The sequence below is a fragment of the Sardina pilchardus genome, chromosome 1, assembly GCF_963854185.1.
Source record: "Sardina pilchardus chromosome 1, fSarPil1.1, whole genome shotgun sequence".
Taxonomy (NCBI): Eukaryota; Metazoa; Chordata; class Actinopteri; order Clupeiformes; family Clupeidae; genus Sardina; species Sardina pilchardus.
Genome location: NC_084994.1, coordinates 12,897,258 through 12,969,346, shown reverse-complemented (window position 1 = coordinate 12,969,346; position 72,089 = coordinate 12,897,258). Strand labels below are relative to the sequence as shown.

Below are 72,089 nucleotides of genomic sequence, written 5' to 3'. Positions count from 1 at the left end.
TATAATTTGAATTGAAGGCGCCAAGCGGAAGGAATCAGAGTCCAATCAGCGGAAGCCATAAACCTGACGTAGGCCTAAACGTGGGGGCTGGGTAAGACCTGAGGCTTTAAGTTTCCACGTCGCTTCATTTCGTCACACATTTAATTCTAATACGATGGCCAGAACAAAGCAAACCGCCCGCAAATCCACCGGAGGCAAGGCTCCGAGGAAACAGCTCGCCACCAAGGCTGCGCGTAAAAGCGCACCAGCCACGAAACTTAAAGCAAAACACGCTATCACTTGACATTCCGCAGAGCCATTCATGCTTTGGACTTCTACGTGCCAGTCAGAATTATCTCACGTGCAGATGCAACATAGCCTACAGTTAGGCTGTCATGTTCGTTGTAACATACGTTCAGACTATGTAACACTACATAGACAGCTGTCATTGTTTACAAGCACTAAGTTGTAACATACGTTGTAACTACGTACAGAGCAATGTAGTGTTACGTAGGGTTTTCTCACTGAAACGTTCAAGCCATCACCGTTTTGTCACTATGGCCAAAAGCATCAGGGGGCTAGGGCTAGGCTACTCTATTTATTTTCAGTAGGCTAGCCTATAGGATAAAGCCTTAGGGCCATTCACACGATAAACGATAACATAACCTATCATTATAACGATAACGTCCACGTCTCTCCTAGTGTGTGAACAAACAATAGCATAAAATAAAAACGTAATAAATAAGTCACTTTTGAACAAAAGTAGGCTATGTGCCAATAGAGGCTACCATAACCATTTTTGACTTGCTCAAGATGTCTGCAGCCTATCTAGCCTACACGTCAAAAAATTACCTCTGGTTACACGGTAATTTTTTACGCCTGGCCAGTACACGTGAAAATCTAACACCTGTACACGTAAAATATTTGCGCGTGGTGACGTTATATTTTTACACCTGTAGGCGTTTCGTTATTAGACGTTTTGGCCCTGTATGCGTGCCATAGCCACCGGTGGCGTGAAGAAGCCTCACCGTTACAGGCCCGGTACCGTGGCATTGAGAGAGATCCGTCGCTACCAGAAGTCCACCGAGCTGCTGATCCGCAAGCTGCCCTTCCAGCGTCTGGTCAGAGAAATCGCTCAGGACTTCAAGACCGACCTGCGCTTCCAGAGCTCCGCCGTCATGGCTCTTCAGGAGGCCAGCGAGGCTTACCTGGTCGGTCTGTTCGAGGACACCAACCTGTGCGCCATCCACGCCAAGAGGGTCACCATCATGCCCAAAGACATCCAGTTGGCTCGTCGCATCCGCGGAGAGCGGGCTTAGATTAATCGATATCAGGAATAGTAACCACAAAGGCTCTTTTCAGAGCCACTCAAATGTATATGAAAAAGCTTACTTCCAGTTTTATTTGACGTAGTAAACAACACAGAGCATACTTGTATACAGAATATTATGAGCACAGGCTTGCTGCTGAATGAGTATTCAACGATAGAACTAAGTTTCTGGTGGTCATTGCAAATATGTTAGTGCAGCTTATAGGCTATTCGTGTAGTTTTTTGATCCCGTTGGGGAAATTCGGTCTCTGCTGCATTTATCCCAATTCGTGAACACGCACAGCATGCAGCGAGGTGAAGCACACTAACCCAGAGCAGTGAGCTTCCTGACCAACAGCGGCGCTCGGGTAGTGAGGGGTTAGGTGCCTTGCTAAAGGGCACTTCAGCTGTGGACTGGTCGGGGATCGAACCGGCACAAGCTCGAAGCTAACCAACATTTTGGACAACTGTTAGGTGACATATTTTCCCAATATAGCCTTCTAACAGCGCGACCTTGCTGATACGCTGTTAAATTGTGCGTTGTAGTTAGAAAGGCTAATTCTCTGCCAGGGAAGTTAATGCGTAACGTCAGTCAAGGATAATGTAGCCTGGTCTGATCTCATGAGCAATCATAGCATCACTAAGCTTCAAGTTTATCCCGGCACCATCTCATCATTCTAAAAAACCCTCTTTACATTCGTATTCTGTATAATGACAACGTTACAATACATAATTCATGATTGTATTGGAAATTCTTTTCAAAAGACATTGTGGGTGGCTCTTAAAAGAGCCTTTGGACTGAAATGAGATGTAATCTCGGGTTTACTTGGAGCTGGTGTACTTGGTGACGGCCTTGGTTCCCTCGGACACGGCGTGCTTAGCCAGCTCACCGGGCAGAAGCAGACGCACTGCGGTCTGGATCTCCCTGGAGGTGATGGTTGATCTCTTGTTGTAATGAGCCAAGCGGGAAGCTTCTCCTCCGATGCGCTCGAAGATGTCATTCACGAACGAGTTCATGATTCCCATCGCTTTGGAGGAGATACCGGTGTCGGGGTGGACCTGCTTCAGAACCTTGTACACGTATATGGCATAGCTCTCCTTCCTGGACTTTCTGCGTTTCTTTCCTCCCTTGCCCGCCGTCTTAGTTACGGCTTTCTTGGATCCCTTTTTAGGCGCTGGCTTCGCTGGTTCAGGCATTGTTTGGCGAATTAATACGGAGGGTGGTCGCTCGGTGTATTTATATCAACTTGTATGGAAATGATTTGCCGTGTCATTAACTAAAAGGCGTAGGACACACCCTTGACACCAAATGGCGGAGAGGGATAGGTTATATTTCAAACAGCAAACCCACCCACAACTCTCCTCCCTGTTTTGTTTCATGTTCCCGCACTTTTTGTCCCTCAACCAACAACTCTAAGCATTTAGAAATAAGCAGTTGGAATCATGCTGGCAACAACATCCTCAACCAACAAATATTAGTAATAAACAAATACATACCAAAGTGTATAACAATCATGACGTTTGCGTTTGTCAGCATACCACCTATTCTAAGAACGCCACAATGAATGGCACTTTGCTAGTTTTTAGAACAGAACATTTAGACGAAAGCTAAACTAAATTGATAGCTTGATATGCTTGGTTTAAAGGATCTGAGCAAAAATAGATCAATAACACGTTCGGCACTTTAGACGGTAGCCTAGTATCGAAGGTCTCTGAGACGACCATATTGAGGCATTTCAATTGCAAATGGTTTGGAATTGTAGTTAGAACGTGTTACTTTGAATCATGCTGATTAGAGATTGAAAATAATTGTACAAAGTATCAATGACGGTCATACATTGTTTCGTTGTGAGGTGGATGGAATGTTTTTTTTTTTTATTTTAGTTTATTGATGCACAGTAGCCTACAGATAGGTGGAGTGAACGTCGGGTGTGTGGGCGTTTTCCTGTCGCCAAAGAGCCCCCGTAGGCTCCATTCAGGAAAGGGGGAACTGCGTTTAGTAGTTTTCACCAACGTCCTCTTTGTGGGTATAAGTACGAGTCGTGGTCAGTGCATTTCTGTAGTCATACAACTTTCAGTCGTAAGAAGTTACAGCCATGTCAGGAAGAGGCAAAGGAGGAAAAGGTCTTGGAAAGGGAGGCGCAAAGCGTCATCGTAAGGTTTTGCGTGATAACATCCAGGGAATCACCAAGCCCGCTATCCGCCGCCTGGCTCGCCGTGGTGGTGTGAAGCGAATCTCTGGTCTCATCTACGAGGAGACTCGTGGTGTGCTGAAGGTTTTCCTGGAGAACGTGATCCGTGATGCCGTCACCTACACCGAGCACGCCAAGAGAAAGACCGTCACCGCCATGGATGTGGTCTACGCTCTGAAACGCCAGGGTCGTACTCTGTATGGCTTCGGCGGTTAAATTTCACTGTTCTATTGATTTAACACCAAAAGGCTCTTTTAAGAGCCACCCAATTCTTTATATAAAGTTGTATTCCTACGTCAATGTGGAAGCAATTGTGAATGAAACATCTCTGGGGTGTTCATCGTAGTTTTAGCTTCAATTAGTATAACCGAATGCACGCCTCTATGGTCAATGCATTGCACTACAGTGACCGAAAAGTCATGTTATTTAATTGTCTATTTCGGGTAAGTAAAAGTGCAGTTGTGTTTTGATTCGAGGAAGCATCTCAAATGGGGTTTTATACATCACTGATCTAGATGGGACCTTGAATTTCCCCTTGGGGATCAATAAAGTATCTATCTATCTATCTATATATCTATCTATCTATCTAAAGAATGATGGGGCAGCAACAACGGGATGTATCCAGTGTTACTTCAGTGGGAACGAGCCTGGAGGACCGAGCATGGAGGATCGAGGAGAGAAGTTGAGAGGCACCCATTGGCACCCATAGGGTGTCCACAGCACACAGTGTCCGGATGACTTGTGTCTATGGTGAATGTATAGACTGTGCAGCCCTTATATGTAGGCTACATTTGGTAATGGTATAGACAGTGGAGCCCTTATACATTTGGTTAATGGTATAGGCCATGGAGCCCTTATCCATTTGGTAATGGTATAGACCGTGGAGCCCTTATACTGTACATTTGGTGATGGTATAGACTGTGGAGCCCATATGTACATTTGGTGAAAGTATAGACCGTGGAGCCCTTCCCTTACACATAATGGTTAATGTGGAACTCTTTTCTTTTCTGTCTATGGTGAATGTATTGACCGTGGAAGTGGAACCATTTTCTTTCACGTCTATAGTGAATGTGGGCCTATTACTAGAACCTGCTTATACTTGTGTGTAGAGGATAGGAGTAGTCTGTCATGATTATGATGTGAATGAAACTCAAGTAAGCAATATTAACATACATTTTCATGACCACTGTGGTTGTGATTTCCACTGTTAATGATACAAACATTGCCTGAAGTGTGCATGTAAGATGTGAGAGGAGAGTCATTTGAAGGATCATGATAGTCCTGGGTGAAACTGCAACAATACATTTTGAACAAAGAGGAGATCAATTGAAATCACTATTTACATTGTTTATATCCATTTTGTTGAGTTTAGTATACTCTCATCACATCAGATAGATATTTTGTTGCCACACAGCAATGTTGGTGGGATATTTTGTTAAAGAAATATTGTTGCTTTATTCAGCAAAGAAGAAAACATTCATTTTATCTTTAACCCTTATGTTGTCCTTGGTGTCAATTTGAACCCAAGCAATGTTAAACATCATAAAATATATGGTTCACTTTTTTGTTTTGCTTCAAGTTTCATGACTTTTCCTCATTTGAAGGGTACAACAGAGTAAACATGAAATTTGCACAAAAATATGTTTCCAATATAATATAAAGAAATATTTTTGCTTTATTCAGCAAAGAAGAAAACCTTTTTTCGTTTTTAATGTATTTACATTGTTTCTGATCAATTTTGTAGCGTTCACTACACTTTAACACCATTTGGGAGTTGGGCCAAACCCACTCTGGGAATCTCTTCAGTTCAGGTGTAGGCAGAATGTCATCTTATATTACTGTGGAGGAAGAACAGGGGAGCCCCAGTGGAGGAGGATTCTGCCTACCTGCCATTCTGCCTGAGTAGATTCTTCAAAGTTAACCAGTTGCAATGTTTTTCTATTGCTGTTGGTATTCTACTGCTGTTGTTTTTCTGTTGTTGTTGTATTTCTATGGCTGTTGCTGATTTATTAGTATTCCATTGCTGTAAGTCACCCTTGGTGAAATCATCTGCCAAATGAATAAATACCAAACTAAATTACACATAAATCGAAGACTTTGTCTACTGCTATTTTACGCATTGAACTTTTCAATGCGTAAAATGCGCAAAACCATTCAAAGATGTCTCACATAGCAAAGCTAATTTAACAGCATAAGCTTGATACATACTGTTCCCTAAACCCTATAACTGGGTTATATAACTGATTGCCTTATTCATGAAACACAAGCGAAATGCAACTGTGTGCCCATGGCCGCAAAAGTGCTGTTTGTGCATATTGTTTCGGCGGTCATCATCACCACATAACTCATATTTACCGTGTTTTGGTCCGGTGATGTTTAGTCCAGTACGGTATGCATGCGTATGGTGCAGGTTTGCCAACTGTGTTTCACTGTGTCTACAAAGCTCCCGTTTGTAAAGTACACATTCCCGAAAACTACATTGTCACGGCTCAACAGCGTTACTGAGACGTATATCTTGATTTGTGGCACTTTGTTGTTAGGGTATTGCATAGTTTTATCATAATTATGGGCACGTTTTCCTCGCAAAACAAAGACTGACTGAGACCACTCTACCTAGACGCACAAAGTTATCAGTTCGTTGCGACAAAGACAAAGAGCAACCATATATTCTTTTTAAAGTGTACGCTGTGCTCTTCACAGCAGACGTAGACCTGTTGGGAAATGTTGCATCGTTACTTATATTTGTTACTAAAAGTGAGGGGAGAAAACACAAGCGATTTCTTCGCCACATACAGGCCGGGTAGCTCCCAGTCTGCTGAGTCTAAATGGTTCTCATGTCTCTTTTAAGTCCAGCCCACGAAATCCCCCAACCATTCATTCCTCCTAGTCTCTACGGTAATCTGTGAGTGAAACCTGAACGAAATAATGGCAGAAGCTGCTCCAGCCCCCGCTGCGGCCCCAGCAAAGGCCCCCAAGAAGAAGGCGCCCCGTGCCAAGAAGACTGGTCCAAGTGTGGGCGAGCTCGTCGTCAAGGCTATCTCTGCCTCCAAAGAGAAGAAAGGAGTTTCTCTGGCTGCGCTGAAGAAAGCTTTGGCGGCTGGTGGATACGACGTGGAGAAGAACAACGCTCGCGTTAAGCTGGCCATCAAGAGTTTGGTGACAAAGGGAACTCTGGTCCAGACTAAGGGGACCGGTGCGTCCGGCTCTTTCAAGCTGAACAAGGCGAAGGCAGAGCCAAAGAAGAAGCCCGTAAAGAAGGCAGCACCCAAGGCCAAGAAGCCAGCTGCGAAGAAACCCGCCGCGGCAAAGAAGCCCAAGAAGGCAGCAGCCAAGAAACCAGCAGCCGCTAAGAAATCTCCGAAGAAAGCAGCCAAGAAGCCCGCCACACCGAAAAAGGCAACGAAGAGCCCGAAGAAGGCCAAGAAGCCCGCTGCACCCAAGAAGGCAGTGAAGAGCCCCAAGAAAGCCAAGGCAGCGAAACCCAAGGCGGCCAAGCCTAAAGCTGCCAAGCCCAAGAAGGCTGCACCCAAGAAGAAGTAAATTTGAAGTTTACTCGGTTTTAAAAAGGCTCTTTTAAGAGCCACCCAAATGTTCTTTAAACGCGGTTATTCCATTCAATCAGAGCCTTCTAACACATTTTAATTGACTACACACATTTACTGATTAACTTTTAACACTTGTGCTAGAGGAAAGTTTGAACACCAGTGAGTAGTAATTTTGCTAAAAAAGAAGTAGATGATTCCAATCATCCCAAAATCAAATCAAATTTCAAAATATCCTAAATGTCGCTACACACAAACACAAGGCGTACACATTGTCACACTAAAGTGGTTGACAACTGCATCACAAAGTATCCATATCCTTGCAACACAAACACTTCAGCTTGCAATAGGAGCAGCTATCAATGAAATGTGTTACGAAGTATCCAGACGCATGAAACCCATAACCAAGTTCGCTACATTGCAACAGTTCATCACATGAAGCTTTATTGGCTTACTATGGACTAAAGGACCTCTAGACATTTCGTTTCAACTTAAACTGGTACATTCTAATGTGTCATGCGTTGTCTAATTTGTGATTTCGCTGAGAGGGGAGGTGGGGAAAACTATAGGCGCCAAATTCAACTCAAGTTGATGTCACACAGCGAACTACACGTTGATTGGCTCTCAGTATTGTATGCTCAGCCACTGAGAAGCTGACTTGACCCGCGTTGGTGTTGTATAAATAGACACGATTTACACTGAGAAGCTATCATTCAAGTTTTGAATACATTCAGTTACCATGAGCGGAAGAGGCAAAACCGGAGGCAAGGCGAGGGCAAAGGCGAAGACTAGGTCTTCCAGGGCTGGACTTCAGTTCCCCGTGGGCCGTGTGCACAGACTGCTGCGTAAAGGCAACTATGCCCAGCGTGTCGGCGCTGGTGCACCGGTGTACTTGGCCGCTGTGCTGGAGTATCTCACCGCTGAGATCCTTGAGTTGGCTGGTAATGCTGCCCGTGACAACAAGAAGACACGTATCATTCCCCGCCATCTTCAGCTGGCTGTCCGTAACGACGAGGAGCTGAACAAGCTGCTCGGTGGAGTGACCATCGCTCAGGGTGGTGTGCTGCCTAACATCCAGGCTGTGCTTCTGCCCAAGAAGACTGAGAAGTCAAAGTAAATTGGCTTTCTTCAGACTAATGAAACAAAGGCTCTTTTAAGAGCCACCCAAATACCCACAAGAGTAAATTCCAAGTTATGTATGTTAGAATTATTTTATTTTTGTATCCTATCGAATAACGCGAGGCAGTAATCTACATCATTGCCTAGGGTAGAACGGAAACAATTATCAGTGAAAACTACATTCAACCCAAGCCACCCTCAACCCTCCATACTCGTGCGCATACACACATGCAAAAAGTAGTTCAAGTTAAAACGCATATTAATGACAAATGTGAACATTATTATATATATACAGGCTAAGTCTTGAGATGTGTATACGTTAAGCCTACCTTACACTGACAAGATTTGGGACAGATTCTTGAAAGATTGAGTAAAGATTGAATGAGGGGGATGAGTTAAAAGACTACAATCTTTTAAGAATCTTTCCCAAATCTTGCCAGTGTACGGTACTGTAGGCTTTAGTTTGCTATAGAAGTGCACTTTTGCGAATTCAAAGTACAATTTATTTGATTCTTAGTGAAACGGTTTTGAGAACAATGAATCAACGTAATGCCGGAGGCTATATGGGGGATGGACTTTGTATTTCGAATTTCAGGCGCCATTCGGAGGAACTTGGAAGACCAATCAGCGGACACCAAAAACTTGACGTAAACTACAGAGGGGGCAGGGTGAGAACCTAGGCCATAAATACCCACTTTTCAAGTGAGTTTTCATACTCTTGAAGCCCGAAGAATACTCAGCTATGGCAAGAACAAAGCAGACAGCCCGTAAATCTACCGGAGGCAAGGCCCCGAGGAAGCAGCTCGCCACCAAGGCAGCGCGTAAAAGCGCGCCGGCGACCGGTGGCGTGAAGAAGCCTCACCGTTACAGGCCCGGTACCGTGGCTCTGAGAGAGATCCGTCGTTACCAGAAGTCCACCGAGCTGCTGATCCGCAAGCTGCCCTTCCAGCGTCTGGTCAGAGAAATCGCTCAGGACTTCAAAACCGACCTGCGCTTCCAGAGTTCCGCCGTCATGGCTCTTCAGGAGGCCAGCGAGGCTTACCTGGTCGGTCTGTTCGAGGACACCAACCTGTGCGCCATCCACGCCAAGAGGGTCACCATCATGCCCAAGGACATCCAGCTGGCTCGTCGCATCCGTGGGGAGCGTGCTTAAATAATTTGAATTCAAGATCCAGAACTTCTAAGGCTCTTTTAAGAGCCACCCAAAAAAACAAGAAAGGCTTTATCCAAACTCTTAGCTTACCTCTATTCTACACCGGATCTGCATGGTTTTGGCATTGTCTGGTAGCCTAACTACATCTAGCTCAATCATTGCAGAGTGTTGCTTTCAAGGGAAATTATGCGAACAAATTAAACACCATCAGACAGACACTCACATGAATAATGCCTCCTTCACACTAATTAAGCGTCCGCACTCCTATGAACAACCCTGATGTCTCATTCACACTGTCTTAGTGTCATGAATAGCAGGGTTTATGTCCCCTTCACACTGTTAAAGAGTCCTTCCGCCCAGAGACTCTAAACATTAGGCTAATGTAAATGACACCAACTGCAAGACCTTCTCGCCGTAAAACATGGACTTCTATGCTTTATGCTTTTATGCTAGGATGTCCGATCCGAAAATACTTTTCCAGATCTGATCTTTGTTGACTGACCCATGTGTAATGAAAGTTCACACTAGTCTTAAGTTTCGGACAGAGGTCGCCTCTGACTAGATAGTAGCCACACAACCCTGCAGTATGTATTCCTTCTAGACCCTATATGCTTCATTGTTTCAGAACATAAGAGCCAGTGTCTCAAGTCCAACAACTGACATGCAACATTGCCATCTCTGATGTTTTTCATCTAGTTCATCGTGCGGTTTTTTGTTGGATCTTTACGCTGTTATGGATAAACCGTGTGAGTCATGGATTAGGATGCGCATGCTGTTCTAATCGCGATACCTATGATACTTGACTCGACAAAGAAATGAGTAACACATATCCCATTCACGTGTAATTATATGATATTGGAAATCACTTTTCAAAGAGGGCGTGGGTGGCTCTTAAAAGAGCCGTTGGATTGGAGCGCGTTTGAAATTTGGATTTACTTGGAGCTGGTGTACTTGGTGACGGCTTTGGTTCCCTCGGACACGGCGTGCTTGGCCAGCTCACCGGGCAGAAGCAGACGCACTGCAGTCTGGATCTCCCTGGAAGAGATGGTGGAACGCTTGTTGTAGTGAGCCAAGCGGGAAGCTTCTCCAGCAATGCGCTCGAAGATATCGTTCACGAACGAGTTCATGATTCCCATCGCCTTGGAGGAGATACCGGTGTCGGGGTGGACTTGCTTCAGGACCTTGTACACGTAGATAGCATAACTTTCCTTCCTGGACTTTCTGCGCTTCTTTCCTCCCTTTCCTGCCGCCTTAGTCACGGCTTTCTTGGAGCCCTTCTTTGGGGCAGGCTTTGCTGGCTCTGGCATTGTAGGTCTTCCAATTGATACTGATCGAAATGATACTTTAGTAAGATGATGTCTGCTATATATTACGCTTTCTATGTAAATTGCAGCTTAAATTACGAGAGACACCCACGAGCAGAATGGCCCATCAGATCTCTCGGAAACCAAATACCCAAACATGATTGGTCATTTTGTATCAAGGGGGCAGTCCGTATGAGCAAGCTAGCACCACCCACAAAACATCAGCTTTACACACTGCCTTCTGTTGTTTTACTTTCCCGCAATTTTCTTCTGGATGAAGGGAATCCTTCGAAATATATGCCCCAAAGTTGCGCATTAAGCGTTACCATTTTTAATGAAGATTTCCTCAGTCACTTTGGCGCATTTATCGACTCATTAACCTTTGCGCGACGAATCTCACCTCTTAAAAACATTGCGTTATTGTTATTAGCCACTGCAATTTGTTGACAGGTTTACCTTATAAAGAAAACAAAGTGCATTTGTAGGCTACATATCCTTGACCGATGACGAGTAGCTCAAGGCTTTTGCATGTAAAAAAACCGATTTGTTTTATGGATTATGTCTATTTGATATTAAATTAACATACAGGTTTTCTTTATTTATATGATTGCTTATATGAATAACTACTTCTGGTACTTTGGGGTTAACTGTAACCATTTTTGAGAAAGTTTAAAACGCACCAAATCAACAGGCTCAGAAAAGTGCCGTACTTTCATTACAATAACTGTAGCCTTTATTTTGGGCGCTTATTTAAGCAAAAACATTTCTTTGAAGACAAAGACAAGCTTACTCTTGACAGGTATGATATGCAGTCTAGGAGCCCTAAGCGTCATGGATTCTTAGTAAAGCCCACAGCAAACTGCAAAGGATGTCTTAGATATTTCATTTCATAACTCATTATAGGGAAAGGAATAGAACTTTTAAGAAAGAATTGGGTGGCTCTTAAAAGAGCCTTTTGGGTCCAAGTCGATGGAGAGATTAGACATTTAACCACCAAAACCGTACAGAGTACGGCCCTGGCGTTTCAGAGCATAGACGACGTCCATGGCGGTCACGGTCTTTCTCTTTGCGTGCTCGGTGTAGGTGACGGCATCACGGATAACGTTCTCCAGGAAAACCTTCAGGACACCACGAGTCTCCTCGTAGATCAGACCAGAAATTCTCTTCACACCCCCACGGCGAGCCAGGCGGCGGATAGCGGGCTTGGTAATACCCTGGATGTTATCGCGAAGAACTTTGCGGTGACGCTTGGCGCCTCCCTTTCCAAGACCTTTGCCTCCTTTGCCTCTTCCAGACATGATGTAGATTTCGATATGTGAGCAATAGTCATTCAGCAGCTCGTACTAATATTCACAAAGAGGACGTTGGTGAAAACTACCAAGGACTGCCCCTCCACCGTCCCTCATTTTCCTTGAATAAGCTTCTCGACTGCGCAGGCGTGTGCGTGACTAAAAACGCCCACATCCTTCAGCCCTCAACAACGAATCAAGGTGGCACCGTCATCAATGCATTGTCCAACATATTTGCCCAACTTTCTTTTTTTAAGTTCATATAACGACCCAATTTGTTGTTGTGTAAAAATGTTAGCTAAGATATAGAGGAATAGTCCACCCTATAAAAAACGTCCATCAAGGACATTTTGTGGAAACACTTTTATGTGCAAAATACATGGATAAACCTTGTCATAAATATGTTTGAATAATTCCATCATACATTGAACGATATACAATCCTACCTACCTACCTACCTTCTCTAAGTAGGGAAACGCTTTCAAATATCAGCGTGTTCTCCATATTAAAAGAGTAGCCTACTTGTATAAACCTAAAAAGGATCCGTTATTCTTAAATGTAGTAACCTAGGCCTAGTACAATTTTCCCATGGAAGTGTTTGCGCAGAAAACAGTGAGGCCCATACCATTCCTCAGTAAGGCCAATACAATTCAAACGGAGTAGAGCAGCATGTTATGGTTATGGTTATGGTTATGGTTATGGTTATTTAGCAGACGCCTTTGTCCAAAGCGACATACAAATAAATAACAGTACAAATTAAATTAACAGTGAACAATTACAAAATAGGGAGAATAGTAATATTATCAGTAAAACAATCATTTTAAGCACTAACCTAATGAGAAATAAAACAGTGAAATGAGAATAGCAATCAAATAAGTCACTCAGTTAATTATATATAATAATAATAACTAAAGCATGGTATGGCTAAATTTAAGGACAATAGCAAAATAAATGTCAAATAACCTTGTCATGAGAGCAATCACAAGAAAACACCATGACATAATTTTACAACAGACACATGAAGAAGGACCGAGAAATTTGCAATGTAAATACTCATGTAAAGGGGACATGTGTATAGGGGGTAATCTCATAGCCTAATTATTACTTTTTAAGTTCATAAACCTAAAATAGCCTATTAAAATCTCAAAATAATCACTTTAAATCTTATAATTAGCTACATTTCTCATAATTATGACTCTATCTCTTCTAGGCCTATCTAGGCCTATTCTTATAGTATCTGACAGTTTCTTTTCCCCCCAAGTGGCGGAAATGGGCTTCCATAGTAGTGGCCTACTATTTTCCCATAGAAGTGTTAAAACAGCAAGGCCCATTATGCTACAATTGAAGCTTCTCAATTTAATCCTTAAAGACCCCAAGTTGCTCAGGACCCCTAACATTAGAGACTCCACACTTCTCAGACACCGGAACCCATACTGTAGCGCCATGATAATCAATTCGCTCATATCTCAACAGCAGTATGGCAGCTTAGCTTTATCTTCTTTTCCCTTGTTTTTAAAAAATCACTTTTTTCTTCTTATTATTATTACTTTTGTTATGCTAATAGAACATTTACTGTAGGTTGCTATCATAAACATAAATTGCCTCCATGATCTTGCCTTGTAATATTTAGCCTATTCAAAAGGCCACAAAAAGTGTCCAAAACACTGTCAGACAGTGAAATAGTTCACCAAGTCTGGTATGGCAATAATTCTGCCACTTTGGTGGACAAAGTCACAGGTCCTCTCACATTAGATAGCCTACAAGGGATGTGTTATCAATATAGCAAATGCCATACATATTACAGAAATGTGTTGGTAAATCATATACAGATGTGTCTGCAATATGTTTAGGATTGAATGAAAGTGCATTTTATTCAAGCATAAACATCCTGAGATGGTGCGAATAATGTTCCTCATAGTTTTCCATTTCCTCCATCAGACTCAATGTTCAGATTCAAGAAAAGAAGAATATGGCAGCTATAAAATTCAGTTGCGTGAAAATGATATGCACCCCTAATATTTCTCGCCTTGACTCATTTCAGTATTCTTCATGCTGTTGCATTTGTGATCCATTAGGTGGCAGTGTAAGATCAGGAATGAACTGTAGCAGTAATGCTTGCTCCACTGATGGTCTACATCAGGGGTGTCAAACATCCACCAGCAGTATGATCTGTAGTCTGTACTTGTTTGCTTATACCTGGGTATAGTAAAGGAGGATATCATCAAACAACAATCTGTTACCCACACAGAAAAGTGACAATGACCAGGACCATGACAACGGCCCCCGTGAGGTCTCACTCCAACCAATCCGGCACACTGCTGCCTCATATGAGTCTGACACTCCTGGTCCACAGGGTCACATCCAATCCAATCCACTTTATTTATATAGCACAATTTAAGCAAACACAGGGTTTCCAAAGTGCTGTACAACACAACAATAATGACAATAGTAGAACAGTAGAACAAATAAACAGGATAAAAGTAATACAATAAAAATAAAACAACACAAATAATAAAATAAGAAATAAGAAATAATGACATCCACATGACCAGGACCAGCTCACCCTGTTGTGCTGTTGGGTTCAAATTGAGCCGTTTTAATTCTCAATAAATTGAAAACCACAACAATAATGTTTTATTCAACTAGACAGGGCATCAGTTTTAGTCTGCAAACACAATAGTGATGTTGAGGCAATATATGAGGTCTCCGTAACAAATGACCATGAATGATCATTTTCATGTGGCTAAAATGAAAATAAATGTGGGAATACCTCCATGTATAGTCTTTCCATGTACAAAGTGTCAATTCATTTAATATTGTATGACAATAGTGATGCAGAAAGGGAATAACTTTGTGGGGTGCTGTCTAGGGCAATGCCAGAACAATTGTGACATGATATTGGAAAACCTATTTGGCAAGTTCAGTGCTTTATCAGAATGTATTCAGACGTCAAAACATCATATTCTATGTTTGCTTTTCCATCTTAAAAAAATGATATATTCTAAATAATATAACATTTTCCAAGATCTGTTCTTACCTCTTACCTCAAGCAGAATGGTTGTTTCTCTGGTCTCTGGCTTCGTATGCCACAATCTTGCTTGATTGTTTTATTATATGTTTTTTAAAAAATCAAATGCTACTATGGTTCTTTTTACTTTCATATTTTAACCTAGGCATTAACTGTCGCTAGGAAAAAGCTTGAGTCATGCATTTCTATTTAACACATTTTAATTTCTTCAAGAAGGAGGACGGTGGAGCTCGAGTAACATTTCAATAACAATTGCCAGTCAGAGTCAACAAAGATCTAAGGACAGCATCACATCCTGCGCTCAGATCCACTACAGAACATCACCAGATCCCGCACTCAGATCTAACTGGACATCATCAGATACTGTATACACTCAGATCTACAGGACATCACCAGATCCACTCAGATGTACAGGACATCACCAGATCCTGCACTCAGATCTACTGCAGGACATCACCAGATCCACTCAGATCATCAGATCCTGCACTCTTTTGCAAAATGAAACCCTTCAGCCAAAGACAGCTATTATCAAAACTCTATTTTGTTGTCATATCACTAACACATCCATCATGATCTGATTATGTTTGAATCAGTTACACACTAAGTAAATATTCTCTATACAAAACACATTTGACAAAACAGGCTTTCTTAGAATAAAGTATATTTTATTTGTTTATTGTATTGTGTCTCAAACATATTGTTAAAGTACAATTAGAGGATAATTTAGAGGACAAAAATATCTTGAGCAAACATGACAGATAAAACTAAACCTGTACATTGAGGACATTTTTCTCTCCACATCTCTTTGCATTTGCAATTTTTACAGGCATAACCCCGCTACCCCATATAACTCTATAACCCCATACCAAATCTTAACCCTTCTGTAGGAGCCTAAATGCAGTTTATTTAGGTTAAAAACATTTTGCATTTAAAAGTGTACAAGTTCATTAATATGATGAATATGATTTAATTTCATGAGTTAAAAATGTTAAAATGCATTTGTGTTGCTTTAAGATAAGACAGGACTTTTATTGTGTTCCTGATATTGCCCTATTGGGGTGCTTTTATTTTGATATGTGGGGAGTGGGGAACTTAGAAACCGAAAGGAGATTGGAGCGAAATCGTTTTTTGACCTCGCTCTCTAGCTCTCACCCTCGAGATATATGTATTTTGTGGATAACTTTATTATTTTTTGTAATGTTGCTTGAAGAGTTTTAAGTAAATAGTTAAACATAAGAAGTGGACTCGTGGAATCTTTTCAAGTGCTTTTGAGACGAGGGAGTTTGCTGAGCGTCAAGCTAAAGCTTCAATCGAAACCTAAGAACCTACACCTTCTGTTGTGTTTCTTTCGTGTTTACTGTTTTGTGTTCCAGGTAAACACTTTTTGCGGCATTACAAGTTGTTATACATCTGAAGTAACACATATTATCATGTAGTGTTGAGATTTATCTCTGTGCCAACTTAGGTTCTGGATATGACCAGTTTTGAACTTCCATTGGCTATTTATGGCCTGCAGGCCCCATTGACCTGAGCTCATGCAAGTCAGAAAGGGGAAGATACTATTGGGGAAAGGTTGGGGGCTAGCACAGAAGCCAAGAGGAGTGAGGGGGTGTTTGTGTGCGTGTTTTATTGTACAGAAGCACCTCTGTACAATATGTGCCTAGAGTTTTATACATGGACCATTCATTTCTAATTCTAATTCTCACCCATTAATTTATAATGGTGGGTCATTTTTGACCAGGAATATACATGGGTGTTTTAAAGTCAAATAGGCCTACAATTGTAAATTATTCAAATGTTTGTGTTCAGATGCCCTATGACAAAATCACAGAGTCTAGTCAGAGTTAATACACTGAGCTAATAGCCTATAATAGAGAACAACAGGAGGGTTCAAAACCATACCCTAATTTGCCTTTGACTCAGTTTTAAATTTCATTCTGAAAAAAGCGTCTTCCTCCTCTTCGTCGGGTGCACGCCTCTGTGCTGTTTGTCATAACTAGTGACGCGATCATTTTAAAACCGACAGTATTCATGGGTTTCATCTGGTCCCTTTCCACAGGTGTATGAAATCAAGCTTCTTGATTAACAATGCAGACTGCATGGTGCTTGATTAATACACCTGTGGAAAGGGACCTGATGAAACCCATGAATATCAGCTTACGCATAACACTGATATAGGCCTATTCTGAATAGCCTATAGCAGAGCCAGCTTTATCCGAATATGCTGTGTGTATGTGAACGTAGGGCTTTCAAATAATAGCCTATAGCTTAAACACAAGACCCGTGAAACGCTCAAGGCCTTCAAACTCTGTGCCACTAAAACCTAAAGAAAAAAAGTATTCTCTGTATTAACTGTAGCCTACACTGTGACGTGTAATGCTATCTAACAAACATTTTCTCTAGTCTATTTGGTGTCCGTCATGCCTTTATTGGTATCAGAAGCAAAGAGGACTGAGGGTTGTGTGCGTTTTTAATGTACAGAAGCACACAAGGCCATCTGATCAATAGAGTTGTATACGATAATTTTCTCATTAATTCATTTCTAATCGTGGGTCATTTTTGACCAGGAATCTTATAAAAATGTGTTTTTGTTGTGACAAAATCACCATAGACTATGCAAAATAGTTGTAGGCCTACATTCGAACCCTGAAACGCTCAAGGCCTTCAAACTCTGTGCCAATAAAACCAACATCAAATAACCAGACTAGCAATCAATCACACAAACCAATCACAGAACACACCGAGTGCTCGATCTACCACACACTTCCTGCAAATTGCTATATGGAGTATTCCTTTTTGGGAGGCAATACAATACATACTAACAGGGTGGAAAAGGATTTCAGGGACATAATATATTATAACTACAGAAAACAAATGTAGTTTCACCAAATGTTCCTTGACTAGGCTTAAAGGAAGTGTCTATCAGTCTATCAAAAAATAATAAGTTGACGTTTTTAGCATTTTTTAGTTTATATTTATTGAGGAAGTTGATAACATGCATTAAGGATAATTGAGCGCATATGCTACAGCGCATAAAACGGTGCCTTACATTCATTGACGTAGTTTAAAGCAATAGAAAACACCTAAACTTAAAATAACATTGATTTGATCTTAATATGTGTCTAATTTTGATAAGAATAAGAGTAAGTAAATCATTGGGACATGGAAATCTGACCCAAAACAGGAATCACCCAAAGCGTCTTCCTCCTCTTTGTCGAGTCGAGTGCACGCCTCTGTGCTGTCTGTCATACCAAGTGACGTGTCATTTTAAAACCGAAAGTAGATTTTTGCCTTCCACCATTTTAGGCTACACGACGACCAGGCAGGCTACCTCCGTGAAGCATATTATACTACTGTAATTCCTAATATTTTGACAACTATGGGCTACAGGGTGAGTAGCCTATTATATATTGAATTGGTTGTATTGAGAAAGAAAAACCGATAGTGCATAGTGCGTAAGGCAAGTTACGCAATGGCGGAAGCATTCGTCAGACCTACCTACTTATAACCATCTCAAGCAGGCCTAGGCCCGACTATTCACTGTCAAGGCGAGCTAATACGGTTTAAGAAACCGTATAAGTAAACAGCTAATTGACACAATGCAAAATTAGGCATTATTAGGCTCCACGTTTGATTATCTGAAGGGTAGGCTAAGTTACGCATAACACTGACATATTCTGAATACCAGAGCCAGCTTCATCCGAATATGTCGTGTGTGAACGTATGGGCATTTGTGAAGCCTACTACCGTATAGGCTATATGCCAGTGCAACTTTATGTTATTAGTTCAGACATAAACTTACAAACTCTTGTTAATCGTGTGTCAAAGACATCTAAGATTCTAGGCTAATAAATCACACAATGCAACCCCATTTACAGAGGTATTCAGCCTATATTTGGTGAAAAGATGACCTAATTTGATGTTTTGAACCAGCAATATTTCACTTGTAATAACACGGTAACGCAAAACCGTAGAAGCACACCACATACGTTAAAAAGAAGCTATTGCACTGGACTACCTTTCACAGCAGTTGCTTTTTCAAAATAAAAGTCCTACTTCTCTATAGAACAACTGGCACAATTTTCCCATGCCAATATTTCAGGCTGCGGAGCTCTTGTGGCCAAATAACTCACACCATTCTAACCCTCTTAAGGAGATCTTTATATCACAGTCAACATTTGTTACAAATAATGCTTCATTTGTAACAAACAAATGCCTCTTGCCTCTTGTAATATTCCACTTGTAATAACACGCTAACGCAAAACAGTAGAGGCACACGGCAAACGTTATTCTATTGCTATGGACTATCTTTCACAGCAATTGTTTTTTTCAAAATAAAAGTCCTATTTCTCTATAGACCAATTGGCACTATATTCCCATGCCAATATGTCAGGCTGTGTCCGACTTGTGACCAAATAAATCACACCATATTAACCCTCTCTTGGATCTCTTCGTATCACAGTCAACATTTCTTATAAATAACACTTCATTTGGTGTTTTGAGGCCACTTGTAATATTTGACTGGTAATAACACGCTAACGCAAAACAGTAGAAGTATACCACAAATGTTATAAAGGAGCTATTGCACTGTACTACCTTTCACATCAGTTTTTTTTTTTAAACCAGCTAATCTATAGCTCTAAGAGAGGGTTAACCCTCTAACCGCCCGGGTTTTTTTTGGATTTTTGCATAAAAAATTCAAAAGGCCATGGCTTGAAAGTGGTCAGAGATAAAGTCCTACTGTAAATGTGAAAATCATTGAGTATGAACTAAAGTTTATAAAGGGAGTACATTTACTCATCTAATTTGCATATTATGACGTCACAGGATGGCAATAGCGTCAAATTATGCACATTTCAGTAAATACTGATTGTTGAACACATTTGAGCAGTTTTACTGATTTTTGTAATTTCTCCGACATAACAAACAAACAGGACCACAGCCACATGTAAACCAACAATAGTAAACTATTAGTATTACCACAATCCCTATGTTACTATATAATAAAGTAGCCTGGTCAAATCAGTTCCTATCGCGGATGACTTTGTAGTTCTTCAGAGCCCTATTTTTACTAGACCTGCTGTCTGTACCATGTCAATTACAGACACTATCATCATGATTATCACTGGCACCAAGCACACCATGCTTATTTGAACCCTTTGGTCAACATTGCTGCAGGTAAACATTGACGTACACACGCAAAGACCCACCTCCATTCACAGACGCATCTTGACTGTCACTGCCAATGAACGACCGATCATAATCTCCAAAAGGCAGATATTCTCCTTCAGAATCAGAGTAGGTGAATGGCAGACTCAAGACTTCATAACACACGACTTTGTTTTTTAACATTTGCCGTTTTTCTGCTTCAATTTGTGCATAGCGATCGCGCATTTCACTTCTGCATTATAAACAGGAAATGCGTCTTTTTTTTTTGTTTCTCGCGAGTAATGCAGGCACTTCCTGAAAACTTTTTTACTCAAATTTGGGCTTGAATCGAAGCTCTGGATGTCTGCCAACTAGTGGTGGAGAGTACAAAGGCGATTTGTCACCCTACTCGGATCTACCGTCTGTTTTAATCAGTGATGTTGCTTGTCGCCATACGGCGCCTTGGGCGGTTAGAGGGTTAATATGGTGTGATTTATTTGGCCACAAGTCCGACACAGCCTGACATATGGCATGGCCAATTGGCCTATAGAGAAGTAGGACTTTTATTTGAAAAAACAACTGATGTGAAAGGTAGTCCAGTGCAATAGCTTCTTTATAACATTTGTGGTATGCTTCTACTGTTTTGCGTTAGCGTGTTATTACCGGTCAAATATTACAAGTGGTCTCCAAACACCAAATGAAGCGTTATTTGTAACAAATGTTGACTGTGATATGAAGATCTCCACAGGAGGGTTAAAATGGTGTGAGTCATTTGGCCACAAGTGTTCTGCAGCCTGAAATATTGGCATGGTAATATTGTGTGAATTGTTGAAAAGAGAAGTAGGACTATTATTTTGAAAAACCAACTGCTGTGAAAGAAAGTCCACAGCAATAGGATGTTTATAGCGTTTGCCGTGTGCCTCTACTGTTTAGCGTTAGCGTGTTATTACAAGTGGAATATTACAAGAGGCCTCCAAACACCAAATGAAGCATTATTTGTAACAAATGTTGACTGTGATATGAAGATCTCCTTAAGAGGGTTAGAATGGTGAGTTATTTGGCCACAAGAGCTCCGCAGCCTGCAATATTGGCATGGGGAAATTGTGCCAATTGTTCTATAGAGAAGTAGGACTTTTATTTTGAAAAAGCAACTGCTGTGAAAGGTAGTCCAGAGCAATAGCTTCCTTTCAACGTATGTGGTGTGCTTCTATGGTTTTGCGTTACCGTGTTATTACAAGTGAAATATTGCTGGTTCAAAACACCAAATTAGGTCACCAAATATAGGCTGAATACCTCTGTAAATGGGGTTGCATTGTGTGATTTATTAGCCTAGAATCTTAGATGTCTTTGACACACGATTAACAAGCAACGTTTGTATCAACTCAGTCGAATGTCTGTTGAATATCCAAAATGAAAACAACTTTACCGCACTCAAATAAGCAATGATATTTAGCTCTGTTCTTCTATCCAACACAAGTTCCTGAATATGTCAAGAGGCTCAGGAGGCAGCAGGTCACAGTAGACCAGAGTCTGCAGTGCACAGATGTGAACATGGACAACAATACATCAACACAGACCAATGCAGGGTGAGTACATAATACACACACACACACACACACACACACACACACACACACATGTGCTGGTCATGCAGATGTGATGGAGGCAGCAGGTCACAGTAGTCCAAATTCTGCGGTGTGTGTGTGTGTGTGTATTTGTGTGTGTGTGTGTGTGTGTGTGTGTGTGAGTGTGGTGTGTGTGTGATAAACCTTGTGCCCTGCAGACACCTGCCCGACTGTATCAATGTCAGAAAACATATCCTTATCTGGGTCATGCATTTAATGTCATTAGTGATTGGGAGGAACACATCACAGAGTTGTTATGTCACGATTGCAGCCAATGACTTGGACTGATTTTGCTCCCCTCCTCATAATAGTTAGGTATGGTGCAGTGTGGAACTTCAACCACCTCAGGGTCTTACTGGAACGGACCACCTCTGCTGTGGGCTTGTGTGACTGGTGCCCCAGTCATGCATCCCATGGTGGCTACTGACCACACCTGATCTGGTGCTGACCACCCTCCACCATGCCTTAGTTATGCTGCTTTAGCATTGCGCTGTCATGGACTTCTTATGTGGCATGCCGTACAACTCCTCTTCTCCCCTCTCCCTCTGTCTCTCTCAACTCTCCCTCTTTCCTTCTCTCCCTGTCCTGTCCTCTATAGTGTAGCTTGGGGGGGAGGGTCCCGCGTGCTGTCTGTTGCGCGTGCGGGCATTTGTTCATTCACTGCGCATGCGGGCTTTTGTCCATTTGCGCCGTTTCGGTCATGGGCCTTCCCCGGGTGGGCTTGCGCATCATGTCTGGGCTGCGCGCCTGGGTGGTGTGGCTGGGTGCTCTGGGCCGGTCGGGGTCCGTTCGCGGGTGGCGTTGCTCGTCCGCGGGGGGCCTCCCGTCGCCGTCTGTAGATGGGGGGGGGGGGGGGGTTCGTGTCGGCTCCATTCGCCAGTGGCTCTGCGTGGGCGTATATTGGCGGTCTGGCTGGGGCATGCAGTCTGATCAGATGTGCACGGATGTGCATTTAGTGGGATGGGGGGGACGGGGGAGGTGGGAATGCTGGGAGTGGATGGCGGAGGGGAGGGCTGTTGCGGCATTGTATTTGGATTGGGCTCGCGGTCCGGGCCTTCTTGGGGTGGTGTTTCTAGAGTGGAAGTCCAATGGTTTTAACGATTTTAATTACATTACACCAATGTCCAATGATTTTAACGTTTTTAATTACACTACATCGCCTCCCTACGCCTCCCGACCCTGTCAACAGGATGACAGGATGACACGTCCAAAGACATGAAGCATTCTGGACTTTTGCTCTGGGGGCGCTGCTTCCGGGGGGCCCGGGCGGCGGGGCGGATCAGACTGTGTGTCCTGGTCGGGCCGTGGTGTGTGTTCGCGTGGTGTTGTGGTTGGGGTGGGGCTGGCGCGGGCCCCGTTCTCTCTGCTCGCGGATGGTGGTGGGGGGTGTCTGCGGATGGGTGGCGCCGCCTGTGGGCGGACTCTGGCTGGCCATGCTCAGCCATGCTGCTCCGACGCGCGGTTCAGAGGTGGTGTGTGGGTTCGCCTGGGGGGGGGGGGGCATTGGGGGGGGCATTGTGGGTGGGTGGATGTTGCGTGCGTGGTGGGTGGGTGGATGTTTGCATGCGTGGTGGACGATGTGCGGGATGCCTCTTCGGGTTTAACTGGGTAACCTATTCCTACGCACCTGTCCCCACAAAAGAGGTGTGTAAAAGCGTTTTGTAAACCCTCTATAGTATAACCATTTATATCACCATTGATATACTTATTAATACTTAATATGGCTTACAGTAATACTAACACACTCTATTTCTCTTCCCTTTCTCCTATACCTCACCTGTGAGGTAAACCATTACCAGCCATCAACCATCTCTGTGCCTGTCCCTCATCACACCTGAAGTCACATCCCTCTGACTGCCCTACCATCGCCATTGCCTTCGCCATCCCTATGACTGCCCTAACATCGCCTGCTGTGGTTCCCTGCCCGAATCTTTGGCCCTCGGATCCCAGCGACCCATCACCTTCAGAAATAACTAATGGATTACTAATGGACAATTTATTCCCTACACTGGACTATTTGAACTTTCATTGTCATTGTAACTTTCAAACTACAAATGACTGTACTGTAACTGACCCAAGGCAGATGGGTTGGGCCCTTGAGTCGTGGGTCTGTCTGAGGTTTCTTCCTATATGTATCTCCAATTCTAGGGAGTTTTTCCTTGCCCCTGTTACTCATGGGCTCTCTTTGAATGTCTAACACTCTGTAAAGCGCCTTGAGACATGTGTAATGTATTGGCGCTCTATAAGCGACATTAAATTGAAATTGAAAAATAATGACGAAAATTGAGGCCATAAGGCTGATTATAGTGGCTAAAACACAACACCTTTTCCAGAACATACACATTTTACAACACATTTGACATACATGACAAAACCAACAACATTTGGACCTGTCTGGGTCTTCTTCATGCAAGTAATTGATATGACAAGAAGGATATGTAGGCTAGAAGATGACGTAGACTGTTCGAAACTCCAGTGTGCGGACAATGTCAAGTGTGAATAAAATGTAAACATCCCACAGATAAATGAATCTGTACTGACTAGTTTCTTGTGTCTGTTTGTGTTTGTAGACCACAGACACACAGACCTCCATCTCCAGTGCCCAGCGGTGTGTCCATGAGGAGTGGCCGGTCCAAGGAGGATGTTCAGCCCAACCTCAGCACCGGACCAGTCCCACCTGATGCAGAGTGAGTCATCAGCTCTTAGGATTTATGAAAGTTATTCATTCCTCACAATCACATGCAGTTCTACACACACACACACACACACACACACACACACACACACACACACACACACACACACAGAGACACTGCAGACTCTGGACTACTGTGATCTGCTGCCTCCATTACATTTACATGAACTGTGTGTGTGTGTCTGTGTGTGAGATAAATAGTGAGAGAGACACATTCTGCATGTGTAGATTTTGTGACTTTATCATAAAACATGAACACTTTCAACTCATGAGGTTCATTTGATTTATTATATTTCTGCTTAATTTTCCATGGCTGTGATTATTGTTCTGATGTCAAGTGTGAATATGTAAACATTCCACAGAGAATAGTCTGTGCTGACTAGTTCCTTGTGTCTGTTTGTGTTTGTAGACCACAGACACACAGACCTCCATCTCCAGTGCCCAGTGGTGTGTCCATGAGGAGTGGCCGGTCCAAGGAGGATGTTCAGCCCAACCTCAGCACCGGACCAGTCCCACCTGATTCAAAGTGAGTCATCAGCTCTTAGGATTTATGAAAGTTATTACACACACACAAACACACACACACACACACACACACACTACTGTGACCTGCTGCCTAGGGTTGGGCACCGAAACACGGTTCTAGTATGGAACCGGTGCCGACACAAACGGTAGTAACCATACCGAATAACAACGTGAATTTCGGTGCCTCATTTCGGTGCTTCATTTAAATGGCGATACGATGCATCACTGCACGTCATGCGCCATATCTAACTTCTTGCTCTGATAGCACCACATCCAGATACAGTTAGCCAACATAAACACTAGATGCTTAAAGCAGAGGGATGCAGCACATAAGTAGATTAGTGGACAGTGTTTGAGAGCTCACGTGAGCCCATGTCAAGTAGCTCTTGTCAAACTCGCGCAGTACACAAAAGGCTATGAAACAACATCAACAGTATAGCCTACTTTACTCAATAACCTGCTAATGAGCTAACTGGGATATATTTGAAATGTTATCAGCAAACTGTAATGTGAAAACGTTAATTGTTTCACGTGTGTTCCTTACAAAATAATTCATTACATTACATTATTTTTTCATATGCATGAGCCAATATAGGCCTAGTATCACAATGAATATGAAGATCACCCTAAATGTTAGCTTGCAAAACCATAAATATGCTGGTTACAAACATACCTCTGCGTTGATATCCCTGAGCTGTCAAACAGGCTAACCATCTCCGGCGTAGGTATCGCTAATTAAGCTGTTCATACAGGGGTAGCCTATGTTAGCGCATTGGCTACTAGTTGCTTTTTTTAAATGCCTGATGTCAAATGTGAATAAATGTAAACATCCCACAGAGTGTTTGTGCTGACTAGTTCCTTGTGTCTGTTTGTGTTTGTAGACCACAGACACACAGACCTCCATCTCCAGTGCCCAGCGGTGTGTCCATGAGGAGTGGCCGGTCCAAGGAGGATGTTCAGCCCAACCTCAGCACCGGACCAGTCCCACCTGATGCAGAGTGAGTCATCAGCTCTTAGGATTTATGAAAGTTATTCATTTCTCACATGCAATTCTGCACACACACACACGCACGCACGCACGCACGCACGCACGCACACACACACACACACACACACACACACACACACACACACACACACACACACACACACACACACACACACACACACAAACACACACACACACACACACACACACGCTGGGAATCAAAACACTTCAACATCAGCACATGTAACATGTTTAAAACTATTCTATGTTATGAGGGAGGACATATTTCTTGAAGCATTTGGGAACACACTGAACGAACTTGAAAGTCCCTCAACGTTACTTAGAAATGCGTTTGACCTGGCAGTTCTATGGCAAGCCATTTTAACTTAGCCACACACACACACACACACACACACACACACACACACACACACAGTGGTATGATCATTTGCTTTTCTTATCCATTGTCTCTGCAGTGATCTGACCCAGGACCAGTCCAGGTGTGGAGTATGTGAGCAGGTACTGCGGGATCCAGTCATCACCACCTGTGGACACAGTTTCTGCAGACAGTGCATCAGCAGCTTCTGGAAGCAGCCTGGACTAGCAGGAGACCAAGCCTGTGCCCAGTGTGGGAAGACATGCAGAACCCAACCTCTTCTACAGCCTCCTCTGGATGATCACACGGATATGAGTACACAGGATGAACACACAGACTTGATCAACAGCAGAAGACACCTGCACACTGAACATACACCAGGCAGAAAGAGAGAACTAGGTGAGTATATATTTTTGTTGCCAAAAAATGGCAAAATACTATTTACTATTTGCTATGACTTTGATTTTAATTTCAAAATTTGTTCATGTTTTTTTGGACAGAAATAGATTTAAAAAGAATATGTTGATGCATCAATTGAAAATACAGGTTGGTGTATCATCAACTTGTTATATGCCTTTATTGCATTTTTCTTTTCCCTTATTGACTTTTTTAAACAGATGAGGACCTGAGGAGAGTAATAGAGAATCACAAAGCTGGTCTGAAGAAGAGGTTTGAGAACATATCTGAAGGCATCGTCAAACCAGGAGCTGAGATACTCCTCAATACGATCTACACAGAACTCTATATCACAGAAGGAGAGAGTGAAGGCGTGAATAAGGAACATGAGGTTTGGCAGATAGAGTCAGCATCTAGACGAGAAAGCACAGAAGACACACCAATCAACTGCAATGACATCTTCAAGCCCTTACCTGGACAGGAGAAGCACATCAGAACTGTGATGACCAAAGGTGTTGCTGGCATTGGAAAAACAGTCTCAGTGCAGAAGTTCATTCTTGACTGGACAGATGGGGTGGCCAATCAAGATGCAGATTTTATATTTCCCCTTTCTTTCCGTGGGCTGAACTTAGTCCGGCATGATAAGTATAGCCTTCACAAGCTCCTACTTGACTTCCACCCTGAACTGAAGGATCTGAATGATAATGAAGGATACAAAGACTGTCGGGTTGTGTTCATCTTTGATGGTTTAGATGAGAGCCGGTTGACTCTGGATCTGGAACAGAAGAGTGCGTTGTCTGATGTAAAACAAACATCAACAGTGGATGTTCTGATGACAAGCCTCATTCGGGGAACTCTGCTTCCATCTGCACTCATCTGGATAACCTCACGCCCAACAGCAGCCAGTCAGATTCCTGCTCAGTATATCGACCAGGTAACAGAAGTGCGAGGATTCAACGACCCACAGAAGGAAGAGTACTTCAGGAAGAAAATCAGTGATGAGAGCCAGGCCAGCAAAATAATCTCTCACATAAAGGTATCCAGGAGTCTCCACATCATATGCCACATTCCAGTCTTCTGTTGGATTGCAGCTACTGTACTTCAGCAGATACTGGAAAAGAAAAACATTAAATACATTCCTAAAACATTGACTGAGATGTTCATACACTTCTTGCTCATCCAGACTATCAGGAAGGAACAGAAATATCAGAGTGAAACTGAAGCAGATATAGGTCTGAAATCTCAAAGAAACATTTTACTGAAGCTGGCTGAACTGGCTTTCAAGAATTTGGAAAATGGCCATCTGATGTTTTATGAGGAAGACCTGCAAGAGTGTGGCATTAATATCAGTGAAGCCTCAGTGTACTCTGGCATGTGTACGGAGATCTTCAAGGAAGAATATATGTGTCACAAGGGGAAAGCCTACTGTTTTGTGCATTTGAGCATCCAGGAGTTTCTGGCAGCTTTGTACGTGTTTCACTCATATTTGGTGAAGAACATTACATCACTGGAATCCTTTATCTGTGATGAGCATAGAGATGAACTCAATCCATCAGTGGTATCAAATTTTAGATCAATTCTAGGACTGAAACCTCAAGACAACTTACATGTTTTACTGAAGAGTGCAGTTGATAAGGCTTTGAAAAGCCAGCACGGACACCTGGATCTCTTCCTTCGCTTTCTTATGGGCATTTCTCTGGAGAGCAATCACAGACTTCTGCAAGGTGTACTGAACCACACACACAACAGCTCAAATAGCATCAAAACAGTATGTCAGTATATTAAGAAGCTTAACACAGCAGGTCTGTCTCCTGAAAGATGCATCAATCTGTTCCACTGTTTGTTTGAAATGAATGATCATTCCATGCATGAGGAAATTCAGAAATACTTGTCATCACCAAAGAACATTAAACAGAAGTTGTCGCCTGCCCACTGTTCAGCACTGGCCCACATACTTCTGATGTCTAAGGAGGTGCTGGATGAGTTTGACCTGAAGAAATACAACACATCAGATGAAGGACGCAGGAGACTGATCCCAGCTGTGAGGTGCTGCAGAAAGGCAGAGTATGTTTCTGATGGAGATACTCTGCTAATTATAGCGACTAAATATAATGTTGAAGTCACTACTGTCTGTCTGCTGTTGAGACAGTACAAAACATTTAAAGATACTTAAATTCGAAAGTAAAGATCAACACCACACAATGGTGTGTCATATGTAGTAATGCAGAGTGTGTTTTAGAGGATGGACATTTATCTTCACATCAAGCAAAGCATTTGAGTAGCTACCTAGTTCATTCATATTTCAATAATGTGTTATTAGTTTTAACTTTAGTTTTAATCATTAGTTTGAATCAATTTCCAAAAGATGGTATATATCTCTTCATAGTCAACTTTTGCCTGTATTCCAATACTTATGGAGGGCACTGTATCCATCACCTTTTCACTTACCTATCACCTGTTTTCTTTGTTTTCTTAGGATTTATGGTTATACACTTTCAGTAAACAACAATATTCATTGTCCATAACAAAAGATCTGAAGCATTTTCAACTAGTTGGGCATTTATAACATTAAGTAATTGCGTGTAGAATAGCACTACTTGCTTACAGGTAACATATGAATCATTTATGTGTCAGCAAATCTAAATGCAACATCAACTACAGTGTTTTACACTATTATTCTCTGTGCATTTGACTACAAATAACCTTGCGAAAAATGTTCATAATTCTGTCAAACATTGCAGATTTTCAGACTGTAAACTCACAGAAAAATCCTGTGAGATTATGGCTTCAGCTCTACAGTCACCAAACTCCCTGCTACAGCTGGACTTGAGTAAGAATGACCTGGGTGATTCTGGAGTTCAGCTTCTCTCCAAGGGACTGTCTAGTTTTAACTGCAAAATACAGACATTAAGGTGAGACATTTCTTTATTTCTCTTAAATTTCCTGATGAGTTAGAATAACTAAAAAAGTAGAATATTAACTGGTGCACACTGAAAAACACCACACCTTGCTTATATATGTGCATTGTTCCTACTTCTGAGCCTATTTTTGAGTTTCATTATTTGTAACTGGATTGGTCCTGTTTGTAACATACATTAACATGATGCAATCTGGACACATCATCAGTCCCATGGGTCCGCTTTCTGAACGCTTTGCCCACCTTGGTGTTCAAGTTTGGCTCAGGTGACTCTGTCTGGCAAATTGTTCTCCAACATCTTTGTTTTCATGAAATTCCAACAACTTGGTCAGATATCTCTCGGGACTGGAGCTGTACCCATTAGCCAGGGCTGGCTCTGGGCAGGGTCCAGGTTGAGCTAAGCATTGCGTTTTGCCCACCCTACCAAAGTAAAGTGGAGTGTCAGCCTATACAGATATTATTTTTTTCAGTTGGGCATATGTGAAAAAGAAAAACCCCAAAAGCAACAGCTAGAGCAGCCAGGCAATGTTGCCCACCCAAAAGTATAGGCTGGAACCAGCCCTGCAGTTAGCTCTGTGAGATCCGCCACAAGTCTACTGCTGCTGCTGAGCTATCATGTTATAGTGAAACTCTGGTCTGATAACAAACTACCATGACAAATCTGCCACTGTCAGAAGTCCATCAATCTACTGAGCTGTTCAAACCTACGGTCATCATGGCCCATGAGTATTTCAACTGATTAAATGTAGCTAGTACCTCCTTAATGCTAGCCCTCTGAAGTCTGTTTGGTGTGTTGATGCCTTCTTTATCCTCTTTCTTTCTTTCTTTCTATCTCTCTCTCTCTCTCTCTCAGGCTCAGTAAGTGCGGTATCTCAGATGAAGGGTATGTTTGTCTGGCTCTCACTCTGATGTTAAACCCCTCTTGTGTGAAAGAGCTGGATGTGAGCAACAATCATCCTGGAGAATCTGCACAGAAGCTGTTATCTGCAACATTGGAGCATCCTGACCGTAAAGTTGAAGCACTTCGGTATGTATTCTATGACATAACAACAAACTAGTTATTGGAGCACTTTGGGTTGCACTCTGTGCATACAAAAATGTGCTATATAAAAGTTACCTTAATAACACTCCTGATATATAGTTGAGTACAGAAGTATAATCTTTTAAAATATAAACTAAAACTAGCAAGGGAACAAGTGGTTTAACAAGAAAACCGGTGGTCTGATCAATTCAAATCGGATGGTTTTATAGATAATCCTGTTTTTTTATGTTGCCCAATATACAGGGGCGCAGATGGGGGGGATGTGTCCCCCTCAGATTCTGATTGACCTCGATCTATCCCCCCCACTTGCAGGGCAAAAAAATAAAATAAAAATAACACACCCATTATTCTCTGTTACATTGCTCCACGAGTATTAGTCACAGCGAGATATATATGTCGCCTAGTATTGACAACAGACCCCTGAACAGGCTCGGAATCCCAGGACACACACCACAACACAGACAGATGCTTAAGATAAAATACAAATCTTTATTAAATACAATTCATAAGATTTTGCCCACATAGGTCTCTAGCAAGGGTTAGTAGGCCAACGTTAGTCACAGAGCAGGGTCCAGGATTTTAACACAAGTGAATAGGCCACACAGCAAGCAATGAGACTAGTCTAGTCACACACAGAAATCAAATAGAATACCACAGCAAATATCCTGATTCACACTACAGAACCAATTGCACACGTGCACATTAAGGATCCTCAGGCCAATACTCGAAACCCTAGCTGCCCACTCCTCCCAAGCCAGAACCCCTTCGGATGGAGACACAGACAACACACAATAAGAAATGAATAAGAAAAATGTCCGTTCGGTCGGGTCCCCTCCCGACCGAAATAAATAAAAGAAACAAAACAATAAATCAAAAATAAACGTCAGTCTCACCAAACCCCCCTGTACAACACAGGTAGGCAACAATGCAGTTTATCTGTCTTGGTCGTTGCAGCTGCAGGCAGGACTCTTATTTTGACTGGCAGGCAGGCAGCGTTGGCTAGGAAACGACGCCGCTTCCCTGCTGGCGTGATGACGTCACAGTCCTGGAAACCCGGAACCTCCGAACGTAGCTTGAGTCACTGTCGCTGGATCTGTCAAGTAAACAATCCTAATGAGCACTCGATAGCAACTGATAAAAACTCCACGCACACAGGAATAGACATGAAATCACCGTTCCTTTAGATCAGGTTTGAGAACGCAGAATAATCTTTACGACGGCGATCCCCAGTCTCCTCTCGTGGCTATCCCTCTCTGCTGGAGCTTCCTCGGCGTCAGGCTAACGAACCGTAGGAGAAGCGGCACCGGCGGGGCGGCTGGGTCCGTCGTCTGGCCTCGATGGTGGCTCCGTTTCACCTCGTCTCCCGATCACATCCTGGTAAGCCCTTTTATTCCCCAGTCCATTATGAGCTCAGCCAATCTGCACCTCGGCCGTCCACTTCCCCCAAATGCACACACCTGTATGCTGAAAGTAGCAATCTGCCCTGCCTGATTATGAACTCAGGCCAAGCAACGGCAGACAAAAGACTGGCCACTCAACAGTTCATCCCCCCACCACAATACAATGTCCATAGTCTTTGCATCGTTCTATATTGTCCTAATAAAACATGCATAATGATGTAAGAGTGTCTGTCCCCTTATTTACAATCCCCAGCAACACACAAGTACAGCAATATGAGCATAATCAACTACACATTGATAAAACCCACAGGGCCCACACGACATATACATATATATAGACCTATATTGCTCGAAAGAGCAGAACCGGGGCTTTCCAACGAGACTAGACACTTGTCTGTACGATCAAATATGAAAATAAAATAAAATCATGAAGTTAACCCTATGAGCCCTAAGCTGTTTTAAGGGCATTTTCACTACCTCTAGTTAGAAGCATTTATCCTGGTCATTGTAAGTGCCATTCACACATGCTACATATTGTTTTTTTCAGCACAGTCTAGGCTATCTAGATCTGCCACAATATCATGTATAAATACTTGCATTGATTTGATTTAGATATTTAAATAATAAAAATTTGAAAAGCGTACTATACAAATTCTTACATTTTGACGTGTATCTCACCACAGCAAGCTCACATCTCCACGACACTTGCATGGTTGTGTAGGCCTGGCTGTCCTGAAAATGGCAATATAAGAACCATGGTGGAGGTATACTTTGGGGCTGAGCAATTTACAGAAATATGTGGTGTGTGCCTTCCAGAAATAAATGGCAATTTTTATTTAGTGATGAAAAAATGACTTTTTGGCACTTTTTGCGCTCCATATTTGTGACACTAGCTGATCTGACATGACTTGTTTGCGGCAGCACACATGACGTGCACAGATGATGATTCTCTATAATATTTGTTTTCCTGCATTGCAATGAACAAAGTAAAGGCAAAAAGTGTTTATTTGTCAAACAAATTTGGATGCAATATGAGTCTTGAATTGGATACCATACAGGAGTTTGCTAGGATCTCAAAACCGTGTTATGAACGTGACTTGCAACAGAGAAACACATGATAACATTGGATTATGAACATAGGCTATTATGCCACACAAAAACACGAGGTAAGTGGAGCTAAATGAAGTTATTATTTTGCTGTCACTTCGTCTGTTTTATGGCCTAGAAGGTTGTATTTGGTATCTGTGGATAGCTCTAGCTCTTCTCTTTCATCTGACATGCGTGCCAAATCTTTTTGATCGCGATTTCACGAGGAAATCAAAGGAGAGTAAAGGTAGCCAAAGCTATATGACATTATTATTTGTTTGTAACTTCGTCTGATTTTATCATACGAAATGATCGATGTATTTGGTATCAATGCAAAGCTCTGCTTCTCCTCTTTCATTTGATATGCTTGTCATGTCTGTGCGATGCGTGGTCCGCGAGTAATTCAAGCGAGATCTGGATGCGCCAGTGAACGCAGAGCAATATAGACTGTAAATATGATATACTTTGATTTAACTTCATGATTTTATTTTATTTTCATACTTGATCGCACAGACAAGTGTCTAGTATCGTTGGAAAGCCCCGGTTCTGCTCTTTCCTGCAATATAAGTCTCATCTCGCTGTGACAAATAATAGCGGAGCAATGTAACAAAGAAAATGTGTGCGTTTTTTGACGCACTTTGCGTCCGTCGGGCTCATAGGGTTAAATCAAAGTATATCATATTTACAGTCTATATCGCTCTGCATTCACCCGCGCTTCCAGGACTCTCGCTTGAATTACACGCGAACCCGGCATCGCACAGACATGACACGCTTTCCATTGATACCAAATACATCGATCCTTGTATTATAAAAACAGACGAAGTGGCAAACAAATAATAATGTCATATAGCTTCGGCTACCATTACTCTCGTTTGATTTACTCGTGAAACCGCCATCAGAAATATTTGGCACGCATATCAGATGAAAGAGGAGAGCTAGAGCTATCCACAGCTATCCACTAGGCCATAAAACAGACGAAGTGACAGCAAAATAATAAGTTAATTTAGCTCCACTTACCCCATGTTTTTGTGTGGCATAATAGCCTATGTTCATAATCCAACATTATCATGTGTTTCTCTATGGCAAGTCACGTTCATAATACGGTTTTGAGATCCTAGCAAACTCCTGTATGGTATCCAATTCAAGACTCATATTGCATCCAAATTTGTTTGACAAATAAACACTTTTTTGCCTTTACTTTGTTCATTGCAATGCAGTAAAAATATTATAGAGAATCATCATCTGTGCACGTCATGTGTGCTACCACGCAAACAAGTCAGGTCAGATCAGCTAATGTCACAAATATGGAGCGCAAAAAGTGTCAAAAATGTTTCATCACTAAATAAAAATTGCCATTTATTTCTGTAAGGCACACACCATATATTTTCGTAAATTGCTTAGCCCCAAAGTATCCCTCCACCATGGTTCTTATATTGCCATTTCCAGGGCAGTCGGGCCTACACAAACATGAAAGCCATGTCAAGCTGCCAACTTGCTGTGGTGAGATACACATCAAAATGTAAGAATTTGTATGCTTTTTGAATTTTTCAATATCAAATCAATGCAAGTATTAATGTGTGATGTTGTATGTGTGTAGTATATTGTATATTGTATACTGTATATGTAGGTCTCTATTGTATTGTGCATGTACACTTACAATGTGGAATAAGTGGAAGTGAATTCTTTTCATTTTAAAATGTAATATATATATATATTATATATATATATATATATATATATATATATATATATATATATATATATGGGGGGGTTACAGCTGTCCCCCCCAGTTCAAAAATACTATCTGCGCCCCTGCCAATATAGTCTTTTTGACTGGTATTGGTCCTACAGCAGATATGACATTTACAGATATCTCTGATTTCAGTCAGAACAAGCATGTTGGCCAAGAGAAAATCAACATGAAATCAATATTTGCTAGGGATATGAATGTTATTAATTGTATGTCCTAAATGTATCTCACACTGTGTTGCAGATTTGCTGAATGTAAACTCCCTGATAACAAATCCCTTGGAGATGTTGCTTCAGTTCTGCAGTCACCAAACTCCCTGATCGAGCTGGACCTGAGTACCAATGACCTGGGAGATTCTGGAGTTCAGCTTCTCTCTAAAGGTCTATCTAGTCCCCATTGCAGACTACATAAATTAAGGTTGGTTTTAGATTTGAAGTATATTGTCATTTAGCAACTAATATTGAAGTATAATCCAGACTACAGAGTGGACATTCAAAACGAAGCCAGTTTGTAACATTTAAAGTACACTGAGGACCACAAATGGCAGGAATAATATGAATTACCAGTGGATATATGAACAAAATAAGCACAACACATTTGTTTTTCATGAGTGGGGTGTTGGTAGCATAGTGGTTAAGGATAGGGTGACCAGACGTCCCGGTTTTACTGGGACAGTCCCGATTCTGAGTGGCGTGTCCCGAGTCCCGACAAAAGCCTGTTGGGATGCTAATATGTCCCGGTTTTCACCAACCACTGTGGTTTTATTATAGCCCGATCACTACCTAAACCCATGTAGAAACTAGCAAAATGTTGTGCAGCCGTGGCCTACTGGTTAGGGTTGCAGGCTTGTGACTGGAAGGTTGCCAGTTCGATCCCTGACCAGTCCACGGCTGAAGTGCCCTTGAGCAAGGCACCTAACCCCTCACTGCTCCCCGAGCGCCGCTGGTTGGGCAGGCAGCTCACTGCTCCGGGTTAATGTGTGATTCACCTCACTGTGTGTTCACTGTGTGCTGTGTGTGTTCACTAATTCGGGTTAAATGCAGAGAAACGAATTTCTCTGGCGAATTTCTCTATTCTATTCTATTCTTTAAAGCGTTTGTGTGTGTATGAGCGTGTGTCAGTCAATCACAACAGTCTGTATAATCTTTGCAGTCAACGTTACATTGTTTCAATGCCTCGATGGCTAGCAGGTTACGCTACGACAATGCTGAAGAGAAAGTCATCATTCTCAATAACCTATTAGTCTGTGAGGGTATACCGAAAAGGTGGCAAAGGCTGGTATGGTACCTTTTCTGAAAGCCTGGAATCTCAGCTTTCAGTGATGTATAATGGCCATCTGACAAGAGTAGCTGTTTTGAGTCATCACACATGATGTAAACTAAGGTAAAAATAATATGGCTGAGTTTGAAAAAAAAAAAAAATCATGCAGGCCATCTGGATAATAGGTGAGGCATGTTTAGAAGTCAGACATGCATGTGTGTTTTAGGAATAGTGCAGGCCCTAATCTCTGACTGAAAGTGCACAGAATTTGTGCATTAACACAGTGATATTTAAGAAGTTTTCTCGGGGGTAACACCCCCGAACCCCCACTACCGTTTGGGCAAGTTTCACCTGTCGCATGTTCACGTTACATTTGGTCACGAACAAGTGTCCCGGTTTTAGTTCAGAGAAATCTGGTCACCCTAGTTTAGGAGCTGAAAAGTTGTTCAATTTCCAGTTTTTACTGTTGTGCCCTTGATCACTTAACCCATACACATAACACTCATTCACATTTAAATGGTTACTGTTAAGTCATTAGTAAACATAATTTCTCTCTCATCCGCATCCCTGAATATATTATTTGTCCAGACAACCATACTCAACAGATAATGACTAACTATTTGATTGTAAGATTAAAGGGATAATCCGGAGTGAAATGCACTTTAGATCAATTTTTGACACCAAAATCATGTCATTCGGATGTATTTTGAGAATGTTCGAGTTCACCGTTTTTAGCCAAAACTCGTTAGCCTGGAAGTGACCGGGGCAAGTCCTTTCACCGCTACAAAACGCTATTTTTATACCTCTTCTACTGTTCCAACCAACACTACACTTACGTGGTAGTGAGTAGAGGGTCCCTAAAGCCAAACCGAAGTATCCCCACGTCTTTATGTGGTCGGATAGAGAGTCCAGAATGAATTTAATCGAGTCAGTACCTTTCCGGAAATGTCGCTGCTGCAGCTAGCAACCTGTTAACAACATTTTAATAACATTTCCGGAAAGGTACGGACTCGGTTAAATTCATTCTGGACTCTCTATCCGACCACATAAAGACGTGGGGATACTTCGGTTTGGCTTTAGGGACCCTCTACTCACTACCACGTAAGTGTAGTGTTGGTTGGAACAGTAGAAGAGGTATAAAAATAGCGTTTTGTAGTGGCGAAAGGACTTGCCCCGGTCACTTCCAGGCTAACGAGTTTTGGCTAAAAACGGTAGCTCGAACTTTCTCAAAATACATCCGAATGACATTATTTTGGTGTCAACTCAACGTATGTTCTCCCAATAGTCAAAAAATTGATCTAAAGTGCATTTCACTCCGGATTATCCCTTTAAGTAAACCGCTCACAAAAAGTAAGGAACCTTGACTTTGGCCCATTATATCTCCCCTTTAGCAATACTAACCAGTAAAGTGTTTCATACCATTTTTATCGTTGATTTGTCACCTTTACAATGAGGTATAGCTTGTAAGCATAGGGCAATCATGGAATGAGCAATACAGCGAAATGTCTGAGTAGTGCCAATAAAAATGTGCCAAAATGGCCAGTAATATGGTTCTGCTGCCAGACATCTCGTTTTGGGCGTCAAGTGCTACAAGGTGAGTGCCAGTCACAGGTGTGCCTAAATTGGTACCTAAGCATGGGTTCTGCCACTTGTTGGATTTGTGGTTTCTCCAAGCAGCAACACTGGTGGAAAGATGCCACGTTTGTCTCTTCAGGATAGGGCCCGTGCAATAGGGCAACTTGAGGCTGGTGTCCCAGCATATAGAGTGGCAGCATCATTTGGTGTCAGTCCTGGTACCATTTCCAAACTTAGGACCAAGACAGACCAAGAAGTGGCCGTCCCAAGAAGACAACACCCCAAGAAGACCGGTTGGGTCCTCACTCTTGCTGCACTAAGGAACCACAGGCTTACTGCCAGAGACTTACAGGGAAGATTTTTTCAACGGTACCAAAACCGGCTCTCACTACAGACTGTGAGGAACAGACTGCATGAAGCCAATCTTCATGCACATAAGGCTGTCAGGAGGCCTGAAATGACTGCACGTCATCGTCAGGGCCGTTTGCACTGGTGCCGACAGCACAGACAGTGGAACCTTCCAATGTGGGGCAACGTCATGTTCAGTGATGAATCAAGGTTCTGTCTGCGGAAGGTGGATGGCAGGATCAAGGTGTGGAGACGGCAGGGAGAACGCTATGTAGACTGCTGCACAGATAGGGTGACACCTTTCGGTGGGGGCAGTGTCATGGTGTGGGGTGGCATCTCCCTAACTGGAAAGACAGACCTTGTTATCATTGAAGGCAATCTTAATGCAGTTAGATACCGGGATGAGATTCTGGAGCCAGTGGCAATTCCATACATGGAGGTATTATAAGAACTGGAGAGAGGGACTAAGTCCCGCCCCCATTCATTTCAATGGCCCATGCTAGGCTAGCTACTTCAGCCAAAAAAGTTTGAAATTGGCCGCAGCCATCTTTGAGAAAATGGCGTTCCATGGGTGTTCATTTCCGTCACCAGCTAGAATGAGCCAATTAGGTTCCACGTTACAACGAGACAACATAGGTACATCGTTGATGAAGATTGGAGAGTGAGAGAAGGTGTTCGTGAACGCGCTCCTATCATTACAGGCGCAAATGTATTCATTATTTGAGTTGGGATGGTGGTGGAGAAGTTTGCCCCTTGTCTCGAAATCCTATAATGTGATATTCATATGTCATGACTCATGATATAATAAACATGGCGAGTCAATATTGAGCAAGAATTCACTTACTGTAGCATACACATAAATATGATCCCCACAGTAAATGCTTTGAACTGACTGTAGCCTAGGATGTTATGTGCGCAATAGGCTGTCTACCCGACGAAAATGACTCTTAATAAGTAGACATGGGATGTAAGAAACGTGTGGATACCTGATATGCTATTTGTCCTGCACCCAGTGTGAATTTGCAGCTGAAACCTACATTTGTAGACAGACGAAATGACGCATATTAGGCTTACCGGTAGAAGCGCGCATCCATGTGTTGTGTTTCGAGCAGCATGCATTTTAAGTCTGCTGTCACTGTCGGAAACTTTTGCCGTTATGTAGGTTATGTGACCCCACAACGCTGCGTTGTTATGAACTACAGGTAGGAACTGCAGCTGAGCGTTTTAAAATAGTCCTCATAGCCTACACGACAGTGAGTAGGTTAATAATTGGGTTTAGAGAATTGCTTCGCATTTCCTAAAATATCTTATAATACCTTGCCAACTCATACGTAGTCTAATGCAAATAATAGTAACCTATAAGAACAACATTGGCTTTTTTTATTCACAAAGCCTGGTATAATGATACAGTAGGCATTAAGTCAAGTATCGGTAACTTAATTCAAGTCATCAGTCATTTTATTTATGTCTTCTGGAATGCGTAATCAACATGGACGCGCGACGAAGCTCGTGCCCAACTCGAAACTCGTGCATGAGCTGTCTCGTGCATGCACTGGTGCCGGATATGTTGCAACCTTGGAACGCCATTTTTTCAAAGATGTCGGCGGCCAAATGGCATGCTAACTGGCTGAAGCTAACCCTCCAAATCCTGACCCCCTGATTCCATATCTCCAGAATATGGGACCAATTGCCATCCTCCAGGATGACAATGCTCGCCCCCATAGAGCTGGGATCATCAGGGAGTACCTCCAGAATTTGGGAGTGGAGAGGATGGAATGGCCTGCTGTGAGTCCAGACCTCAACCCAATTGAACACTTGTGGGATCAGCTTGGGTGTGCTGTATGTGCCTTAGTCACCAACAGAACCAGGTTGGCTGACTTACAACAGATCCTTATCGAGGAATGGAATGCCATCCCACAGCAGAAAGTAGCCAGGTTGGTGACCAGCATGAGAAGAAGGTGCCAAGCTGTTGTGGCTGCATATGGATTCTCTACACGCTACTGAGGACCCTGACCTGACACTGAGTACAAAATAAACGAATGTATGCCTAACATGTTTTGTGTTCCTCATTTCTGTGGGAGAGTGCAATCGTCAATGCTTGAAGTAACAAAGGTGAATTCCAACAGCATAACAAGCCATTTTGGCACATTTTTCGTTGGCACTACTTACACGTTTGCTTGTGTTGCTCATTCCATGGGAGCCCAATGCTTACAAGCTATACCTCATTGTAAAGGTGACAAATCAACAATAAAAATGGTATGAAACACTTAACTGGTCAGTATTGCTAAAGGGGAGATATAATGGGCCAAAGTCAAGTTTCCTTACTTTTTGTGAGCAGTTTATTTATTTATCCTACTTCTCTTTACAGCCTGCAGAACTGCGGCATTGGAGAGGAAGGTTTCAAAGCTCTTGCATCAGCACTGAGATCAAACCCCTCACACATGAGAGAGCTGTGGCTGAGAGAGAATAAAGCAGGAGACTCAGGAGTGAAGCATCTTTCTTCTTTTCTGGAGGATCCCAACTGTAAACTGGACACACTAGGGTGAGTATCACAAGACCAAATACTGAGTTGTTGTCAGTGAATTTGACAATGCATTTTAATATGTTACACAAGCACACATTAACACTCATTGACATTAGGGGCGCTGTAGCACAGCAGGCTACAGCGCTCATACCATATGCGGGTCCGAGTGCCCACAGGGTTCCAATCCCCATCTCGCTGTCCCACTTGTTTCCTGTCTACCTCTTCACTATCCTGTAATAATAAAGGCAAAAAGCCCAAAAAAATTACTTCAGAAAGAAAAAAAAAACACTCACTGACATTTTAAGGGTTAAAGGAACCGTATGTATGAAATGTATTTCTATTAATCATAAAATGGCCCTGATATGTCACTAGACATTTAGAAATCATGCTAATTTCAAATACTTATATCACTGACAACAGTAGTCCGGCCAAGATATTTTCATTTAAAAGTGAAGTTGCAGCCCTCAACTAATGTTGATGTTGTTATGTTGTGTTTTGGTTTGATGCGGCGCCCTACACTTATCTACGAATCACAAAGTCAGTAGTATTTCGCCATCCGGGTTGCCAGCTATGCTAGTTACCACCATAGACAGCTGCAGCTACAAACGTACACCGTTATGGAACCTAAAAGACCTTGTTATGAGTCCGAAATACGTCTAAATAAAACAAGGATTTAGGAGATTGAGACGGCTGAAACGGAGAAGAATTTTAAGACAGACGTCAGTTAGGGCTGTTCGATTTTGTCCAAAAATAAAATCTCGATTTTCTTTTCTCAAAATCCGATTTTCGATTACGATTACGATTATTTTGTAAAATGACAAAAGGCAAGAAATGCGCTGTTTTTTATTGATTATTCTGCAAATAATTTCCCCATTGGGATTTAAGCCCAAATCTTGCTCTTATTAAACAATGTTTATTATCAACAATTCATTTTTAATTATTAATATTAAGAAAAAATATTGAACTTATGCCACAAAATTCAACACTTGCAAACATAAGTACTGTATTTACCCTAGTTAAAGTGAAAAACGGTTTTTACGATTTCACATTTTAACATCGATTTAAACACATTATTGCGATTACGATTTAAAATCGATTAATTGCACAGCCCTAACGTCAGTGTTGTTCATTTGCTCCTGGACAGGTAAAGATTCATCAGTTTGGCTAACTTACTTGTAGGCTACTGTAAATGGACATTTTAAATAGCTTATTCATGACAGTTGAACAAATTATGCAAGTTCGTGCAAAGTAGCGTTATGTTGGCCATATGGAGGAGGTGGGTCATTGAATTGAAAAGGTAGGCTAAGGAATTGTTTGGGAAATAAAAGCAGCTAGTAGTCATTGCTAACGTTAGCAATGCATTATCAGAGTTTGTTTCTCTGTCATTATGCTGAGGAAAACAGCACTTGCCATTGAAAGCTAGCAGCCTACGTTCCTGCTGCAGCTAGCTGGCAACCGTGACTCAGAGGGGAGGGGGAGGCGATTCACCGCTCTACAGTATTTTGAAAGTAATTGCAGTACTCGTTTTGGCCAAAATCCTACATACGGTTCCTTTAATGTTAATTTCTGAGTAAAAATTAATTCTCGCTCATTTGCATCCCAGTGCAGATATTGGCCGGGTTTCCCAAAATCGTTAAGAAGCTCTTAAGTCCTAAGAACTTCTTAGGAGCGTTCTTAGAACATTCTTACAACGCTCCTAAGAAGTTCTTAGCACTTAAGAGCTTCTTAACAATTTTGGGAAACCCGGCCCTTATTTGTCCACGCGACTGTATTCGATAGATCATTTCAATAGTATTTGATTGTTATGGAAATTAAGATGAAGTAATTTTCCTGCTTGTCTTTACAGCCTGAATGGCTGCAGAATTGGAGAGGAAGGTTTCACAGCTCTTGCATCAGCACTGAGATCAAACCCCTCACACATGAGAGACCTGGGGCTGAGAGGGAGTAAAGCAGGAGACTCAGGAGTGAAGCATCTTTCTTCTTTTCTGGAGGATCCCAATTGCACACTGGAAAAACTAGGGTGAGTATCACAAGAGTAAATACTGAGTTGCTACTTGCTATCAGTGAATTTGACAGAGAATTTTAAAACTTAACTCAAAAACTCATTTTTTTTTTCAATCACATGAAATCGGTTAAGGCGAGACACTACAGGTGAATAGGGGAAAATTTTAAACTTAAAGATATCTTCATGAAACTTTACCAGTTGAATACTCACATAAATAGGAGAAAAAAATGTATTGCAAGTTTTCTTTAATGTAATGTTTAAATATGCTAATTAGGCTATATCTCAATAAATATGCGCTAATTTGCATATATTTTGATGCGAAGGATCTGACCATTGGAAAAAGCCAGGTTGAAAATTATTTTTTTGTTGTGTTCATATATCAAATAAAAAAACATTTACAGAGGGGATTATGAATATCTTCTTTTGTTTTCCAGTAAATCAGAAAATACTGCCAATTGGCTTAAAAAGTGGATTTTCGCCCTATTTTTAGGCATAAAAAGTCAAATCATGCCAAGAATGCTATATCAACAAATCCCTCTGTAAATATCTTCCAAATATAGTTAGGAAAAAGACTGGAAAGTTTGGTGTATGTAGGTGCTGCAGAAGTGGAGATCCTTTGCGTGTGGGGAAAAACTCGTTTTGAGAAAACAGCCTTGAAACACAGCCAATGAAATGCGTTCTCAGCTTAGACTCGTCTTTGAACTTTCGCGATTGGTTGCTAATACAAAGGAAATGCCCATATTTGGATAGCATAGCGTCTTGTAGGAGACACAGGGCTTTCCAACGTTATCAGACACGATATGATTTGGATCACGTTCACGGTAGTACATGACACTTTAGAATGGGAACTTTTGGTAAAATTAGGAGAAATATATAGGCGCGAGTAGACAAAATGTCATGAAATAAACACTTAAATGTGCAAATCGGACTTTGTTGTTGTAGTAGGGTGGTAGAATACATGCTAAGGTAGCAAACTAGCACAAAATCTCGAAATTGACTGATGCTAAAAAAAACGATGTTTTCACCTGCCGTGTCTCGCCTTAACATTACTTTTCACACTTCTTACCTCTGCAGTTTCTCACTCACTCAGTCACTCAGTCACTCACTCACTCACTCACTCACTCATTGAATTCACATGTAAAGGGTTGGTGTTCATTTTTGAGTAAAAAAAAAGAGTTCTCTGTACACATACAGTATTACTGTATTTGTCAACACAACCATATTCAAGAGATAATTACAGTACTATTTGATTGTTATGGAAATTAAGACAAAGTATTTCTCCTACTTCTCCTTACAGCCTACAGAACTGCAGCATTGGAGAGGAAGGATTCACAGCTCTTGTATCAGCACTGAGATCAAACCCCTCACACATGAGACAGCTGGGGCTGGAGGGGAGTAAAGCAACAGACTCAGGAGTGAAGCATCTTTCTTCTCTTCTGGAGGATCCCAACTGTAAACTGGAGGACCTACAGTAAGTGTCAAAAGACTGTAATTAGGCCAAATATACGACAATATATTTTCCCACTTTTATACGTGCTCTGTCTACGTCCGGCGCTTCGATGAGGTTGAATTGGACTGTAAAAATATCTGAGAAGTTAGATGGCAATTGTATTAGGAATTCACCACGATTAAATCTGACTCCATTAAGATATATTGTACCTCTAATAAATTACCAAATAACTAATGATGTTAAACTATGGCAGAGAATGGAATGGCACAACTAGACTTTTAGAGATATGCAAACTGAACGAGGAGAATTAACCATTTATTAGGCTTTGAGCCTTAGGTAAAAGTAAAGTATCAGTAATTATCCTTGAACAAAGGAACAAAGGAGAAAATGAACTTAACCTCAAAACAAACAATAAACTTGGACTTGAACTTTAACAAGTTACCAAGTTACAATGCTACATACACCAGATAAAACAATATATCAAATAATGAAAATAACAAACCCCATAAAGAAATCAAAAGATAGAGAGAGAGAGAAAGGCAGGGAGAGAGAGAGAAAGAGAGAGAGAGGGAGAGAGAGAGGGCCAGAGATCAGAGTGACCTCCTTGCCCAGAGCTGAGAGAGAAGAGAAGAGACCATCACTGCAAGAGTTTCTTCTTTTTATTCATCCAGCCACCCCCAGCTCAGCAGGGCTTCTTTACCTGAAAGTGGGTGTGGCGTCTAAAACTCTATAGTGTATTTCTTAGTCTATAACCATGTACAAATATATTAGATTGCAATGAAACTGTGATTAGGCTGTTGCCCACATTACAAGTATTAATTCAAGACCAAACATGGATGTATTATCATTTGTCATGAAACAGATACATTTCAGTTTCCAACATTAGTTCATCAGAGGCATGGAGAGGGGGAGAAGAGGTGTGTCCGAGGGCCTTTTACCAAATGGCCGGCCACACACACAATGGGAACAGTTCAAATGCAAATAGATCACCTGGACACAAAGGAGTCTAACTGTGAGGTCATCTCCCCCGTTCTGAACTTTAGTGATGTTTAGATGGAAAATTACCAGCTTTACAGTCGCCCAGTTGACACTGTGAAGTCATTATCTCATAAGTGTCAAAAATGAAAGCTGGTCATCCATATTCACATATTTGTCCATAGTGTCCAAAGGAATCTCTCAGAGTAGTTTTGACATTAGTTGACCGAGCTTCTCCGGTCTGAAACAAGTTCTCAGGATCAGGTGAGCATTGCTGTAGCGTGGAACATTCTTCTTTGTGTAAAAGCAATCTGGAGTTGAGCAGAATTGTGAGAGTACCGTCTGTCTGCTGTAACATTAGAATATCAATAGTCTTTTGCTTTTCGATGAGTTGGGCATGTATATAGGGAAAAGACAGGAAAGAGAGAAAGAGCAAAACAAACAAACCAATATACAAATTTCAAAATAAATGGAATTAAACACATTCTGGTGTATCTCAAATTGAAAAAAATGTTTTATAAGATAAATCATCTTTGTTACTGGCATTATTTGCATACTGAATACAAATTTATCAAGAAAATCAAATCAAATAATCAAAGAATGTATATAAATGATTGGTTAAAAGGAAAGCAAATTAGTTCATCCCAGCAGTTCAAATTCTTCAATTTAAATCATTAATCGAATTTTCACTTGTGTGTGACTGTGTGTATGTGCTTTATCACTTCTGAGCATTGTAAGAAGTCAATATTTTAGCTATAAGAATAATTGTACCACCAACATCTGTCTATGTGCTTTGAAGCAAAACATTTACAGAATCTATGCCCTTTTATATAAGCATACAACAAAGTCAGTATAACATTTATCTTATACTTAAATGTGTAAATTATTTTTAGAGTGAGCATGAATGTTAGTACAACACTGTCTGCCACAGCAGTCAGCCATGTGTACGTCTCCTTGGCAGATCTGTGTGTACAACATTTGTTCAATTTAGAAGTAAATCAGAGTGTGTCAGCAATTAATTTGGAAAAATTAAGTAAGCATGAGTCATCCTTGATTGTTAAGCTTCACACAGGCATCCAAAATCCAACTCAATAGGGTTTAGTGTTAGTCAATAATCTGTAACATGCACACCTAAGGAATTATCTCTCTATCAGGGGCTTATCTGTAGTCATAAAAGATTTTACCTCATATCCATAACTCTTTGGCTCATGGACCGTTTAACGACAACAATTTGTTTATATCAGACTAGGCCTAGTTTTTCACGCAGAGGCTCTTTTGGCTTGGTGATAACAACACTGGTATAAAGCAAGGATTATTTCGTTTGGCTAGCCCTTAAAATGAGTACATATCAAAAAAAATGTAAAGAATAAGCATACTACTGGCATTGGTAGGTGCTTTCAAGCAGAAACACTTAAAGGTCTATCCCTCTACAGGGGTATACAACAAAGCCAGTACATATCGTATCATCTTCAAATTAAATAAACAAAAACTCATTGTCTGGATATGTGACCCACAAATTTCTCATCAGAGAAAACAACCTCGAGAGGGCACTGTTACAGGTTATCATTAGCTGGGAGATGGCTATGCATTAAAAGGTGTTAAGACCCGGCTGAACAGTCTAATTATCCGTGATGTCTCATTTTTAACTGCAGATTTGATCATAGTGAGAAGTTCATCTTGCAAACCGTTTTGTTGTTTGTGAGGAGGCTTGTTTCGCTCGCGGCGCTCAGGTAATATGGCGGAGGTTTCCCCAATCCGAGGGTCCAGCATTGTTGCTCGTCATGGCCCACTTTATGGCACGAATTGCAGAATCTGCTCGCTTTGGGTCCGCGTTTGTGGCCTTGTCGTTTCTTGACCAAGCCTTGGCTGTTTGTATCCACGTGTCTCACTGAGGCCACAGCGCATTCGTCAGGTAGAGGTCCATTTTCAAGAGAGACAGACCTACTGGTGCTTGGATTGTCTTGCAAAACAACAATGTCTGGGACCTCATTAGAAATATCAGCATCTCTCACATCAGAACAAGATTGCAAAACATGATCAGAAACAGCATCGGTGTTCACCGTAACATCTTTTGCATCAGTCATTTGCATTGAAATGCGAAGTGTTTCAATTTCATTCATTTTCTTTTGCAATATTAAAGACACGAGGCCTTCCACCATTGAAGGCTGTATCAGGGATGTGATTGGCAAAGGACAAAAAAGCAGGAAAATACCCCCCCCCCCCCCCCCCGTGTAAAAAAAAGTTTGTGAACTGCTGCTCTCGTGTAGGCTATATAGTTAAGGTACGGTAGTGTCGGCTACTGTGCACGTCATAAATGTAATTTACTAGGCAGGTCCGGGGGCATGCCCCCCCGGGAGAATTTTTTTGAAAAATAAGCCCTTAAATGACGACATCTGATGACTTTTGAGAACTATTGATAAATATATTTCAAACATTATAAAATATTACAATATAGTCTATAAGGCCTAAAGAAACTCATTTATAGAAAAGTAACCTAGGCCTACTCAAGACTAAACCAGATATGGCTGAAATATGTAGGCTATCATGATAATTTTGCCAACAATGATGTAAAACCATGTATTCTCTCAGTTCATAACATGTTTTGTTTTAACTTAAACCAACATAAATCATTTTTACTACATTATTTAATATAGGCCTACTTGATAACATATAGCCCTTACAGTCCTCTAGTCCTGTACAATATAGTGAACCATAGGCCTATTGACACTGATGCTGATTGAAGAGGTTGCTTGAAAGTTGTTGTATTTAAGTTCCAAAGAAAATCAAATTGCAGCACTCCCTCTCCTTCCAAAGTAACATGTCCTAACTCTCCTCCTAAAATAAATTACAGGCACTGTTATACAGTAGGCTACATCACTGTCTAAGTGCACGTACTAACTAAATGGAAAGCTAGGATTAAAATACAGACTGTGTCTTTAAATAGGCGACTTTTTTCTATCAGCACAATGCTACAGTAGGCCATTTCCACTAAAAATGCAGCTCAATATCTCAGCACTATCGTCATACTGTACGTTTGCAGATGGCTAGGCCTAATACCGAAATATGTTCTGAATGACATGGGGCGCACGGATGTGAACGGCTGGACAAACGCGAAATGACAATTGTTAGCTAAACAATTTAGTAGACCTAAGGTAGACAGGCTTTGTGGTTAAAACGATGAAAACCAGTAGGCTAGTCTGTCACAGCTAACTTCAAGCACAGTAGCCTAGACTTTACACGCGCAGAAATTAAAAGTCAATATCAGCATCACGAGATTGCTGTCATTATCGGAAAATCCAGACACGTCAAACTGGACGCGAACGCGTGGCAAAGCCAAAAAAAACAACTTCATTAATGATATCTTTTTAAATAAATAATTTGATCTTTACCGTTTCTCTTCAGCTAAGAAACAAATAGTTCACCACACACATCGAACTTGCATCAAACATTCATCAACACGTCTGCTTTCACTTTCAATGAAATCCACTAGGCCTACGGACAAGGCTTGCGGAGTGATGAATGAAATAAGCACCAAACCCGTCGTCATTGTCAGCGGCATATTATTGGTCTCCCCCGAGAAAATTTTGTAAATATTGTTATGTAAATGCATAAATTCTGCGCACTTTCAGCCTACAGCAATGGGCTGTGTTAGGCTACAGATACCACCCCCCCCCCCCTTAAAAAAAAAAAAAACATCGATTTTGCATGATTCACGAGGGTCGCATTTTTACGCCTGAAAATCCGGATTTCCGGATAAATCCGGAAGAATCACATCCCTGCTGTATATCACGTTTCCCCGCCTCAGTGCACGCCCAGAAATCATATATCTCCAACTCGCTAGAGTGAATTGTGATTCCTCTATGTGCTAGTTTGTCTAATGTGCCTTTGTATTTTAATGTTCTTCTCCATGCAGATAATACCACAGTTTCAAGTTTTTCGTCCTTTATGAGGACCATAGCTGCGAGAGTTATTTTTTCTGAATATTATGGTGAAATGTTAACATCAATAATGCGTGCGCTTTTGTCACACGTCTTCAAGAAATGTTAAATTTACTCACCAAATTTCAGAGATCAAATCACTCACGATGACGATTCGCTGCTGTTGAGTAGAGACGTTTACATCTATTGTTTAAGGCGCGGACCGACGTAACTGGAATGCTTGTTTTAAAAGCAGTTTCAGATCACTAAAGGGATGTCACCAACTGTAATTAGGCCAAATATACGCAATTATATTTTCCCACTTTTATACGTGTTCTGTCTACGTCCGGCGCTTCGATGAGGTTGAATTGGACTGTAAAAATATCTGAGAAGTTAGATGCCAATTGTATTAGGAATTCACCACGATTAAATCTGACTCCATTAAGATATATTGTACCTCTAATAAATTACCAAATAACTAATGATGTTAAACTATGGCAGAGAATGGAATGGCACAACTAGACTTTTAGAGATATGCAAACTGAACGAGGAGAATTAACCATTTATTAGGCTTTGAGCCTTAGGTAAAAGTAAAGTATCAGTAATTATCCTTGAACAAAGGAACAAAGGAGAAAATGAACTTAACCTCAAAACAAACAATAAACTTGGACTTAAACTTTAACAAGTTACCAAGTTACAATGCTACATACACCAGATAAAACAATATATCAAATAATGAAAATAACAAACCCCATAAAGAAATCAAAAGATAGAGAGAGAGAGAAAGGCAGGGAGAGAGAGAGAAAGAGAGAGAGAGGGAGAGAGAGAGGGCCAGAGATCAGAGTGACCTCCTTGCCCAGAGCTGAGATAGAAGAGAAGAGACCATCACTGCAAGAGTTTCTTCTTTTTATTCATCCAGCCACCCCCAGCTCAGCAGGGCTTCTTTACCTGAAAGTGGGTGTGGCGTCTAAAACTCTATAGTGTATTTCTTAGTCTATAACCATGTACAAATATATTAGATTGCAATGAAACTGTGATTAGGCTGTTGCCCACATTACAAGTATTAATTCAAGACCAAACATGGATGTATTATCATTTGTCATGAAACAGATACATTTCAGTTTCCAACATTAGTTCATCAGAGGCATGGAGAGGGGGAGAAGAGGTGTGTCCGAGGGCCTTTTACCAAATGGCCGGCCACACACACAATGGGAACAGTTCAAATGCAAATAGATCACCTGGACACAAAGGAGTCTAACTGTGAGGTCATCTCCCCCGTTCTGAACTTTAGTGATGTCTAGATGGAAAATTACCAGCTTTACAAGACCAAATAATGAGTTGCTGTCAGTGAATTCCGCGGTGGATTTTAAAACTTCACACAAGGACACCTGTATCGGCCTTTTCCAAGTTCTTTGTTTCCATAAGGCCGTGGGCCGAGTGAGCAGGTGGCTTTCTATACGCACGTCCGACACTTTCTTTATAAAAAATAAATCCTTTTATTTGATGCAAAAAGATGAACAAAAATACCTTGTTTCCAGCAGTATTCCAATTAAACATTAATCCACTATGGTCCCAAAAACGAAGCGTGACAAACGTGGTCAAAAACTGTTTTCAACCACAGTCCCCCGACCCGACATTTGGTTTCTCCATTGCATGCCCAACCCCTTCCTGTATATGCTCCTGGTAACTAACGTAAAATTAAGAGCATACAAATTTAAACCTAAACCAATTAATATATTCATAACCATAAAGCATTAAATTATAAAATAACTTATATGCAAATAGCAAACATAATTAGCAGAAAAAGCATAATTATTCTAAGGCCTAAAATAACAAAATGGCTACGACATTCCGGCCCCTAATTCTTGTACTACAAGCAATTACAACAAAGCATCAGTAGCCATTACACTATGCAGGATTTAAACAAATGCATGATTCAATACACATTTTTCACTAAATGCAATAGCATGTATACTGTTCAATACTTGCAAAAATATCAAAAAAGGGTTTCCACTGGCGTCTTCTTGGATAATTCAAAAGTCATAAAAAATAGAAAAAAGTCAAATGTCCATTAATGTTCCATGTGATGTTAATGGACTGTATGTGTTCTGCGTGTGTTCAAAAAGGTGTATGTTGCATAATGAGGTGTAAAGTATGTCAGTAGTTGAGAATCAGTGTATGCAGAGTCAGAGGTTCCAGAACTTGACTCAGTTGAAGGCAGACATTCATTGTTGCCTTTATGCGGTCTCCATGAGGAGACAGATCTTGTTGATTGGCCTCTCCAACTCACTTGTTCGCGTCTTGACGCGGACACGCCGAACACATCCTTTCGAATCCGCCATGGCTTCAGTGATGCGTCCAGTGGGCCAAGAATTTCTTGGTGCAGATTCATCCATGATGAGCACAACATCTCCAACAGCAAAGTTTCTGTGAATCTTGTTCCATTTTTGTCGCTCTTGCAACATTGGTAGATATTCTCTCACCCACCTCTTCCAGAATAGATCCATGATGTATTGGACTTGCCTCCAACGTCTCCGACAGTACAAGTCACTCTTCTGGAATAAACCCGGAGGCAGGATCGGCTTGCCCTTTAACTGGAGTAAATGGTTGGGGGTTAAAGCTTCAATGTCATTAGGATCATCTGAAGAGGGAGTGATGGGGCGGTCATTCAATATTGCCTCAACCTCACAGAAAATAGTCTGTAATGCTTCATCATCTAATACCTGTTGCTTTACCACTGATGACAAGATCCTTTTCATGTCCTGGACCATGCGCTCCCACACGCCTCCATGATGGGCCCCATATGGAGGGTTGAAGATCCATCTTATTCCATCTTGTGCTAAATTGTTTTGGATTTTGCTTTGATTCAGTTCTGAGATGGCTTGCTTGAGTTCACGATTTGAACTGACAAAGTTTGTTCCATTATCTGAACGAATCTCTTTAACTTGTCCCCTGCGGCAGATGAACCTTCTTATTGCATTAATACAAGAATCAGTATCAAGAGAATGCGCCACCTCAAGGTGGACTGCGCGACAAGTAAGACAGGTGAACAGGGCACCGTACCTTTTTACGAAGCTTCTGCCTCTCTTGACTTCCATTGGTCCGAAGTAATCCATGCCAACATGAGTAAAAGGAGGAAGGTCAGCTGAGATCCTGTCAGCAGGAAAATCGGACATATTTTGCTCACCTGGCTTTTGCCGCTGTCGTTGGCATGTCATGCAGTCTCTAATGACTTTTCTTGCAGCTGAGTTGGCATGAGGAATCCAGTAGCGACGACGCAGGGTGGAAAGCATATGATTTCTTCCCCTATGACCAACCTTTCCATGTACATGTTGAAGAATGAGTCTTGAGACGTGGCTGGCTTTTGGCAAGATCGCTGGATGTTTTGATTCTTCTGGTAAAGCTGATCTGCTCAATCTCCCGCCTACTCTCAACACTCCATCAACAACAACTGGGTCGAGCTTGTATAGATGGCTTGACTTCTTCACAGCACCAGAGCTCAAGGCTGCCATTTCATCCCCGTAGAACCTTCTCTGCTCAAAGCGCACTACGGCTTCCTCTGCCATGGCTAGGTCATCAGCTGTGAGTTGCAGTTTCCACTTGTTTTCTTGTTTCAGATTTGTCATGTTCTGTTTTTCCTTTACCTTCAGTTGAAGCCATTCCTTCACTTTTAAGATCCACGCCACGGTTCTTCTGAGCTTTGGCCAACTGGAAAAGTACATTAGCAGGTTTGTGGTGGGACACATCTCTTGCTTCAATACAGCTGCGCATGAAAGGATCTCATCCCTCTCCTCTGAATCAGCATCTGGGTGGACAGATGTTTCATCCGTGACTGTAGGCCATTGACTCTGAGGTTTCGTGAGAAAATCAGGGCCGCTGATCCAGGTTGGATATTTGAGGAAAGAGCTTACTTTCATTCCACGAGAGGCTACATCAGCAGGATTCAATTTGGAGCTGATGTGTCTCCACTGAGTGACATTGGACAGAGCTCTGATGAAGGACACTCTATTGGCCACATATGTTTTAAAACGTGCTGTTGTGTTTGCAATGTACTTGAGAACAGTCATGCTGTCTGACCAGAAGACTGAATCACTCAGACTTAGCTCTAGATGAGCTGACAGCATCTTGTCTAAGCGCACAGCTAAAACTGCGGCTGTGAGCTCTAAACGGGGTATGGTGACTTGTTTAAGTGGTGCCACCCTTGCTTTGCCAATAACAAAGGACACGCACACTTCTTGTTTGCTATTGCATAATCTTATATATGACACAGCGCCAAATCCAGCTTCACTGGCATCACAAAAGTGATGCAGCTGTGCCATAGTGACCTCACCAAAATCTTTGGGTGTGAAGCATCTACTAATACTAAATGTGTTTAGCAGAACTAGGTCATCCATCCATCTTTGCCAAACCTGTGCTGTATCCAGTGGAATCGCCTCATCCCATCCTAACTTCTTCTTGCACAGGTATTGAAGAATTTGTTTTGCTGTGAGGATGACTGGAGCTAAGAAGCCCATGGGGTCGTATACAGAGCTCACAGCAGACAGAATCCCACGTCTCGTCAGCGGCTTCTGCTTGTCCATGATGCTGAAGGTGAAGAGGTCCTGTTCAACATCCCACTGTACGCCCAAAGCTCTCTCCATGGGGAGCTGGTCCCGGCAGAGGTCCAGCGTCTTTACACCTTTAGCTCTGTTTTCTTCAGGGATCTCAGAGAGTACAGAGCGATGATTGCAGACCCACTTGTCCAGTCTGAAGCCTCCTTTGGCACATACCTCAGTAAGCTGTTTATAGAGAGATATCGCTTGGCCTACGGAATAAACAGACTTAAGGCAATCATCAACATAGAAATTGTTCTGTATTGTATTGATTACCTCTTCTGGGTACAGATGTTGGTTGTCATCAGCAGTCTTCAACAGGGCGTACGTGGCACAGCTTGGGGAGGACTCTGCTCCGAAGATGTGAACCAACATACGATGCTCAGTGAGTTCTTTGGAGAGATCACCATCAGGCCACCAAAGGAAACGGAGATAATTGACGTCTTCCTCCGCCACTCTGACTTGATGGAACATTCCTTTAATGTCTGTCATGAGAGCAATAGGACCTTGACGGAAACAAATCAGTACACCTAGCAAGGTGTTTGTCAAATCAGGTCCTTGCAAAAGCTCTTTATTCAGGGAGGTTCCAGCAAAAGTTGAGGCACAATCATAGACCACACGCAGCGTCTTCTTGTGAGGGTGATACACACCATGATGTGGTATGTACCACGCCTTTCCATCTTCATGTTCCAGCTGATGCTGTGGTATGATCTCTGAATGTCCTTCTGCCAACACATTATTCATGAACTCTTTGTATTCATGGTAAAATGACTGGTCTCTCTTAAACTTTCTTAGTAGGTATTGCGCCCTCTGCTGGACTACCTGTTTATTGTTGGGCATTCTTACATTTGAGTTCCGAAAAGGCAATTTTAAGTGGTAATGGTCATCTTTGAGCATTGCTGATTTTGACATGATATCCATGAACTGCTTGTCCTCCACAGACATTTCATTCTGCTCATAATGCTGTTCAGAAAAATCTTGGTTATATTGTCTGACAAACATTTCTTCCAAATTGCTTATAGAGATATGATTCACATAAACAGAAGCATCATCATGTCCATTACTGTCTACACTAGGACTCAGTGGCCCATTGATGACCCACCCAAGACTAGTTTGTACAGCATAGGGCCCAGTACCCTCACTGTTAACTACTTTCCATGGTTCTAGTGCTTTAGGAACGTTCACCCCGATGAGAAGCCCAATGCTTGCATCTATTGGTGTTAATTCCACATCTTTCAAGTAAGGCCATTTTCTTAAATCTTCCTGTTTAGGAATGTTTTCTCTGGTGACAGGAATGGACTTTTGGGTGTACACATCTGGCAAGCTCAAATATGCATTTTCTTTTAAAGCAGCTACTTCCAAACCAGAGACTTTATAGCTACTCACGGGTCTTTCCTGTCCCATTGTCTTCAGCAATATTTCCACTTTCTTTCCACTTGCATTTAGCTCCATCATCAATGACTCTGTGCAGAACGTTGCAGAGCTGCCTGGATCCAAAAACGCATAGGTCTCTACAACTTTGGTTCCTTTGTGCAATTTCACCTTCACTGGGACGACAGACAATGCACATTCTTTTGATCCGGCCCCAGTATGGCTCTCTGCGTTCAAGGAAACAAGAGCACTTGACATTGATGCTTCTTTAGTCACCGTTTTCGTCTGAGGTGGTCTAGAGATGTCTTGGGATTCAATGTGCAGGACTGTTGGGTGATTCTTATGGCAAGTCTGGCATGACATACGTTTTGGACAGTTCTTACTTAAATGCCCTTTTCTTAAGCAGCCAAAGCATAGACCATTTGTCTTGATGAACTCAATCTTTTCCTTATTGAGTTTTTGCTTGTAGGAGTCACACATCTCCAATGAATGATCTTTCTTACAGAACACGCATTGGGTTTGAAAAACATTTCCACATGCAAAACTTAACTGGCCATGGTTCAATTTCAGTTTGCTATTGGCCTGTTCGGACATTGGCGCAACTGAGGTAGCAAAGCTACTGCTTTTAGGTTTGTATGCTGGCTTTGTTGCTTTTAAAGCTACCCTTTCTTTTGGGTTCTGAATCTCAGCAAAGACAGGATCTAAAGCGGCCCTCACTTGCTTTTCAAGGAACTCCAATAGCTCTTTGAATCTAGCTCTGCGATTGCGCTTTTCTCTTATGTTGCAGAGAGTCATTCGCCATTTTTCTCTGAATCTGAAAGGCAGTTTTGACACAAGAATCCTCATGTTGGTTGAATTTTCCAGCTCTTCAATAAAACCGGCGTCATCCAATGTGTTAAAACAGCTTCTCAAGAAGAATGTGTAAGACCGCAAAGCTGAAGCATCATCTGGCTTTATAACTGACCAATTCAGAGCCTTATCCATGTAAGCAGAAGTTATTTTAACTCTATTTCCAAAATTCCATTCAAGCTGCCCTTTTGCTTCTTCATAAGCGGTCTCTGTATCCATGTGCGTTGATAATCATTAACAAGAAATCAGTTAACATTACTCTAAACACTTCTTATCTCTCTGCCTTTTCTTCTTGATCTCTCTCTCTCTCTCTCTCTCTCTCTCTCTCTCACACACAGAAATTTGCACACACAACACATAACACTCACATTCACATGTAAAGGGTTACTGTTAATTCATGAGTAAAAATAAATTCTCTCTCATCCCATCAGTGCACATATTGTTTGTTCACACAACCGTATTCAATAGATAACTACAGTACTATTTGATTGTTATGGAAATTAAGATGAAGTATTTCTCGTACTTCTTTTTACAGCCTGAGGAACTGCAGCATTGGAGAGGAAGGTTTCACAGCTCTTGCATCAGCACTGAGATCAAACCCCTCACACATGAGAGACCTGCGGCTGACGGAGAATAAAGCAACAGACTCAGGAGTGAAGCATCTTTCTTCTCTTCTGGAGGATCCCAACTGTAAAATGGAGACATTAGCGTGAGCATTAAAAGACCAAATACTGAGTTTATATCAATGATTTTGACAGTGAATTGTAAAAATTCACACAGACACCCGTTGATATTCACTCACAAGAAATCGGTTAACATTACTCTAAACACTTCTTATCTCTTTTTCTTCTTCATTGCTCTCTCTCTCTCTCTCTCTCTCTCTCTCTATCTCTCTCTCTCACACACACACAGGCATTTACACACGCATAACACATAACACTCATTCACATGTAAAGGGTTACTGTTAATTCATGAGAAAAAATATGTTATCTGTCATCCCATCAGTGTACATATTGTTTGTCCACACAACCTTATTCAATAGATAACTAGATGTACCACAAAGCAATACACAATATGACCGCCGCTCAGTCCTGCACATTCTCTCCGCAAATATCAATCACGCTTTTGTTTCCATCGCCTACTCTATCCCCTACTGCAACTTTTATGTATGTAAATGAGTGTGTGCATGTGTGCACTTGCTTTTGTGTACCAGTTCTTCTCTGTCTGAGTGTGTGTGTGTGTGTCTGCTTGTGTGTGTGTTTTATGTGTCTCTATGTGTATATGTTCACTGTGTTGTCTGCCGTCACTGTCACTCCAATATCAGATCACACACACACACACATGCACTCACACACAGACACACAAATGAAAATGTTTTCTGCCTACCTCAAAAGGGTCTGATAGGCCTCAGACTCAGAAGTGTTGAAGAAATGTAAAATGTAAACACTTCCTATCCTGCCCTCTCTCCATCACATCCATGCCCACACATTATTATTTGATATTTTAAATGACAGTAATATATGATAGCGGTGGTCTAAAGTCGTATTGTATTACCTAGACTTGCCTTGCCACACACACACCTACTCTTGGCCCTTTAAATGGCTGTGCAGGGTTAATCACCTCTTTTCACTTACTTTTTCACTGTATATACTTTTCTATAAGTCACACACACAGAGACAAAGACACACACATACACACACACACACAAACTTCTTACCTTTCTGCTGTTTCCTCTCTCTCTTTTTCTCTCTCTCTCTCTCTCTAACACACAAACACACACAACTCTCATTCGCATGTAATGGGTTACAGTTAAGTCACGAGTAAAAATAAATTCTCACTCATCCACATTCTAGTGTACAAATTATTTGTCCACACAAACGTATTCAATAGATTGGATTACAGTCCTATTTGATTCTTATGGAAATTAAGATGAAGTATTTCTCCTATTTCTCTTCACAGCCTGGACAACTGCAACATTGGAGAGGAAGGCTTCACAGCTCTTGCATCAGCACTGAGATCAAACCCCTCACACATGAGACAGCTGTGGCTGAGAGGGAGTAAAGCAGGAGACTCAGGAGTGAAGCATCTTTCTTGTCTGCTGGAGGATCCCAACTCTAAACTGGAGGAACTAAAGTGAGCATCACAAGACCAAATACTGGGTTGCTATCAGTGAAATTGACCGTGAAGTTTAAAACACAAAACACCCTTGTTTTTACTTGATCACATGAAATTGGTTGAAACACTTTTTTTATCTATCTACTTTTTCTTCTTGACAACACTCACTCACTCACTCACTCACTCACACTCAAACCCTCTCACACACACACCACTAAATGATGTTTTCTAAACAAAGTTCGGGAGGAGCCCTTAGGGATGATTGACACCCATTAACTCACCCCGCCTCCCGCTCCAAGCCAAGGGTATTTAGGCCTCCTTTTCTCTTATGCCACACGAGTAGCTGCTCACACACACACACACACACACACACACACACACACACACGCACATGCACCACAGACAATAGCATTTAATAGGTTATTGCAAAGTTAAAAATTGACCAAATGGCCCCGGCCGTGGCGCGACTGGCTGGGGCGCCTGCACCGCGCGCCGGCGACCCGGGTTCGGTTCCCGCCCCGTGGTCCTTTCCGGATCCCACCCCGGTTCTCTCTCCCTCTCGCTTCCTGTCATACTCTCTACTGTCCTATCCAATTACAGGCATAAAAAGCCCAAAAAAATAATCTTAAAAAAAAAAAAATTGACCAAATGTCTCATACTATAGATATTTCTACATTGGCATCCATTTCTCCGGCTAAAACATTTCACTCTCACACACACATTTTGAACTGCTGAATCTCAGGCTTACACATTTCACTCTCACACATATAGTTTCATGTGTTACATGTCCATGAGGATGAGAACACATGAGGTGTTAACTGCTTCCCTCTTTGGTCTGTGTGTCCTTCAGCTGATCTGACAAAGTGTTTCCTTCTTTGGTCTCTGTGTGTCCTCAAGCTGATCTAATGAAGTGTTTCCCTCTTTCTCCTACAGCCTGTATAACTGCAGTATAACAGATAAAGGTTTAAGAATTTTAGCATCAGCACTGAGATCAAGCCCATCAGCCCTCAGATATCTCGATCTGAGGCAGAATCAGCCTGGACCCTCAGCACAGCAGCTGCTCTCTGAACTGAAGAAACATCCAAACTGTAAACATATACAAATAGATGGAGGTGAATGAGTCCATCCCATTGTATTGAAACATGTGTTCACAATGTGCATAAAGCAGTGTGATGTTGAAGACAATACTGTATAGGGCAGGTCTCCACTGTGCCTGTCTTTACTCAATGGGAGGTATTTTTTTCTGTTTTCCAGTCCTGTCATCCTTTAATTATCTTTCCCTCTCAGTTGTGTACAGGTTTCATCACATTACTATTTGAAGTAATATGTTTTAAAGTAACATGTAAATACACAGACATTCTAAACAGTGCTTTATGACAAAAAAAAAGAAAAAAATACATTTGTATCAGTAAATATTTGTAATGAAATTAATTTTGAACAGAGATTGTTATAATATAGGCCTACTGTAAATAAAAACTGAAATTAAAAGGACACTGTGTAAAATGTTCAGTTGTTTGCTAACAAAATCAACATGTCCCATTCATAAATATGCCCTCATTCATGTAATTACCCACCACTACCAGTTCAAAGCATACCTATTGTCTTAGAAGTTGTCATTTACATATACACCATATTGCCTAAAGTATTGGGTCACCTGTCTTGACCCCGATATGAACTTCAGTCACATCCTATTCTTAATTCAGAGGGCTTAATATGACATTGTTCCACCCTTTGTAGCTTTACAGCTTGAACTCTTCTAAGGTTTTCCAGAAGGTTTAGGAGTGTGTTTACGGGCATTTTTGACCATTCTTTCTGAAGCGCATTTGTGAAGTGATACACTGATGTTTGACGAGGAGACTGGCTCTCAGTCTCCGCTTTAATTCATCCCAGAGTTGTTCTGTTTGGTTGAGGTCAGGACTCTGTGCAGGCCAGTCAAGTTCATCCACACCAAACTCTGTCTGCCATGTCTTTGTGGACCTTGCTTTGTGCACTGGTGCACAGTCATGTTGGAACAGGAAGAGGCCATCCCCAAACTGTTCCAACAAAGTTGGGAGCATGGAGTTGTCCAAAATCTCTTGGTAAATGCTGAAGCATTCAGAGTTCATTCCACTGGAACTAAGACGCCAAGCCCAGCTCGGAGATGGCCACTTCCTGTTCCAACATGACTGTGCTCCAGTGTTTGGTGTGGATGAACTTGACTGGCCTGCACAGAGTCCTGACCTCAACACAACAGAACGCCTCTGAGGTGAATTAGAGTGCAGACTGAGTCTCCTCGTCCAACATCAGTGTGTGACCTCACAAATGCACATTTGACACTCATAAAGCCTTCTCAGAGGAGTTGAAGCTGTTATAGCTACAGAGATTGGACCGATGTCATATTAAACCCTATGGATTAAGAACCGGATTTGACTGAAGTTCATATGGGGTCAAGGCAGGTGACCCAATACTTTTGGCAATATAGTGTATAGCTTGGGTTGAATCTCCATCTACATGCACCATTCTAAAATAACAGTGGCCAGCTAAGGAACATATGCAAAATACAGCTCCATCTTTGGGGTCTGCATGCAAAGAAAAACAGCAGCTTGGATTTATCTGCTGAATTCCCCTACGTTCAGCAATGTGAGTTATGAACCTGATGCGTGGCAGTCATAATAAGGCGGTGTGAATTGACGTTTTGTGTGTGATGCCCCCCTCGATACAAAATGACCAATCGTATTGGTGTATTTGGCTTCAGGGGGAAATTACATAACATTCAAGTGTTGGGTGTGTCAAGTGATACAGGCCTCCATTTGCATAGAACCCGGCACAGATACCAGGCAACTTCCCCCCAATAGCTCCACTTCCATTAACTACAGTAATGAAATCAACATGCAAGATCCAGCCAAACCAGCTCCCAAGAAGAGCTCAAGAAAGCCATAACAAAGACGGCAGGAAAGGGACGAAAGAAGCGCAGAAAATCCAGGAAGGAGAGCTATGCCATCTACGTGTACAAGGTCGTGAAGCATGTTCACCCCGACACACTTGGACCAGTTCTATTGGGCCGGGACGCCCTCTTCTTGGGGGCCTTTGCTGGGGCCGCAGCCTAGGTTTTACGCACAGATTGTGTTTTGTGCACACACTACTCCAGACCTGAGAGAATCAATGACTGCTGGTAGTCGAATGCTGACCTTAAAATAAACATGAGAACCATTTAGGTCCAGTAGACTGTTAGCTCTCCCAGGGCCAGATTCACAAAGCTTTCTGAAGTGGTGCTTTCGTCTTAAGAACAAATTTAAGGAGATTTAATATTCATGAATAAAGTCTGTATGTGGCAAATAGATCTCTTGTGTTTTTTCTACCCTCATACAACAAATATAAAGTACCCTGACGATACAATATTCACTACTGTGGAAGATACACTGTCTCATAACAAATACACGCCTCCATATACAGTATATTGAGACAGAAAAATAGAATGTGCTTTTCTTCTTTTGATAAAGAGGACACCTCAAAGTGACCCCAATATTTGCACAATATCATACTAGCCTGATCACAACATTGTCTTCATATCAGCAGCTCTTGCCTCATTGCACACACAGCTTCTCTGACGCCTAACATTACCATATGAGTAGTAGTTTCAGTTTCAATTTCAATTTAATTTCACTTAAAGAGCGCCACAACATTACACATGTTTCATGGTGCTTTACAGAGTGTTGAACATTCAAAGAGAGCCCATGAATAACAGGGGCAAGCAAAAACTCCCTAGAATTGGAGATACATACAGTATAGCAAGAAACCTCGGACAGATCCATGACTCAAGGGCCCAACCCATCTGCCTAGGGTCACTTACAGTAGAGCAAAGTCATTTGTTGTATCAGAAAGTTCAAATAGTCCAGGGAATAAATTGTCCATTACGGTAGTAATTTTGGAAAGTAATGGGTCGCTAGGATGCGTGGGCCAGGAATCCGGGCAGGGAACCACAGCAGGCGATGGTAGGGCAGTCATAGGGATGGCGATGGCGATGGTAGGGCAATCATAGGGATGGGACTTCAGGTGTGATTAGGGCCAGGCACAAAGATGGCTGATGACTGGTAATGGTTTACCTCACAGGTGAGGTAAAGGGGAAAGGGAAGAGAAATAAAGTGGGTTAGTATTACATCATTAAGTCATGATGGTTGGTATTAATAAGCATATCAAGCAAAGGAAAAAGATGGCTTTCAAAGAGGGGAACCAGGCAGAGCTGAGGCAAGTGCAGGGGGAACTCAAAGTCAGGCTGAAAGAGGCCACGGAGGATTACAGGAAGAAGGTGGAACAGAAGCTGCAGGAGAACAACATGAAGGAGGTCTGGGATGGAATGAAGACCATCACTGGCCTGAGGAAAAGCAGCAGCTCTGTGTTGGGAGATCTGGACAGGGCGAACCAGTTGAACCAGTTTTACAGCAGGTTTGATTGCCCTGCTCCAGCTTCAATGGAAGTGGCCTGTCCCACCACATCACCCCCGGACGCTGCTCAAATTCAATTCAATTCATTCAAATTCAATTCAAAAAACTTTATTCATCCCCAAGGGGCAATTAAGAAGCACACTGAGCAGTCCAGATCACAATAAACAGCCAACACTCACACACACACTCACACACACACACACACACACACACACACACACACACACACACACACACACACACACACACACACACACACACACACACACACACACACACACACACACACACACACAATAAATAAATAATAAATAATGCAACTTTAAAGTGCAGTGCATTCATGTCCTTCAGGCCAATCAAGTCCAGTCCAACCCTCCACACAGCTCATACTTAGGAGGTGAGTGGTAGGTGGAGGGTGATGGGTGGTTGGGTGGGGCTGGGTTGAAGTGACTGGATGGGGATGGGCTGGGGGCATGGGGTGGGACTGGGATTGGGTGCGGCTCCACACACTTCTTGAGTCAGCGATGGCTGCGAGTTGAGCAGGAGGACAGCCCTGGGCACAAAGATTGCCCTCCTTCTCTGAGTCCTGCAGCCCGGGCATCGGAGATGACGCCCAGAGGGGAGCCACTCAAATGTGGAGAACAGGTGAGATGGGTCCTGAAGGATCCTGCTGGCTCTTCTCAAGGTCTGTTGCTCACAGAGGGTGGAGAGAGGTCTTAGAGGAAGACCAATGATTCTGGAGCAGAGCTTGACAACACCAGGCAGCCGGTTCCTATTTTGGAGTGAGATGGAATGAAGCCAGCATGTGAAGGAGAAGGTGATGATGCTCTCTATGAAGGAATAATAGAATGTTGTGAGGATGTTTTTGCTCACACTGAAGGAGTTCAGCTTCCTCAGGAGGTATTGACGTTTCTGGCATTTTTTCATAATCTCATCTGTGTTGTGGTCAAACTTCAACTGGTGGTCAAACACTGTACCCAGGTACTTGTACCTCTCCACTACTTCCACTGGTTCGACGTGAATGATGGAGACTTCAGTCTCAGCCAGCTCCCTCTGTCTTTTAGAGAAGGTCACTACCATCTCTTGGGTTTTGGTCACATTAAGCTCCAGACATGATCTGTCACACCAATCCACAAAGTCACTTAAAGACGACCTGTGGTGCTGGGAGGAGCCAGACAGGAGGGACAGGAGGACCGTGTCGTCGGCAAACTTAACAAGATGGCAGTTGTGATGGGTAGATCGGCATTCATCAGTGTAGAGAATGAACAGAAGAGGGGAGAGAACGCAGCCCTGTGGTGAACCAGTTGAAGTGTAGATGGGATCAGAAAAAATGTTGTTAACCAGCACTCTCTGTGGCCTGTTAGTTAGAAAATTCAGGATCCAAAGAATGAGACTGTTATCAAGATGATAGCGGGTGGTGAGTCTTTCAGCTAGAATATGTGGCTGCAGGGTGTTAAATGCAGAGGAAAAGTCAGCAAACAGCAACCTGGCTGTTGTGTTCGGGGCTTCAAGATGCTTGTGTATGGTGTCCATGATAAAAGCTTTTGCGTCGTCCACCCCTCTCCTCGCCCGATATGCAAACTGGAGCGGATCCAGCTCAGAGTCCACTACTGTAACAATGTGATTTTTAACGACCCTCTCCAAGGCCTTCATTACAAGGGACGTCAGGGCGACAGGCCTGAGATCGTTCGGCATCTTTACAGTGCTTTTTTTGGGGAGGGGGATGACAGTGGAGTGCTTCCACAGCTGGGGAACTGTGCAGCTGGCAATAGAGCTCTGGAAGAGGAGCTGGAACACTCCCCCTAGCTGGTTAGCGCAGTACTTCAGAGTTCGGCCACAGATCTTATCGGGTCCAGGTGCAGTGTTGACTTTGGTCCTCTTCAGGACTCTCACCACCTCTTCAGTACTAATATTCAGAGCAGAGCCACCAGTTTCCAGTGAAGTGATGGTCGTTTCCAGCTGGGTGCTGTTGTCAGTCTCAAACCTAGTGAAAAACAGATTGAGATCGTTGGGCAGTGACGCTGGACTGCTGCCGTCAACATGGATGGCCTTTTGGGAGGAGGAGGTTGTATTCACAGCTGCCATGTTTTTAAGGCCTTGCCAGGCTGCGCGCAGGTTCCCACTCTTGAACTTTTGCTCAACTTTGTCCCTGTACCTCAGCTTAGCCATTTTTATGGCTCGCTTCACCTCTTTGTTGATCTCCTTTTTCTCTCCGTCAGAACCAGTGAAGAATATTCTCTTTTTCCTATTGAGAAGGGCTTTGAGTTCTTTTGTCACCCATGGTTTATTGTTAGGAAAAATTGTGATTCTTTTGGTGGGAATTATGTTGTCCACACAAAAGGAAATATATGATGTTACAGTGTCCACCTGCTCATTGATGTTACTAGAGGGTGCTATTAAATTGGTCCAATCAGTGGCTTCGAAGCATCCTTGTAGCCTCTCAATGCTGTCGCTTGTCCATTGCTTGATATCCTTAATAACCTTATCTGCTCTCCTCACAACAGGTAAGTATGATGGTGCAAGCAAGCTCTGGCTAGCTTAACGGCCCAATTCACACCCCTCCCCAATTCACACACCCCCCCCTCTCACTTTCAGTGCAGCACGTCTCCTCCTCCTCTCCCCCCCAGGGTGACCAAGACCATGGTATTGTACATTCATGCACATCTTATCTATAGTATTTTACTGCTCCTTTAGTCATGTTGATTTGTTGATTTGCTTTGTATTTTCCTGTTTACATTGTATTGTATGTTGTGTGTGGTGTCTTAAGCTGCTGGGACCTTGAATTTCCCCTTGGGGATCAATAAAGTATCTATCTATCTATCTATCTATCTATCTATCTACTGTATCTATCAACGGTGATATACAGTGTCCTCCAAAAGTATTGGAACACATTCTTAAAGTTAAATATAAAATCATCTTTTGGAAATTGATCTTAATGCCTTAAATGAAAAAAAAAGGGAAATATTCAACCTTTAAGGACATCAATTTTCTTTGTGAATGAATAATGTATTGTAAATAAATAAATGTTTTCCTTAAAATACATGGGTCATAAGTATTGGAACGCCCGTGTTAAATTCCCATAGAGGATTTTTATTTTTATTTTTAAAGGCCAGTTATTTCATGTATCCAGGACACTATGCACCCTGATAAAGTCCCCTTGGCTTAGACAGACAACACTGGACTTCACTGACGGGCAACAGTTGCAAGGATATCTACGTGGCATCGGGTTATTTTTCCCCTACAAAGTTGCATGTGCCGGTATGTGGCTACTATTTTGCTCTTGCGGTGTCACCAAGGTCTTCCTGGTGGAACCTGCCATCCATGGAGATGGATGCATTGTGCATCTGCATGTAATTTTGTACATTTTTCAAATCTGGGATTCATTTTTTCAAATTGTGTGAAATAAATTGACCTCTCTCTTGCTCAGACACACACAAACACACAAACACACACACACACACACACACACACACACACACACACATACACACACACACACACACACACACACACACACACACACACACACACACACACACACACACACACACACACAGTGTAGTAAGGTTGTACAATAAGACCCTAACACTAAGCCCAAGAAGCTCCAAACATGGTCAGCGTCTGTACTGGACTGTAGGTCAGTTGGAGAACAGCGTCTGCACTGGACTGTAGGTCAGTTTGGAGATCAGCATCTTCACCTTGGGGCAGCCGTGGTGTACTGGTTAGGACTTTGGACTTGTAACCGAAGGGTTGCCGGTTCGATCCCCGACCAGTCCACCACGGCTGAAGTGCCCTTGAGCAAGGCACCTTACCCCTCACTGCTCCCTGCGCGCCGCTGGTTGGGCAGGCAGCTCACTGCTCTGGGTTAGTGTGTGATTCACCTCACTGTGTGTGTGTGTGCTGTGTGTGTTCACTAATTCGGTTAAATTGGGTTAAATGCAGGGAAACGAATTTCCCTCACTGGATCAAAAAAGTATATATTCTATTCTATTCTATTCTATTCACTGGACTTGAAGAACAGCAACTGCTGAATGAGGAGATGAGAAGAGAATCAGCAGCAGTGTGTGTGTGTGTGTGTGTGGAAGAGGTTCATGAGAGCGAGAGAAAGTCTGAGTGGGAGGGGTTCATAAGAGAGTGAGTGAGTGATTGTGTGTGTGTGTGTGTTTGAGTGTGTGGAAGGGGTTCATGAGAGCGAGAGAAAGTCTGAGTGGGAGGGGTCCATAAGAGTGTGTTTGCGTGTGTGTGTGTGTGTGTGTGAGAGAGAATTTGTGTGTGTGTGTGTCTGAGTGGGAGGGGTTCATAAGAGAGTGCGTGTGGGAGGGGTTAATAAGAGAGTATGTGTGTGTGAGTGAGAGAGAGAGAGGGCATGCAGTGTAGTGAGGATGGGGGCATGTAGTGTAGTGAGGATGGGGGCATGTAGTGTAGTGAAGTGAGGATGGGGGCATGTAGTGTAGTGAGGATGGGGGCATGTAGTGTAGTGTAGTGAGGATGGGGGCATGTAGTGTAGTGAAGTGAGGATGGGGGCATGTAGTGTAGTGAGGATGGGGGCATGTAGTGTAGTGAGGATGGGGGCATGTAGTGTAGTGTAGTGAGGATGGGGGCATGTGGTGTAGTGAGGATGGGGGCATGTAGTGTAGTGTAGTGAGGATGGGGGCATGTAGTGTAGTGAAGTGAGGATGGGGGCATGTAGTGTAGTGTAGTGAGGATGGGGGCATGTGGTGTAGTGAGGATGGGGGCATGTAGTGTAGTGAGGATGGGGGCATGTAGTGTAGTGTAGTGAGGATGGGGGCATGTAGTGTAGTGAGGATGGGGGCATGTAGTGTAGTGAGGATGGGGGCATGTAGTGTAGTGTAGTGAGGATGGGGGCATGTAGTGTAGTGTAGTGAGGATGGGGGCATGTGGTGTAGTGAGGATGGGGGCATGTAGTGTAGTGTAGTGAGGATGGGGGCATGTAGTGTAGTGAGGATGGGGGCATGTAGTGTAGTGAGGATGGGGGCATGTAGTGTAGTGAAGTGAGGATGGGGGCATGTAGTGTAGTGTAGTGAGGATGGGGGCATGTAGTGTAGTGAGGATGGGGGCATGTAGTGTAGTGAAGTGAGGATGGGGGCATGTAGTGTAGTGTAGTGAGGATGGGGGCATGTGGTGTAGTGAGGATGGGGGCATGTAGTGTAGTGAGGATGGGGGCATGCAGTGTAGTGTAGTGAGGATGGGGGCATGTAGTGTAGTGAGGATGGGGGCATGTAGTGTAGTGTAGTGAGGATGGGGGCATGTAGTGTAGTGAAGTGAGGATGGGGGCATGTAGTGTAGTGTAGTGAGGATGGGGGCATGTAGTGTAGTGTAGTGAGGATGGGGGCATGTAGTGTAGTGAGGATGGGGGCATGTAGTGTAGTGAAGTGAGGATGGGGGCATGTAGTGTAGTGTAGTGAGGATGGGGGCATGTAGTGTAGTGTAGTGAGGATGGGGGCATGTAGTGTAGTGAAGTGAGGATGGGGGCATGTAGTGTAGTGTAGTGAGGATGGGGGCATGTGGTGTAGTGAGGATGGGGGCATGTAGTGTAGTGTAGTGAGGATGGGGGCATGTAGTGTAGTGTAGTGAGGATGGGGGCATGTAGTGTAGTGAGGATGGGGGCATGTAGTGTAGTGAAGTGAGGATGGGGGCATGTGGTGTAGTGTAGTGAGGATGGGGGCATGTGGTGTAGTGAGGATGGGGGCATGTAGTGTAGTGAGGATGGGGGCATGTAGTGTAGTGTAGTGAGGATGGGGGCATGTAGTGTAGTGAGGATGGGGGCATGTAGTGTAGTGAAGTGAGGATGGGGGCATGTAGTGTAGTGTAGTGAGGATGGGGGCATGTAGTGTAGTGTAGTGAGGATGGGGGCATTTGGTGTAGTGTAGTGAGGATGGGGGCATGTGGTGTAGTGAGGATGGGGGCATGTAGTGTAGTGTAGTGAGGATGGGGGCATGTAGTGTAGTGAGGATGGGGGCATGTAGTGTAGTGTAGTGTAGTGAGGATGGGGGCATGTGGTGTAGTGCTGCTGCTGCTGCTGACACCTGCACAGTAAGGAGACTGGAAACACATGTTGGCCCAGACTACACAGAACCACCAGTGTGTTAGACTTGTGTTTTATAAATGAGCTGCCCCTGGCTGACCTTACCTGGGACCGACGGGTTTATAAATATACCTGGACCAGACTACTGAATACAGAATTCATGACTTCATTGTTTAATGAAGTCATGAACACACACACACACACACAGACACACACACAGACACAGACACAGACACAGACACAGACACAGACACAGACACAGACACAGACAGACACAGACACAGACACAGACACAGACACACACACACACACACACACCTACTCCAATCCTACACCGTGAACTGTGTCTTTAAGGAAACAATCTCAACACTGACGGATGGCCTTAACTGCCCTGTGAAGTTATTGAAGCTGTAAAACCTTTTATAGCAGCTTCTTGCAGGAACAAAAAGGTCATTCTGAAACAGGTATCAGCCAGTATACAGGTGGAATATGTTTTCGGTGGTTCAAAAGGTATCAAGGTGAGTGGCTTTAATGATCTTTATTCTGAAATAAAACTTGACATGGTTTAAGGGTGGAAAATGAAAATAATGTTGCATAGCTGCTTGATTTCCTGCTTATCCAACGTCATTTGAACTTGCTAGAACAATGTTCCGAATGGGGAGGCTACACTGGCCACGTAACTGAAGTGTTCCGTTTGTGTAATGGCTGCTGCTACAACTAGCTTCCACTGTAGTCAATGGAGCTGAACTGGCTACACCAGATGTGGTAGCGGTGCATTTATTTATTTATTTTTTTAAAAGACCAGTATTCTAAAACTATTTGTACAAACAGGTGCTTCAGTTCATTTCACAGTGGACATGCTGTAGCCTGTGGCTTGAGACTCTAAGCAAGCTGTTTTAAATGTAACAGACTTCCATCACTTGTTGGCAGACCAAGCAAGATATCTCAGAAAGACAAAATATATCTAAGATTTCTCTTGTAATTATAGTGACCCTGATGGTGAAACTGGCTGTCATAACCAAATCAGTTCTGTCAAGGAAGTGACTCATACTCATGCTGTGCTGAGGCCAGTGTTAAGTGTCTTTGAGAGTTTATCCAGTAGCACCAGAGGAGAGAGGCTGACTCCAGATCAACATGCATCTCGTGTTATCTCTCTGGTATCAGCATATCCGCCATTGTGTTCTCTGTCTCTATGAGAGGAGTCAGGGAGGAGATTAGACAACAGCATGACCAAGACTGTAAATCAGTTACTAAACTGCAGTAGAACACTGGGTCTGGTGTCAGATTTCTAATCCTACTTCCTACCTGTATGCACTGTAGTTCTCCAATCTTACAGGGGTCTTTCTTAATATTAGCATGTATCAATAGACCAATATATTCACTTCTGGTGACTTAATAACATTCACTTAAAGTTGTGCTAAACTTCATGTCCAATGTTTTATGTGTATACATATGTTAATTCATTTGTGTTATTTGCTTCATAATGTACCTAGTGAGTATGTTACACTTCAGCCACTCCATAGGCCTACACCTCCTGTCAGTGTCTAATGACAGTACACATTTGAGAGAAATGGCAAGAATTAACCATCTGTGTGATGTTGTGTGTGATGCCAATGAAACACTCTTTCAGACCCGGGATGAATAAATAAACATTGGTGTTAGGGCCTAGCTACTATCTAAACTACTTCCAGACTCCGAACAGATACAGGAAATGACCGTCTTGTGAATCGCCTCGCTTTATCAACCGTCTCTGCTTGAATGCCGTGCTGAGCTTGATCTCCAACATCTATTTGCATGTGGAAACTCTTTTACATAGCTAGCAAAACTGTTATGAAGTACCTTTTTATTTTACTAATAACCAACTGAGAAAAAAATATTTTACAAAAATAACACCACACAGGCATTAATAAACACCTAATGGATCAGATTATGTCAAAAACTCAATTTCGACCAACAGTGGAGATAGAACCTTATAATTCTCAGCTCAGGAAAGCTAGATACCGCATTGTCCCTCGAGTTCTGTTAGGTGGCACATTAAAGTGAATGTGGCCTTCATATAGGCTTGCAGCCAATAATAGCCAATAACAGCCAATAATGTAATAATGGCCTATAACATAATGATTCCCATCCAATAATGTAGGTTGCGTGCACCAAAGGCTCGTTTGTTTCTGGTGGAGCCAGGTGTGTTTGAACCTGCCGCTGTTGTTAATGTATTACTATTTAGTGTCTACACAGATCCTGGTGGGCTACTGAATCAGCACAGCAGAACAAGATATTGAGTGTCGGGGTGAGGATGTAAGGAATCAAATATAACAGTCATGTTGGAACAGGAAGGGGCCATCCCCAAACTGTTCCTACAAAAGTTGGGAGCATGGAATTGTCAAAAATCTCTTTGTTAAAGGGACACTTCACCGATTAGCATTAAGCTTTGTATCTTTAGAAAACCAGTCATGTTTTTGAATGGTCGTGCATCATTCCCTCTGTTTGCCTTGAGATGGGAGAAATACGGATTTCAATGTTGGACTTCCTGCTTTCAATGATGTAAAAATCATCATTTTACATCATTGAAAGCAGGAAGTCCTATTCATGGGCTTCATTGAAATCCGTATTACTGGTTTTCTAAAGATACAAAGCTTAATGCTAATCGGTGAAGTGTCCCTTTAATGTTGTAGCATTCAGAGTTTGCTTCACTGGAACTAAGGGACCAAGCCCAGCTCGTGGGTGGCTCCTTCCGGTTCCAACATGGCTGTGCACCAGTGCACAAAGCAAGGTTGACAGAGTTTGGTGTGGATGAACTTGACTGGCCTGCAAAGAGTCCTGATCTCAACCCAATAGAACACCTTTGGGATGAGTGAGAGTGCAGACTGAGAGCGATTCTCCTCGTGCAACATCAGTGAGTGACACAAATGCGTTTCTGAAAAAATGGTAGAAAATTCCCATAAATTCAGTCTAAACCTTGTGAAAAGCCTTCCCAGAAGAGTTGAAGCTGTCATAGCTGCAAAGGGTGGACTGTCATGATATTAAACCCTATGGATTAAGAATGGGATGTGACTGAAGTTTCTTATGAGTCAGTCCAGGTACTAACCAGTCTGTCCCACACCTTCTTAACTTCAATAATTCTAAGACAGGGGATCCGTTGGCCTGCAGGCTGAAAATAGTCTCACAGTCGAACCCTAAAATGCTCACAGCTACTCTGTGCCACTACATACCAAGACTGCACTAGTCCTTTTCAGCATGTAACATTTTCTTGCAGCCATGGTCTAGTGAGACACAAGTTCCGGAAGTCAACAGGCTCAGGAGGCAGCAGGTCACAGTAGACCAGAGTCTGCAGTGCACAGATGTAAACATGGACAAAAACAATTCATCAACACAGACCAATGCAGGGTGAGTACAGAACACACACACACACACACACACACACACACGCATTCTCATTGATGCAGAAATCTGACTGCATTAATGTAAAAACATATCCACAAAACATATCCTCATCTGGGTCATACATTAAATGCATTGGTGGTCGGAAGAAACAGGTAAAAACGTTGTCACGAGTACCCAATGACTTAGGCTGATTGATTGCCAGCCTCCCCGTAAGGATGCAGTGGCTACAGTTCAACACCTTTTCCTGAACATGCACATTCTTCAGGCAAATTATTTGACATGTTTGACAAAAAGAAAGCCTAAAAGGAAACGTAGACTGCTCGAAACGTGTACGTACATTGCGTTCTTTTCAATGACGTTTGCATACCTTTTGTTGAGCACTTGGTCTAAAGATTGG

General features: G+C 42.4%; 5 protein-coding genes across 6 annotated transcripts; 2 read left to right on the top strand and 3 right to left on the bottom strand.

Annotated features, from left to right (window-relative positions):
• Positions 1–2,092: 2,092 nt before the first annotated feature.
• LOC134060360 (histone H2B-like) lies at positions 2,093–2,485 on the bottom strand. The gene has a single exon (XM_062517082.1). The coding sequence runs from the start codon at positions 2,483–2,485 to the stop codon at positions 2,111–2,113; it is 375 nt and encodes a 124-aa protein (XP_062373066.1). The 3' UTR covers positions 2,093–2,110.
• Positions 2,486–6,381: 3,896 nt separating this feature from the next.
• Positions 6,382–7,020, top strand: LOC134102582 (histone H1-like). The gene has a single exon (XM_062556770.1). It carries the CDS (start codon positions 6,406–6,408, stop codon positions 7,018–7,020), a length of 615 nt encoding a protein of 204 aa, XP_062412754.1. The 5' UTR covers positions 6,382–6,405.
• Positions 7,021–10,202: 3,182 nt separating this feature from the next.
• Positions 10,203–10,607, bottom strand: LOC134060435 (histone H2B-like). Its single transcript, XM_062517198.1, has one exon. The coding sequence runs from the start codon at positions 10,599–10,601 to the stop codon at positions 10,227–10,229; it is 375 nt and encodes a 124-aa protein (XP_062373182.1). The 5' UTR covers positions 10,602–10,607; the 3' UTR covers positions 10,203–10,226.
• An 866-nt stretch (positions 10,608–11,473) lies between these two features.
• On the bottom strand, positions 11,474–11,929 carry LOC134061429 (histone H4). The gene has a single exon (XM_062517408.1). The coding sequence runs from the start codon at positions 11,894–11,896 to the stop codon at positions 11,585–11,587; it is 312 nt and encodes a 103-aa protein (XP_062373392.1). The 5' UTR covers positions 11,897–11,929; the 3' UTR covers positions 11,474–11,584.
• Positions 11,930–18,190: 6,261 nt separating this feature from the next.
• On the top strand, positions 18,191–59,371 carry LOC134099367 (NACHT, LRR and PYD domains-containing protein 3-like). 2 transcript variants are annotated; one of them, XM_062552319.1, is made up of 16 exons: positions 18,191–18,306; positions 21,541–21,649; positions 24,259–24,375; positions 24,793–24,909; positions 25,790–25,906; positions 26,373–26,671; positions 26,890–28,732; positions 29,410–29,580; positions 30,439–30,612; positions 35,107–35,280; positions 40,415–40,588; positions 42,417–42,590; positions 43,873–44,046; positions 56,265–56,438; positions 57,689–57,862; positions 58,778–59,371. In XM_062552319.1, the coding sequence occupies exons 2-16, from the start codon at positions 21,615–21,617 to the stop codon at positions 58,962–58,964; spliced, it is 4,104 nt and encodes a 1,367-aa protein (XP_062408303.1). In that variant the 5' UTR covers positions 18,191–18,306; positions 21,541–21,614; the 3' UTR covers positions 58,965–59,371. The 2 variants fall into 2 exon arrangements, with proteins under 2 accessions (XP_062408303.1, XP_062408226.1); XM_062552242.1 differs by lacking the exons at positions 18,191–18,306; positions 21,541–21,649 and adding an exon at positions 23,226–23,806.
• The last annotated feature ends 12,718 nt before the right edge of the window (positions 59,372–72,089 follow it).

What these genes read in the sequence shown, in the direction of transcription:
- LOC134060435 (XM_062517198.1), bottom strand. Translation starts at nt 10,601, where the DNA reads ATGCCAGAGCCAGCAAAGCCTGCCCCAAAGAAGGGCTCCAAGAAAGCC.
- LOC134060360 (XM_062517082.1), bottom strand. Translation starts at nt 2,485, where the DNA reads ATGCCTGAACCAGCGAAGCCAGCGCCTAAAAAGGGATCCAAGAAAGCC.
- LOC134061429 (XM_062517408.1), bottom strand. Translation starts at nt 11,896, where the DNA reads ATGTCTGGAAGAGGCAAAGGAGGCAAAGGTCTTGGAAAGGGAGGCGCC.
- LOC134102582 (XM_062556770.1), top strand. Translation starts at nt 6,406, where the DNA reads ATGGCAGAAGCTGCTCCAGCCCCCGCTGCGGCCCCAGCAAAGGCCCCC.
- LOC134099367 (XM_062552242.1), top strand. Translation starts at nt 23,577, where the DNA reads ATGACTGCCCTAACATCGCCTGCTGTGGTTCCCTGCCCGAATCTTTGG. An exon ending in AGGCAGAAAGAGAGAACTAG is followed by an intron (nt 26,672 to 26,889) that starts GTGAGTATATAT and finishes TTTTTTAAACAG; the next exon opens with ATGAGGACCTGAGGAGAGTA. An exon ending in AGGTGCTGCAGAAAGGCAGA is followed by an intron (nt 28,733 to 29,409) that starts GTATGTTTCTGA and finishes CAAACATTGCAG; the next exon opens with ATTTTCAGACTGTAAACTCA.